The sequence below is a fragment of the Festucalex cinctus genome, chromosome 14, assembly GCF_051991245.1.
Source record: "Festucalex cinctus isolate MCC-2025b chromosome 14, RoL_Fcin_1.0, whole genome shotgun sequence".
Classification (NCBI taxonomy): domain Eukaryota; kingdom Metazoa; phylum Chordata; class Actinopteri; order Syngnathiformes; family Syngnathidae; genus Festucalex; species Festucalex cinctus.
Genome location: NC_135424.1, coordinates 8,989 through 61,843, shown reverse-complemented (window position 1 = coordinate 61,843; position 52,855 = coordinate 8,989). Strand labels below are relative to the sequence as shown.

General features: G+C 57.7%; 1 protein-coding gene and 3 long non-coding RNA genes across 5 annotated transcripts; all 4 read left to right on the top strand.

Moving 5' to 3' along the window:
* The first annotated feature begins 22,201 nt into the window (after positions 1-22,201).
* On the top strand, positions 22,202-25,219 carry LOC144001590 (uncharacterized). 2 transcript variants are annotated; one of them, XM_077496054.1, is made up of 8 exons: positions 22,202-22,378; positions 22,448-22,532; positions 23,224-23,382; positions 23,944-24,147; positions 24,253-24,363; positions 24,550-24,633; positions 24,732-24,906; positions 24,987-25,219. In XM_077496054.1, the coding sequence occupies exons 2-7, from the start codon at positions 22,464-22,466 to the stop codon at positions 24,900-24,902; spliced, it is 798 nt and encodes a 265-aa protein (XP_077352180.1). In that variant the 5' UTR covers positions 22,202-22,378; positions 22,448-22,463; the 3' UTR covers positions 24,903-24,906; positions 24,987-25,219. The 2 variants fall into 2 exon arrangements, with proteins under 2 accessions (XP_077352180.1, XP_077352179.1); XM_077496053.1 differs by lacking the exon at positions 22,202-22,378 and having other exon boundaries at positions 22,435-22,532.
* A 1,275-nt stretch (positions 25,220-26,494) lies between these two features.
* Positions 26,495-27,198, top strand: LOC144000963 (uncharacterized). Its single transcript, XR_013278343.1, has 3 exons — positions 26,495-26,612; positions 26,711-26,885; positions 26,966-27,198. It is a non-coding gene; the product is annotated as an uncharacterized LOC144000963 (long non-coding RNA).
* Positions 27,199-30,628: 3,430 nt separating this feature from the next.
* Positions 30,629-31,332, top strand: LOC144000964 (uncharacterized). Its single transcript, XR_013278344.1, has 3 exons — positions 30,629-30,746; positions 30,845-31,019; positions 31,100-31,332. It is a non-coding gene; the product is annotated as an uncharacterized LOC144000964 (long non-coding RNA).
* Positions 31,333-34,762: 3,430 nt separating this feature from the next.
* Positions 34,763-35,466, top strand: LOC144000965 (uncharacterized). The gene is made up of 3 exons (XR_013278345.1): positions 34,763-34,880; positions 34,979-35,153; positions 35,234-35,466. It is a non-coding gene; the product is annotated as an uncharacterized LOC144000965 (long non-coding RNA).
* Positions 35,467-52,855: the final 17,389 nt, after the last annotated feature.

Below are 52,855 nucleotides of genomic sequence, written 5' to 3'. Positions count from 1 at the left end.
CGCGAAGCGGGGCCGAGAACACCGCCATGGTAGCACCCGGGGAGGGAGGTTCGGTTTCCGGCTTGAGTCGATTTCTAGGAATTCGACACATCCAGGGTCGATTTCCAGGATTTCGACCGATGGGCTAAACCCGGCCCGCGAAGCGGGCCCCAAGCGCACCGAGGCCCCGCGAAGCGGGGCCGAGAACACCGCCATGGTAGCACCCGGGGAGGGAGGTTCCGTTTCCGGCTTGAGTCGATTTCCAGGAATTCGACACATCCAAGGTCGATTTCCAGGATTTCGACCGATGGGCTAAACCCGGCCCGCGAAGCGGGCCCCAAGCGCACCGAGGCCCCGTGAAGCGGGGCCGAGAACACCGCCATGGTACCACCCGGGGAGGGAGGTTCCGTTCCCGGCTTGAGTCGATTTCCAGGAATTCGACATCATCCAAGGTCGATTTCCAGGATTTCGACCGATGGGCTAAACCTGGCCCTCGCAGCGGGCCCCAAGCGCACCGAGGCCCCGCGAAGCGGGGCCAAGTACCGCCATGGTAGCACCCGGGGAGGGAGGTTCGGTTCCCGGCCTGAGTCGATTTCCAGGAATTCGACACATCCAGTGTCGATTTCCAGGATTTCGACCGATGGGCTAAACCTGGCCCGCGCAGCGGGCCCCAAGCGCACCGAGGCCCCGCGAAGCGGGGCCGAGAACACCGCCATGGTAGCACCCGGGGAGGGAGGTTCCGTTTCCGGCTTGAGTCGATTTCCAGGAATTCGACACATCCAGGGTCGATTTCCAGGATTTCGACCGATGGGCTAAACCCGGCCCGCGAAGCGGGCCCCAAGCGCACCGAGGCCCCGCGAAGCGGGGCCGAGAACACCGCCATGGTAGCACCCGGGGAGGGAGGTTCGGTTTCCGGCTTGAGTCGATTTCTAGGAATTCGACACATCCAGGGTCGATTTCCAGGATTTCGACCGATGGGCTAAACCCGGCCCGCGAAGCGGGCCCCAAGCGCACCGAGGCCCCGCGAAGCGGGGCCGAGAACACCGCCATGGTAGCACCCGGGGAGGGAGGTTCCGTTTCCGGCTTGAGTCGATTTCCAGGAATTCGACACATCCAAGGTCGATTTCCAGGATTTCGACCGATGGGCTAAACCCGGCCCGCGAAGCGGGCCCCAAGCGCACCGAGGCCCCGTGAAGCGGGGCCGAGAACACCGCCATGGTACCACCCGGGGAGGGAGGTTCCGTTCCCGGCTTGAGTCGATTTCCAGGAATTCGACATCATCCAAGGTCGATTTCCAGGATTTCGACCGATGGGCTAAACCTGGCCCTCGCAGCGGGCCCCAAGCGCACCGAGGCCCCGCGAAGCGGGGCCAAGTACCGCCATGGTAGCACCCGGGGAGGGAGGTTCGGTTCCCGGCCTGAGTCGATTTCCAGGAATTCGACACATCCAGGGTCGATTTCCAGGATTTCGACCGATGGGCTAAACCTGGCCCGCGCAGCGGGCCCCAAGCGCACCGAGGCCCCGCGAAGCGGGGCCGAGAACACCGCCATGGTAGCACCCGGGGAGGGAGGTTCCGTTTCCGGCTTGAGTCGATTTCCAGGAATTCGACACATCCAGGGTCGATTTCCAGGATTTCGACCGATGGGCTAAACCCGGCCCGCGAAGCGGGCCCCAAGCGCACCGAGGCCCCGCGAAGCGGGGCCGAGAACACCGCCATGGTAGCACCCGGGGAGGGAGGTTCGGTTTCCGGCTTGAGTCGATTTCTAGGAATTCGACACATCCAGGGTCGATTTCCAGGATTTCGACCGATGGGCTAAACCCGGCCCGCGAAGCGGGCCCCAAGCGCACCGAGGCCCCGCGAAGCGGGGCCGAGAACACCGCCATGGTAGCACCCGGGGAGGGAGGTTCCGTTTCCGGCTTGAGTCGATTTCCAGGAATTCGACACATCCAAGGTCGATTTCCAGGATTTCGACCGATGGGCTAAACCTGGCCCGCGAAGCGGGCCCCAAGCGCACCGAGGCCCCGCGAAGCGGGGCCGAGAACACCGCCATGGTAGCACCCGGGGAGGGAGGTTCCGTTTCCGGCTTGAGTCTATTTCCAGGAATTCGACACATCCAGGGTCGATTTCCAGGATTTCGACCGATGGGCTAAACCTGGCCCGCGCAGCGGGCCCCAAGCGCACCGAGGCCCCGCGAAGCGGGGCCGAGAACACCGCCATGGTGCCACCCGGGGAGGGAGGTTCGGTTCCCGGCTTGAGTCGATTTCCAGGAATTCGACCCCATCCAAGGTCCATTTCCAGGATTTCGACCGATGGGCTAAACCCGGCCCGCGCAGCGGGCCCCAAGCGCACCGAGGCCCCGCGAAGCGGGGCCAAGAACACCGCCATGGTAGCACCCGGGGAGGGAGGTTCGGTTTCCGGCTTGAGTCGATTTCCAGGAATTCGACACATCCAGGGTCGATTTCCAGGATTTCGACCGATGGGCTAAACCTGGCCCGCGCAGCGGGCCCCAAGCGCACCGAGGCCCCGCGAAGCGGGGCCGAGAACACCGCCATGGTAGCACCCGGGGAGGGAGGTTCCGTTTCCGGCTTGAGTCGATTTCCAGGAATTCGACACATCCAGGGTCGATTTCCAGGATTTCGACCGATGGGCTAAACCCGGCCCGCGAAGCGGGCCCCAAGCGCACCGAGGCCCCGCAAAGCGGGGCCGAGAACACCGCCATGGTAGCACCCGGGGAGGGAGGTTCCGTTTCCGGCTTGAGTCGATTTCCAGGAATTCGACACATCCAAGGTCGATTTCCAGGATTTCGACCGATGGGCTAAACCCGGCCCGCGAAGCGGGCCCCAAGCGCACCGAGGCCCCGCGAAGCGGGGCCGAGAACACCGCCATGGTAGCACCCGAGGAGGGAGGTTCCGTTTCCGGCTTGAGTCGATTTCCAGGAATTCGACACATCCAAGGTCGATTTCCAGGATTTCGACCGATGGGCTAAACCCGGCCCGCAAAGCGGGCCCCAAGCGCACCGAGGCCCCGCGAAGCGGGGCCGAGAACACCGCCATGGTAGCACCCGGGGAGGGAGGTTCCGTTTCCGGCTTGAGTCGATTTCCAGGAATTCGACACATCCAGGGTCGATTTCCAGGATTTCGACCGATGGGCTAAACCCGGCCCGCGCAGCGGGCCCCAAGCGCACCGAGGCCCCGCGAAGCGGGGCCGAGAACACCGCCATGGTAGCACCCGGGGAGGGAGGGAGGTTTCCGGCTTGAGTCGATTTCCAGGAATTCGACACATCCAGGGTCGATTTCCAGGATTTCGACCGATGGGCTAAACCCGGCCCGCGAAGCGGGCCCCAAGCGCACCGAGGCCCCGCGAAGCGGGGCCGAGAACACCGCCATGGTACCACCCGGGGAGGGAGGTTCCGTTCCCGGCTTGAGTCGATTTCCAGGAATTCGACATCATCCAAGGTCGATTTCCAGGATTTCGACCAATGGGCTAAACCTGGCCCGCGAAGCGGGCCCCAAGCGCACCGAGGCCCCGCGGAGCGGGGCCGAGAACACCGCCATGGTACCACCCGGGGAGGGAGGTTCGGTTCCCGGCTTGAGTCGATTTCCAGGAATTCGACATCATCCAACGTCCATTTCCAGGATTTCGACCGATGGGCTAAACCTGGCCCGCGCAGCGGGCCCCAAGCGCACCGAGGCCCCGCGAAGCGGGGCCGAGAACACCGCCATGGTGCCACCCGGGGAGGGAGGTTCGGTTCCCGGCTTGAGTCGATTTCCAGGAATTCGACCCCATCCAAGGTCCATTTCCAGGATTTCGACCGATGGGCTAAACCCGGCCCGCGCAGCGGGCCCCAAGCGCACCGAGGCCCCGCGAAGCGGGGCCAAGAACACCGCCATGGTAGCACCCGGGGAGGGAGGTTCGGTTTCCGGCTTGAGTCGATTTCCAGGAATTCGACACATCCAGGGTCGATTTCCAGGATTTCGACCGATGGGCTAAACCTGGCCCGCGCAGCGGGCCCCAAGCGCACCGAGGCCCCGCGAAGCGGGGCCGAGAACACCGCCATGGTAGCACCCGGGGAGGGAGGTTCCGTTTCCGGCTTGAGTCGATTTCCAGGAATTCGACACATCCAGGGTCGATTTCCAGGATTTCGACCGATGGGCTAAACCCGGCCCGCGAAGCGGGCCCCAAGCGCACCGAGGCCCCGCAAAGCGGGGCCGAGAACACCGCCATGGTAGCACCCGGGGAGGGAGGTTCCGTTTCCGGCTTGAGTCGATTTCCAGGAATTCGACACATCCAAGGTCGATTTCCAGGATTTCGACCGATGGGCTAAACCCGGCCCGCGAAGCGGGCCCCAAGCGCACCGAGGCCCCGCGAAGCGGGGCCGAGAACACCGCCATGGTAGCACCCGAGGAGGGAGGTTCCGTTTCCGGCTTGAGTCGATTTCCAGGAATTCGACACATCCAAGGTCGATTTCCAGGATTTCGACCGATGGGCTAAACCCGGCCCGCAAAGCGGGCCCCAAGCGCACCGAGGCCCCGCGAAGCGGGGCCGAGAACACCGCCATGGTAGCACCCGGGGAGGGAGGTTCCGTTTCCGGCTTGAGTCGATTTCCAGGAATTCGACACATCCAAGGTCGATTTCCAGGATTTCGACCGATGGGCTAAACCCGGCCCGCGAAGCGGGCCCCAAGCGCACCGAGGCCCCGCGAAGCGGGGCCGAGAACACCGCCATGGTAGCACCCGGGGAGGGAGGTTCCGTTTCCGGCTTGAGTCGATTTCCAGGAATTCGACACATCCAAGGTCGATTTCCAGGATTTCGACCGATGGGCTAAACCCGGCCCGCGAAGCGGGCCCCAAGCGCACCGAGGCCCCGCGAAGCGGGGCCGAGAACACCGCCATGGTACCACCCGGGGAGGGAGGTTCCGTTCCCGGCTTGAGTCGATTTCCAGGAATTCGACATCATCCAAGGTCGATTTCCAGGATTTCGACCGATGGGCTAAACCTGGCCCGCGAAGCGGGCCCCAAGCGCACCGAGGCCCCGCGGAGCGGGGCCGAGAACACCGCCATGGTACCACCCGGGGAGGGAGGTTCGGTTCCCGGCTTGAGTCGATTTCCAGGAATTCGACATCATCCAACGTCCATTTCCAGGATTTCGACCGATGGGCTAAACCTGGCCCGCGCAGCGGGCCCCAAGCGCACCGAGGCCCCGCGAAGCGGGGCCGAGAACACCGCCATGGTAGCACCCGGGGAGGGAGGTTCGGTTCCCGGCTTGAGTCGATTTCCAGGAATTCGACCCCATCCAAGGTCGATTTCCAGGATTTCGACCGATGGGCTAAACCTGGCCCGCGAAGCGGGCCCCAAGCGCACCGAGGCCCCGCGAAGCGGGGCCGAGAACACCGCCATGGTAGCACCCGGGGAGGGAGGTTCCGTTTCCGGCTTGAGTCGATTTCCAGGAATTCGACACATCCAAGGTCGATTTCCAGGATTTCGACCGATGGGCTAAACCCGGCCCGCGAAGCGGGCCCCAAGCGCACCGAGGCCCCGCGAAGCGGGGCCGAGAACACCGCCATGGTACCACCCGGGGAGGGAGGTTCCGTTCCCGGCTTGAGTCGATTTCCAGGAATTCGACATCATCCAAGGTCGATTTCCAGGATTTCGACCGATGGGCTAAACCTGGCCCGCGAAGCGGGCCCCAAGCGCACCGAGGCCCCGCGGAGCGGGGCCGAGAACACCGCCATGGTACCACCCGGGGAGGGAGGTTCGGTTCCCGGCTTGAGTCGATTTCCAGGAATTCGACATCATCCAACGTCCATTTCCAGGATTTCGACCGATGGGCTAAACCTGGCCCGCGCAGCGGGCCCCAAGCGCACCGAGGCCCCGCGAAGCGGGGCCGAGAACACCGCCATGGTAGCACCCGGGGAGGGAGGTTCGGTTCCCGGCTTGAGTCGATTTCCAGGAATTCGACCCCATCCAAGGTCGATTTCCAGGATTTCGACCGATGGGCTAAACCTGGCCCGCACAGCGGGCCCCAAGCGCACCGAGGCCCCGCGGAGCGGGGCCGAGAACACCGCCATGGTACCACCCGGGGAGGGAGGTTCGGTTCCCGGCTTGAGTCGATTTCCAGGAATTCGACCCCATCCAAGGTCGATTTCCAGGATTTCGACCGATGGGCTAAACCTGGCCCGCGAAGCGGGCCCCAAGCACACCGAGGCCCCGCGAAGCGGGGCCGAGAACACCGCCATGGTACCACCCGGGGAGGGAGGTTCGGTTCCCGGCTTGAGTCGATTTCCAGGAATTCGACCCCATCCAAGGTCGATTTCCAGGATTTCGACCGATGGGCTAAACCTGGCCCGCGCAGCGGGCCCCAAGCGCACCGAGGCCCCGCGAAGCGGGGCCGAGTACCGCCATGGTAGCACCCGGGGAGGGAGGTTCGGTTCCCGGCTTGAGTCGATTTCCAGGAATTCGACCCCATCCAAGGTCGATTTCCAGGATTTCGACGGATGGGCTAAACCTGGCCCGCGCAGCGGGCCCCAAGCGCACCGAGGCCCCGCGAAGCGGGGCCGAGTACCGCCATGGTAGCACCCGGGGAGGGAGGTTCGGTTCCCGGCTTGAGTCGATTTCCAGGAATTCGACCCCATCCAAGGTCCATTTCCAGGATTTCGACCGATGGGCTAAACCTGGCCCGCGCAGCGGGCCCCAAGCGCACCGAGGCCCCGCGAAGCGGGGCCGAGTACCGCCATGGTAGCACCCGGGGAGGGAGGTTCGGTTCCCGGCTTGAGTCGATTTCCAGGAATTCGACCCCATCCAAGGTCCATTTCCAGGATTTCGACCGATGGGCTAAACCTGGCCCGCGCAGCGGGCCCCAAGCGCACCGAGGCCCCGCGAAGCGGGGCCGAGAACACCGCCATGGTACCACCCGGGGAGGGAGGTTCCGTTCCCGGCTTGAGTCGATTTCCAGGAATTCGACATCATCCAAGGTCGATTTCCAGGATTTCGACCGATGGGCTAAACCTGGCCCGCGAAGCGGGCCCCAAGCGCACCGAGGCCCCGCGGAGCGGGGCCGAGAACACCGCCATGGTACCACCCGGGGAGGGAGGTTCGGTTCCCGGCTTGAGTCGATTTCCAGGAATTCGACATCATCCAACGTCCATTTCCAGGATTTCGACCGATGGGCTAAACCTGGCCCGCGCAGCGGGCCCCAAGCGCACCGAGGCCCCGCGAAGCGGGGCCGAGAACACCGCCATGGTAGCACCCGGGGAGGGAGGTTCGGTTCCCGGCTTGAGTCGATTTCCAGGAATTCGACCCCATCCAAGGTCGATTTCCAGGATTTCGACCGATGGGCTAAACCTGGCCCGCGAAGCGGGCCCCAAGCGCACCGAGGCCCCGCGAAGCGGGGCCGAGAACACCGCCATGGTAGCACCCGGGGAGGGAGGTTCCGTTTCCGGCTTGAGTCGATTTCCAGGAATTCGACACATCCAAGGTCGATTTCCAGGATTTCGACCGATGGGCTAAACCCGGCCCGCGAAGCGGGCCCCAAGCGCACCGAGGCCCCGCGAAGCGGGGCCGAGAACACCGCCATGGTACCACCCGGGGAGGGAGGTTCCGTTCCCGGCTTGAGTCGATTTCCAGGAATTCGACATCATCCAAGGTCGATTTCCAGGATTTCGACCGATGGGCTAAACCTGGCCCGCGAAGCGGGCCCCAAGCGCACCGAGGCCCCGCGGAGCGGGGCCGAGAACACCGCCATGGTACCACCCGGGGAGGGAGGTTCGGTTCCCGGCTTGAGTCGATTTCCAGGAATTCGACATCATCCAACGTCCATTTCCAGGATTTCGACCGATGGGCTAAACCTGGCCCGCGCAGCGGGCCCCAAGCGCACCGAGGCCCCGCGAAGCGGGGCCGAGAACACCGCCATGGTAGCACCCGGGGAGGGAGGTTCGGTTCCCGGCTTGAGTCGATTTCCAGGAATTCGACCCCATCCAAGGTCGATTTCCAGGATTTCGACCGATGGGCTAAACCTGGCCCGCACAGCGGGCCCCAAGCGCACCGAGGCCCCGCGGAGCGGGGCCGAGAACACCGCCATGGTACCACCCGGGGAGGGAGGTTCGGTTCCCGGCTTGAGTCGATTTCCAGGAATTCGACCCCATCCAAGGTCGATTTCCAGGATTTCGACCGATGGGCTAAACCTGGCCCGCGAAGCGGGCCCCAAGCACACCGAGGCCCCGCGAAGCGGGGCCGAGAACACCGCCATGGTACCACCCGGGGAGGGAGGTTCGGTTCCCGGCTTGAGTCGATTTCCAGGAATTCGACCCCATCCAAGGTCGATTTCCAGGATTTCGACCGATGGGCTAAACCTGGCCCGCGCAGCGGGCCCCAAGCGCACCGAGGCCCCGCGAAGCGGGGCCGAGTACCGCCATGGTAGCACCCGGGGAGGGAGGTTCGGTTCCCGGCTTGAGTCGATTTCCAGGAATTCGACCCCATCCAAGGTCGATTTCCAGGATTTCGACGGATGGGCTAAACCTGGCCCGCGCAGCGGGCCCCAAGCGCACCGAGGCCCCGCGAAGCGGGGCCGAGTACCGCCATGGTAGCACCCGGGGAGGGAGGTTCGGTTCCCGGCTTGAGTCGATTTCCAGGAATTCGACCCCATCCAAGGTCCATTTCCAGGATTTCGACCGATGGGCTAAACCTGGCCCGCGCAGCGGGCCCCAAGCGCACCGAGGCCCCGCGAAGCGGGGCCGAGTACCGCCATGGTAGCACCCGGGGAGGGAGGTTCGGTTCCCGGCTTGAGTCGATTTCCAGGAATTCGACCCCATCCAAGGTCCATTTCCAGGATTTCGACCGATGGGCTAAACCTGGCCCGCGCAGCGGGCCCCAAGCGCACCGAGGCCCCGCGAAGCGGGGCCGAGTACCGCCATGGTAGCACCCGGGGAGGGAGGTTCGGTTCCCGGCTTGAGTCGATTTCCAGGAATTCGACCCCATCCAAGGTCCATTTCCAGGATTTCGACCGATGGGCTAAACCTGGCCCGCGAAGCGGGCCCCAAGCACACCGAGGCCCCGCGAAGCGGGGCCGAGAACACCGCCATGGTACCACCCGGGGAGGGAGGTTCGGTTCCCGGCTTGAGTCGATTTCCAGGAATTCGACCCCATCCAAGGTCCATTTCCAGGATTTCGACCGATGGGCTAAACCTGGCCCGCGCAGCGGGCCCCAAGCGCACCGAGGCCCCGCGAAGCGGGGCCGAGTACCGCCATGGTAGCACCCGGGGAGGGAGGTTCGGTTCCCGGCTTGAGTCGATTTTCAGGAATTCGACCCCATCCAAGGTCGATTTCCAGGATTTCGACCGATGGGCTAAACCTGGCCCGCGCAGCGGGCCCCAAGCGCACCGAGGCCCCGCGAAGCGGGGCCGAGTACCGCCATGGTAGCACCCGGGGAGGGAGGTTCCGTTCCCGGCCTGAGTCGATTTCCAGGAATTCGACCCCATCCAAGGTCCATTTCCAGGATTTCGACCGATGGGCTAAACCTGGCCCGCGCAGCGGGCCCCAAGCGCACCGAGGCCCCGCGAAGCGGGGCCGAGAACACCGCCATGGTACCACCCGGGGAGGGAGGTTCGGTTACCGGCTTGAGTCGATTTTCAGGAATTCGACCCCATCCAAGGTCGATTTCCAGGATTTCGACCGATGGGCTAAACCCGGCCCGCGAAGCGGGCCCCAAGCACACCGAGGCCCCGCGGAGCGGGGCCGAGAACACCGGCATGGTTGGTCCCGGGTTTGGTGGGTCCAGCTCCCCTTCGGTCGAATTCCAGGAATTCAACCTGGAGCGAGGTCAACTTCCAGGAATGCTACCGATGGGCTCGACCTGGCCCGCGCAGCGGGCCCCAAGCGCACCGAGGCCCCGCGGAGCGGGGCCGAGAACACCGGCATGGTTGGTCCCGGGTTTGGTGGGTCCAGCTCCCCTTCGGTCGAATTCCAGGAATTCAACCTGGAGCGAGGTCAACTTCCAGGAATGCTACCGATGGGCTCGACCTGGCCCGCGCAGCGGGCCCCAAGCGCACCGAGGCCCCGCGGAGCGGGGCCGAGAACACCGGCATGGTTGGTCCCGGGTTTGGTGGGTCCAGCTCCCCTTCGGTCGAATTCCAGGAATTCAACCTGGAGCGAGGTCAACTTCCAGGAATGCTACCGATGGGCTCGACCTGGCCCGCGCAGCGGGCCCCAAGCGCACCGAGGCCCCGCGGAGCGGGGCCGAGAACACCGGCATGGTTGGTCCCGGGTTTGGTGGGTCCAGCTCCCCTTCGGTCGAATTCCAGGAATTCAACCTGGAGCGAGGTCAACTTCCAGGAATGCTACCGATGGGCTCGACCTGGCCCGCGCAGCGGGCCCCAAGCGCACCGAGGCCCCGCGGAGCGGGGCCGAGAACACCGGCATGGTTGGTCCCGGGTTTGGTGGGTCCAGCTCCCCTTCGGTCGAATTCCAGGAATTCAACCTGGAGCGAGGTCAACTTCCAGGAATGCTACCGATGGGCTCGACCTGGCCCGCGCAGCGGGCCCCAAGCGCACCGAGGCCCCGCGGAGCGGGGCCGAGAACACCGGCATGGTTGGTCCCGGGTTTGGTGGGTCCAGCTCCCCTTCGGTCGAATTCCAGGAATTCAACCTGGAGCGAGGTCAACTTCCAGGAATGCTACCGATGGGCTCGACCTGGCCCGCGCAGCGGGCCCCAAGCGCACCGAGGCCCCGCGGAGCGGGGCCGAGAACACCGGCATGGTTGGTCCCGGGTTTGGTGGGTCCAGCTCCCCTTCGGTCGAATTCCAGGAATTCAACCTGGAGCGAGGTCAACTTCCAGGAATGCTACCGATGGGCTCGACCTGGCCCGCGCAGCGGGCCCCAAGCGCACCGAGGCCCCGCGGAGCGGGGCCGAGAACACCGGCATGGTTGGTCCCGGGTTTCGTGGGTCAAGCTCCCCTTCGGTCGAATTCCAGGAATTCAACCTGGAGCGAGGTCAACTTCCAGGAATGCTACCGATGGGCTCAACCTGGCCCGCGAAGCGGGCCCCAAGCGCACCAAGGCCCCGCGAAGCTAACCCTAACCCTAGTTCCAATTCCAGGAATTCAACCTGTACCGAGGTCAACTTCCAGGAATCCGGGAGCATCGCTGGGTCATTCACCCGTCTACGCCCAGTTCCTGGAACTGGACCCCCAACCAAGGTCCAGTTCCTGGAATTGGGCGGAGCGGGTCCCAAGCGGAGCTAGCCCCCGCGAGGCTCCGCGAAGCGGGGCCGAGAACACCGGGATTGAGGCTCGCCGGTCCGCTGGGTCATTCACCCGTCTACGCCCAATTCCTGGAACTGGACCCCCAACCAAGGTCCAGTTCCTGGAATTGGGCGGAGCGGGTCCCAAGCGGAGCTAGCCCCCGCGAGGCTCCGCGAAGCGGGGCCGAGAACACCGGGATTGAGGCTCGCCGGTCCGCTGGGTCATTCACCCGTCTACGCCCAATTCCTGGAATCTGACCCTGAACCAAGGGTCAGTTCCAGGAATTGGGCGGAGCGGGTCCCAAGCGGAGCTAGCCCCCCCGGGGCCCCGCGAAGCGGGGCCGAGAACACCGGCCTGGAGGCTCGCGGGGTCGCTGGTTCCGTGGCCGGCCTCCGCCCAGTTCCTGGAATTGGACCCCAAACCAAGGTCCAGTTCCAGCAGAATTTTTAAAGACATAAACTGCCAATTGTCAAACTTTACTTTCAAGACAATGAACTACAACTTTTTGCTGAACTTTATTTTAAACATTTAACATGTCGGCTGTCCCCTTATGGACGTCGTCTTCGTCTCCGTCCTTTTCCTCATCCTGTCCCCTTATGGACGTCGTCTTCGTCTCCGTCCTTTTCCTCATCCTGTCCCGCGTCCTCCTGGCCTTCTGCTGCTCATGATTTTGAAACAAAAGAGTCATGTTTACGTTTTGGTTAGCTACTAATAACATGCAATGGATAAAGTGTCATTGTGAAAGACTTACCTTTTCCTCTCTCTGGATGGCTTCACCCATGAGTGTATTATGCCAATTGGAATTTTGTGCCTGTGCTGGCCCGAGTTCAGCACATATGCTTTTTTAACCAGTTGCGTTTCAGCTTCCGCGAGTGTGCGATTAGCCTGTAGGAGAGTAGGTGAAAATATTCCAGAATGCCAAAATCCTGTCCTTAGTATGGAAGTAGCAAGATCAATCAAAGTAACACACCCATGTCGCAATTGCCCATCTTCTCCCACTTTTGCCGAAGTGCTCTTCCTTTGTTTCCCAAATGGTCATGAGCAAAGTGCATGAGTACAACTTGAGGGAATTGGATCTCTCTGTGGAAAGTGTCACAGGCCCATGCCTGGGACGGTAGCTGGACTGAAGGGGGTAATGGTATGGGTGAATGGTGGGTAAGGTCACTTTCCAGGAATTGGACCTCCATGCATCAATTATCACAGGCAAAGACAGAGTGCAATGGTTGATAATGTGTATTTTGTGGAAGAGTAAATGTCATTCCATGTCTCTTTCCTGGAAGACTAACGTGTACTAACGTCACCTTCCTGGAAGAGTGCATCGGCTTCCAGGATAGTGACATGAAGAAGACAGGTTTTTTTTTTTTACCTTCAAAATGCCCAAGTCATTAATTAATAAAGCAGGTGAAAATGAGCACAAATGTGTCTGTATGAATCATTTTCAGAAAAAGAATGTGAGCAACAAGGAGAGTGACACAGGGTGTGTCTTACCTTCACGGTGGCATAGTTGCAAATGAGGACGCAAGTAGTACGCGACCCTCCATTTATCGGGAGGCCCCAGTTCGAAGACACACGTCTTTTGGTTAATTTTAGAGTTGAGTCTATTTCCTGGAAGAGTACATGTCAGTTTCTTGGAAGAGTACGTCACTTTCCTGGAAAAGTACATCGGCTTCCAGGATAGTGACATGAAGAAGATAGATAGACCTCATGCACTAACATGTCTATTTCCTGGAAAACTACATGTAAAAATGTCTTTTTCCTGGTAGACTACCTGTACTAAATTGCCTCTTTCCTGGAATACTACATGTAATAACATGTATATTTCCTGGAAGATTACATCGGCTTCCAGGATAGCGACATAAAAAAAGATAGGCTTTTAGCAAAAAGTGCCCAAGTCATTAATTGATGAAGCAGGTGAAAATGAGCACTAATTTGTCAATAATAATCATTTTAAAAAAAATACAATGCACGGAACCAGGAGAGCGACACAGGTTGAGTCTTACCTTCATGGTGGCACAGTTGGAAATGAGAAAAAACGGTCGAGGGGCCCCCGCCTCTTCTTATAGGATGGTTCAAAAATGAAGACACACCCCTTTTGGGGAGTGCCAAATTGAGTCTGTATCCTGGAAGAGGACATGTCTCTATCCTGAAATATTACATGTATATATCCTGGAAGAGTACATGTCTCTATCCTGAAATATTACATGTATATATCCTGGAAGAGTACATTGGCTTCCAGAATCGTTACATACAGAATTAGGGTTTTAGTTAGAAAATGCCTGAGTCATTCATTAATAAAGCAGGTGGAAATGAGCAGTAATTTGTCAATATTAATCATTAAAAAAAAAAAAAAAACTAGAATTTGTGGAACCAGGAGAGTGAAACAGGATTAGTCTTACCTTCATAGTGGCAAAGTTTGAAACGAAAATGCATGTAGGGCTTTTTATAGAGTTAGGGTTTTGAGCTTGAAAATGCCCAAGTCATGAGTTGATGAAGCGGGTGAAAATGAGCAGTAATTTGTCAATATTAATCATTAAAAAATTAAAAAATATATATATATAATGTGTGGAACCAAGAGAATGAAACAGGATGATGAGTCTTACCTTCATAGTGGCAAAGCTTGAAACGAAAAAGCAGGTAGGGCTTTTATAGAGTTAGGGTTTTGAACTTGAAAATGCCCAAGTCATGAATTGATAAAGCGGGTGAAAATGATCAGTAATTTGTCAATATGAATGATTTTTAGAAATAGAATGTGTGGAACCAGGAGCGTGACACATGGTGAGTCTTACCTTCATGGTGGCAATGAGTGAATGGTGGATAAGGTAATTTTCCAGGAATTGGGCTGACCTTCCAAGATATAGACCAAGTTGTATTTTCCAGGAATTGGGCTGACCTTCCAAGTTCTAGACCAACTTGGAACGAATTTTTGAGCCGGCAGCATCTTGTGTCAATATGTAGGACTTTTGGTCAAGTTCCAGGAAGCGGACCCCAATTCCAACTTTTGTGCCCTCAGTTAGAAAAGTCAAATTTTGTGTGCTAAAATTATTATACGGTCTCTTGGCGCCATCATGTGGCCAAGTAGGCCAACTGCAGTTTTTTGAATTTTTAAATTGCATTTTTTTGCTCCAAAAAAGCATTTTTATGACACGAAAATTAGCCTTAGATACATTTCAGAAGAGAGCGATGCATTTTTGCCGTTTTTAGGAGTTTTAAACGTTTAGTTCCAAATTTGTCAAATTCCAGGAAATGCGCCGCCGATAATGTGGATTCCAAATCGCGGGGTTCTAACGGGATGCTATCGGGGCATAATTAGGGTTAGCCCCTGACAAGGCGGGGTCAGGTAGGACTCAGACGCAGGCGTAAGGTAGGCCACCAAGGCAGCAGGTTTATTTCCGGCCAACTGTGGTCTCCTCTCAAACTGAGAGGAGAACAGGGAGGGGAAAAAATGGAGAACAAAAAGCGCTCCACTAGGGAGGAAAAAACAGGCAAAGGGTACTGGGGACAACAGAAAGCGCTCCGCTAGGGAGGAAAAAGGGCACAAGGCAAAAGGGGTAACTAAAGGCGCTCCAAAAGGGAGGAAAAGGCACAAAAACAAAGCAACAACGCTAGGCAACAGGAACAAGGACATGAGGACTGTGGACGCTTCCATGCACTGACGGTGACACTTCGGCAACGGAGGGGAGAATGCAGGTGGCTTTTATTGTGTGGGTTGATTGGTGGCAGGTGGTGATAATCATGGGCGGGGACCGGTAATGAGTGAGCGGCAGGAAGGGCAAGTGACCTGGGGTGAGAGGAGAGTTAGATTTTCAGGATAAGACAGGAAACATGGATACCAAAATAAAAGCATGGCCGTCACACCGGTGGCGGCGTGACAGTACCCCCCCCTCAACGGCCGGCTCTTGACGGCCCAGGAATGTCAGGGTGCTCAGCGTAAAAGTCGTCAATGAGGGAGGGATCAACGATGAACCGGGAGGGGACCCATTGTCTTTCCTCCGGGCCGTACCCCTCCCAGTCGACAAGGTATTGCCTCCCGCGGCCCCGATTACGAACATCTAAAAGTTTTCTGACCTTGTAAACGGGGCCGCCTTCAATCATCTCTGGGGGGGGCGGGTTGGGTTCGGAGGGCACCAGTGGGCTTTCGTGGACAGGCTTGACTTGGCTGACGTGGAATGTAGGATGGACTCTGAGGGATCGTGGCAGACGGAGTCGAACGGCGGCAGGCCCTATGGACTTGGTTACTGGGAAAGGCCCCACAAATCGCGGGGCCAGCTTCGGACATGGTACCTTGAGTCTGAGGTGTTTTGCTGATAGCCAAACTCGCTGGCCTGGGCGGTATTCAGGTGCCGGTCTCCTTTTCCGGTCGGCGGCCCTCTTCACCCGGTCTCCCTGGCGTTGAAGCGCCGTCCGGGCCGCCGACCAGACCTTGTGGCACCGACGGATCATGGCTTTGACCGAGGGGGCCGTTACCTCCTCTTCCAGTTCGGCGAAGAATGGGGGATCGTAGCCATGGACACACTTGAACGGGGTGAGACCTGTGGCAGAAGTGGGTAAAGAGTTATGTGCGAGCTCAACCCAAACCAGGTAAGTGCTCCAGGTAGTCGGGTTCTGGGAGACGAGGCATCGGAGGCCCGTTTCGAGTTGCTGGTTTAATCTTTCCGCCTGTCCATTGGCCTCCGGGTGGTAACCTGACGTCAGGTTGGCCTTGGCTCCTAGGGCTTTGCAGAATTGCGTCCAGAAACGGGAGATGAACTGTGGTCCACGGTCGGAGACGATGTGTAGCGGGAATCCATAAAACCGGAATATGTGGTGGATCATGATGTCTGCGGTAGTTTTGGCGGATGGGAGCTTGGATAGTGGAATGAAGCGAACCATCTTGGAGAATCTGTCAACAACTGTGAGGATTGTGGTTTTACCATGGGATGGGGGCAGTCCAGTCACAAAGTCCAATGATATTTCTGCCCATGGTCTGGATGGGATCGGTAACGGTTGGAGAAGGCCCATCCGAGACTGATTTGAAGTTTTATTGCGGGCACAAGTCGGACAGGCAGTGACGTATTCCTTTATCGTGGTCTCCATTGCCGGCCACCAGAATCTCCGGGCAACAGCATACATGGTCCTGCGGACACCAGGATGACAAAATAGCCGTGATGTGTGAGCCCAGTGTATTACCTGGGACCTTAGCTCTTCCGGCACGAAGAGTCGACGTGGTGGACATGACGTGGGGGGAGTGATGTTACGCAGCGCCTCTTTGACATCGTCCTCGATTTGCCATCTCATGGCCCCGACTATGCAGTCCCGGGGCAGAATGGTCTCAGGCTCGGCTTCCAATGGCTCGGACTCGTGAACTCTTGACAAGGCGTCAGCCTTAACGTTTTTGCTGCCTGGTCTGTACGTAAGAGAGAATACGAAGCGGTTAAAAAACAGAGACCATCTGGCCTGTCGAGGGTTGAGTCTTTTAGCTTGACGTAAGTATTCTAGGTTTCGGTGGTCGGTCCAGATCACGAAAGGAAGTTCGGCGCCCTCCAACCAGTGTCTCCACTCTTCAAGAGCTACTTTTACCGCGAGAAGCTCCCGATCTCCTACCGAGTAATTGCGTTCTGCCTTGGATAGTTTCCGTGAGAGGAATGCGCAGGGATGTGTTTTTCCGTCCTCCTGGCAGCGCTGGGACAATACTGCCCCAATCCCTATGCTCGAGGCGTCCACCTCGACCACGAACTGGCGTTTGGGGTCAGGAACTTTGAGGATTGGGGCGTTGGTGAAGCGAAGTTTCAAGTCTTTGAATGCCTTTTCGGCTTCCGGGGTCCAAAAGAAACGAACTTGTGGGGAGGTCAAGGCGTGTAGGGGAGCGGCAATGGTGCTGAAGTTTCTAATGAATCGACGGTAAAAATTGGCGAATCCGAGGAATTGCTGGACTTTTTTCCGTGAATCCGGCGTGGGCCAATCTCGCACGGCGCTGACCTTGTCTGCCTCCATCTCTACTTTTCCCGGTGACACGACGAATCCCAGGAAGGAGATAGTGTTGACGTGAAACAGGCTTTTTTCCGCTTTCACGTACAATTGATGATCCAGGAGGCGCTGCAGAACTCGGCTTACATGGTCTCGATGGCTCGTTAGGTCAGGAGAGTATATTAGTATGTCGTCCAAGTAAACGTATACGAAGTGATCAATAAAGTCCTTTAGTACCTCATTAATCATGGCCTGAAAAACTGCTGGGGCATTGGTGAGTCCGAAAGGCATGACGAGGTACTCGTAATGTCCCCGGGGCGTGTTAAAACCAGTCTTCCATTCATCTCCCTCGCGGATCCGGATGAGGTGATAGGCGTTGCGGAGATCGAGCTTTGTGAAGATTCTAGCTTGTTGCAACTGGTCAAACACAGAGGACATCAATGGCAATGGGTACCGGTTCTTGACCGTGATGTCATTCAAGGGGCTGTAGTCAATGCATGGGCGTAGGGATCCATCCTTCTTGCTCACAAAGAAGAAGCCTGCTCCTGCAGGCGAGGAAGACGGTCGGATGAGGCCGGCTTTCAAGGATTCGTCAATGTAACTGTTCATGGCTTGGCGTTCGGGTCCAGAGACCGAGTACAGTCTCCCCTTGGGAATGGTTGAGCCGGGAATCAGATCGATCGGGCAATCATATGGGCGGTGTGGAGGGAGAGTCATGGCTTTGGTCTTGCTGAAGACCTCCCGCAGAGGGTGGTAGCAGGAGGGAACAGTGTGCAAGTTCGGGTACTCTTCTTGAGCCGGTGGGACGAGAGTCACCTGGTGAACCTGGGCTGTGGAGTTTCGGGGTGCGGGTTGTTCCAACCTGTGAGAGCTGCAGTCTTTTCCCCACTCCAGCACAACTCCAGTGTTCCAGTCGATTCTGGGACCATGTAGACACAGCCAAGGGTGTCCCAGAACCAAAGTGGGGGAAGCGGCGTGGAAAACATGGAAACGGAGAGTCTCGAAGTGAGGTCCGATTCGGACTTCCAGAGGTTCAGTGATGTGGGTGATTTGGAAGAGCTCCTTGCCATTCAGCGCTCGAGCCTGGATGGTCAAAGAAAGGGGTTCGGTGGCGGCCCGTATATGCTTTACGAGCTCCCAGTCCATGAGACTTTCGTCTGATCCGGAGTCGATGAGGGCTGGCAGATCTAGGGAGACATTGTGGTGGGTTATCTGGATTTGCGTAAATCTGTGACTCTTGGCGGGTCGGGGTGCCGGAGGACTCACCGGGGAGTGGCCCTTTGTGGAGCAGGATTCCACCAAGTGTCCAAGACCTCCACAATAGTAGCAGCGGCCCTCTCGGCGTCGGCGCTGCCTCTCCTCCGGCGAAAGCCGAGCCCTTCCCAGTTGCATGGGTTCGTCGCTAGCGAGGTCCACCTCTCCCGGTTCCGGTCGGGAAGGAGCGATGAATCGCGGCCTTCCGGCCTCCGGTGTCCGCGTCCAGGGGGTGGGTTCCTCCCTCCTTCGCGGTCCGCCGATCTTGGCCAGCTCCTGGCGACGATGATCGGTCCGGATAGCGAGGGAAATCAAGGCGTCCAAGTCCGCGGGGAGATCGACGGGAACCAGAAGCTCTTGAATAGCTGGTGAGAGTCCTTTCAAAAAATGGTCGTGGAGTGCGATGGCATTCCAGCCACTGTCCGTTGCCAACGTTCGAAAACGAATTGCATAGTCGCTGACAGATTCCTTGCCTTGCTGCAGTCGACTCAGTGCTCGTGCCTTCTCTCGGTCATGGTTTTCTGGATCAAAAACTCGGCGCAAAGCGATTTGAAAGTCCTGTACGCTTTGGCAGACCGAGGAACCCCTGGCCCATTCCGCGGTCGCCCAGGTTTTGGCCCGACCCGTCAGGTGAGATACCATGAAGGCCACTCGGGATCGGGCTGTGGGAAATGCCTGTGGTAAGTGTTCAAAATGTATGTCGCATTCTGTGAGAAAAGTCTGACAACGTCCGGGTTCACCGGAGTATCGTTCCGGGGAGGCCAGTCTCAATCCTACCCCGGTGAAAGGCGTGGTCGGTACAGAGAACTCAGGGGGAGGAATTTGTCCGGTGGAAGCTGGCGCTCGACGCCGTGAAAGGCTTACCAGCTCGTGGACCTGGCTGGTCAATTCCTCCATCCGGGACAGCATGGTCTGTTGGATCTGGCCCTGGGTGTTGAGCCGGGCCTCCTGGCTCTGCAGTGCGGCCTCGATCCTGCCTGCTGGGTCCATGCTGGCCGAAGTGTACTGACAAGGCGGGGTCAGGTAGGACTCAGACGCAGGCGTAAGGTAGGCCACCAAGGCAGCAGGTTTATTTCCGGCCAACTGTGGTCTCCTCTCAAACTGAGAGGAGAACAGGGAGGGGAAAAAATGGAGAACAAAAAGCGCTCCACTAGGGAGGAAAAAACAGGCAAAGGGTACTGGGGACAACAGAAAGCGCTCCGCTAGGGAGGAAAAAGGGCACAAGGCAAAAGGGGTAACTAAAGGCGCTCCAAAAGGGAGGAAAAGGCACAAAAACAAAGCAACAACGCTAGGCAACAGGAACAAGGACATGAGGACTGTGGACGCTTCCATGCACTGACGGTGACACTTCGGCAACGGAGGGGAGAATGCAGGTGGCTTTTATTGTGTGGGTTGATTGGTGGCAGGTGGTGATAATCATGGGCGGGGACCGGTAATGAGTGAGCGGCAGGAAGGGCAAGTGACCTGGGGTGAGAGGAGAGTTAGATTTTCAGGATAAGACAGGAAACATGGATACCAAAATAAAAGCATGGCCGTCACACCGGTGGCGGCGTGACAGCCCCCGGGCGCTCCGAGCCTGGAAGCGCGTCGCTTTTGCGGAAGCCTAATGCATGGCGGTCTATGGGAAGCTGGAATGCGATTTGGAAGTTAGCCAGTGTGCTAGCTCGCACTCCATTGACTTTGAATGGCGGGGGGATAACTCCCGCGCGGCAGTTGGAACGGCGGCGGCGGTGCGTCGCGATTCCGGAATTCGGTCAAAACGGCGGCCGATCGGAACGGGGAAAAATCCGGCGGATGCTCCTAAATTCGCAGGTGTCGGAAGCGCCTTTAGTTTAATTTTTTTCTACCTCTGAGCATTTTTTAAAGCCGTTTGAAAAAACTCGGGTGCGGTTCCGCTAAACGGACACCAGGTGTCGCGTGTGAGCCGGTCGGATTCCGGGAATTGTACGGGTCGGATTCCGGGAATGGTACGGGTCGGATTCCGGGAATGGTACGGTTCGGATTCCGGGAATGGTACTGGTCGGATTCCGGGAATGGTACCGGTCGGATTCCGGGAATTGTACGGTCGGATTCCGGGAATGGTACCGGTCGGATTCCGGGAATGGTACCGGTCTGATTCCGGGAATGGTACCGGTCTGATTCCGGGAATTGTACAGTCGGATTCCGGGAATGGTACCGGTCTGATTCCGGGAATTGTACGGTCGGATTCCGGGAATGGTACCGGTCTGATTCCGGGAATTGTACAGTCGGATTTCGGGAATGGTACCGGTCTGATTCCTGGAATTGTACGGTCGGATTCCGGGATTGGTACCGGTCGGATTCCTGGAATTGTACAGTCGGATTCCTGGAATGGTACCGGTCTGATTCCGGGAATTGTACAGTCGGATTCCGGGAATGGTACCCGTCTGATTCCGGGAATTGTACAGTCGGATTCCGGGAATGGTACCGGTCGGATTCCTGGAATTGTACAGTCGGATTCCGGGAATGGTACCGGTCTGATTCCGGGAATTGTACAGTCGGATTCCGGGAATGGTACCGGTCAGATTCCTGGAATTGTACAGTCGGATTCCGGGAATGGTACCGGTCGGATTCCGGGAATTGTACGGGTCGCGGTCCGGGAATGGTACCGGTCGGATTCCGGGAATTGTACGGGTCGCGGTCCGGGAATGGTACCGGTCGGATTCCGGGAATTGTACGGGTCGCGGTCCAGGAATTGTACAAGTCGGGTTCCGGGAATTGTACAGGTCGGGGTCCAGGAATTGTACAGGTCGGGGTCCAGGAATCGTACGGGTCGCGGTCCAGGAATCGTACGAGTCGGGGTCCTGGAATTGTACAAGTCGGGTTCCGGGAATTGTACAGGTCGGGGTCCGGGAAGTGTACGCGTCGGATTCCAGGAATATAACCCGTAGGCTAAAAGTCCCCCTGGTAGCCCGCGGGATTAAGTCGCCTATCGGGAATTAACCCATACCCAGGTCCAGTTTCAATGAACACCGGCATGGTTCTTCCCGGGTTTGGTGGGTCAAGCTCCCCTTCGGTCGAATTCCAGGAATTCAACCTGGAGCGAGGTCAACTTCCAGGAATGCTACCGATGGGCTAAACCTGGCCCGCGAAGCGGGCCCCAAGCGCACCGAGGCCCCGCGGAGCGGGGCCGAGAACACCGGCATGTTTCATCCCGGGTTTGGTGGGTCAAGCTCCCCTTCGGTCGAATTCCAGGAATTCAACCTGGACCGAGGTCGAATTCCAGGAATGCTACTGATGGGCTCCACATGGCCCGCGAAGCGGGCCCGAAGCGCACCGAGGCCCCGCGGAGCGGGGCCGAGAACACCGGCATGGTTCTTCCCGGGTTTGGTGGGTCAAGCTCCCCTTCGGTCGAATTCCAGGAATTCAACCTGGACCGAGGTCGAATTCCAGGAATGCTACCGATGGGCTCGACCTGGTCCGCGAAGCGGGCCCCAAGCGCACCGAGGCCCCGCGGAGCGGGGCCGAGAACACCGGCATGGTTCTTCCCGGGTTTGGTGGGTCAAGCTCCCCTTCGGTCGAATTCCAGGAATGCTACCGATGGGCTCCACCTGGCCCGCGAAGCGGGCCCGAAGCGCCTAAATACCCAGGTCCAGTTCCAGGAAGTGGACCTGGGTATGGGTTCAGCCAAGATGTAGTCAGATTTGACCCACACTAGCCATCCTCTACAGTTAACAGATGGTACAGCTTGACTGTGTCGAAATTGTGGAATTATATGTAGGCAACCTGGAAATTGACTTGGATGGGTTAGTTTGGGTTTTTTTTTATGGTGGGCGTTACCGTTACACCCCCTTCGCAGTGATTGGTCAATGGCCAGTTGCAAGGCTGGGCTGAGTCTATAAAAGCAGTCGCTCTCAGTGCCGCCTTCAGAAGTCAAGCGAGCAAGGCGGAAAGCGGAAAAAAGGATGGGTCAATATCTGGGAAGTCCTCCTCCTGATTATGACCAGCAAGGTATGATATTTTCGAATAGCTTTCTTTGCATGTGCACTTGCAAAAAAAAATCATGGGGTCTCTTGACAGATGAGACACCTCCACAATGGATCCCGAGCATTGTGCTCACTGCACTGGAGCCCCAAATGAACATGGCAATGGAAACAAGTCAAGGGTAAGTTGGCAATGTCTACATCCAGCATGGCAACCTAAATTACTTAAAGATGATGTGTAATTCCTTAAAGATGACGTGAAATTCCTTAAAAATGGCGCGCAATTCCTTAAAAATGGCGCGCAATTCCTTAAAGATGACATGTAATTCCTTAAAGATGACATGCAATTCCTTAAAAATGACGCGCAATTCCTTAAAGATGACATGTAATTCCTTAAAGACGACATGTAATTCCTTAAAGACGACATGTAATTCCTTAAAGACGACATGTAATTCCTTAAAGATGACATGCAATTCCTTAAAAATGACGCGCAATTCCTTAAAGATGACATGTAATTCCTTAAAGATGACGTGTAATTCCCGGAAAGATGCGTTCATATTTGTAACTCAATCTGAGGCAAAACACTACTCAGTGAATTGCGTTTAGTTTGTTTAAACAACTTTTTCTATCTAGATTGACTTGGCGATGTTATGAGAGCGGATGGGAGTTTACACAGCACATGTGCCTCATCTACATATCTATTATGTGCCTCTTTGGAATGGTGTACCTCATCGTCATACTCATACTTTCACACTACAAAATCATAAAATAAAAGTCTGTTTGTTCAAGAAAGCTTTTCTGAGTCACGCAGTTCTTGCTTTCACCACAAGATGTCGCTTGACTGGGTAATTGTTAGTGTTTGTGTGTGGGAAGGAGGTGCCTTTGGACAATAGGAAGGTGATTGGCTGCAGTACCGTGACATCACCAACACCAGACTATTTAAGCCTGCGTTTGTCCAACCCCCATTCATTCGCATCGAAGTGTGAGGGCAAGCACAAGAAAGCGCCGCTGCAGGTTCCAAGGATGAGTGAGGTGAGTTCCTGGAAATGTGCGTGGCCTTTGGGGGAAAAGAGTCCGGTTTCAGGAATTCAAATCTCAAGCGAGTTCCCGCTCCAAGAATTCGTCCACAACCAAGGTACAGTTCTAGAAATCTACCGATAGCCGATAGCTTTTCCCTGGCCTCCGAGGCGGGCCCCTTGCGTGTTGAAGCCCCGCGAAGCGTCGCGTGGTCGCTGCTTCGTTCCCCCGTCCGCGCCCGGTTCCTGGAATTGGACCCCCAACCAAAGTCCAGTTCCTGGAATTGGACCCTCAACCAAAGTCCAGTTCCCGGAACTGTGCGGAGCGGGACCCAAGCGTAGCTAGCCCCCGCGAGGCCCCGCGCAGCGGGGCCGAGCACACCGGCCTCGCCTATGCCCGGTTCCTGGAATTGGACCCCCAAACCCAGTCCAGTTCCTGGAATTTGACCCCAAACCAAGGTCCAGTTCCAGGAATTCTACGGAGCACTCACTCCAGCCCCCAGTAAGTTCTGTGTCGCTATTGTGGAAGACATGACCCACACCCATGTATTATACATTGTTTTTTGTTTTTGTATAGGTGGACTTGATTTGCAGCGAGGAGGAGTCCCCGGAAGAACCTTTCGAGCCTTTAACACAGGAGGTCTCAGTGCCATTAACACAGGCCTCCCCGCTGAGAACTATCAAAGACGTGAACAGGTCTGAGCAGAATGTGGGGGCTGGATGGCAACTTTCAAGGGAGCCCGGGGATCTCGTCTCTACTCCACAGTCCGAGGAAAAAAAGGTACACATTGGAGTAATTGAGGTGATATCCAGGAAGTCCCATGTCACTATTGTGGAAGTTCCCCCCATTGCCATGGCTTCCAAATTGTATTTTGTCGTTGTATAGATGTACATGACTGAAGACGAAGATGAGATGGACGTCATGGAACAAATTGTCTTTCCCTTAACACAAGAAGTCTCCCTGCCCTTAACACAGAAGGTCTCCTCCCTGCACCGGGTGAGTAGAATTCCTGGAAGTGGTTCAATCAAATGCAACACTGCTTCATGCCACCAAAATATGACTGTTTCCTTTCTGGTGACAGACAGGCAGGGAAGCTGAGGTGAAATCCAGGAAGTCCCATGTCTCCTGTTGTTAAACTTGTGACCCATAGCTATGTCTTCTATTTTGCTTTTTGTACTATAGTCTGACCTCAGTGACTGGGAAGATGCGGAACAGATATTGGAACGTGCCTTGTTGGTAAAAAAACATGTCCGGCGCTTGAAATTTGTGAGTAGAATTCCTGGAAGTAATTCTGTCATTGTAATACACCGACATGTAATATTTCTTAACCCTAACCCGCAAAATATAACACACTGTGTCCTTAGGATTGTGATCCCACTGACACTCTCAAGTCCCGCAAGAAGAAGAGGATGACGAAGATTAAGTTAAAGAAAAAGGACAAATTCCATCCAAAAAGGGAACGAAACACAGCAAAAGAGATCTCCCAAACCAAATTCAGAGCCAACAACACTTCCAGAAAAAATCAGTCATCATAATTCTGTAAGTAGACTTGGGCTGCGGAGGGGGACTCTAATGTGGAAATCCTAAAATTAAACTTTTGTCGTTTTTATGTCTTTCAGGGTCAACGAAGAATACTCAAACGCACACCACAATTTTATTCCATGGTCAAAACTCTCTTCGAAAGAGAGATCCAGGAAAAGTTGGTCCTGAAAAAAAGAATACGGGAGATTGTGGCTGAACAACCAGCATTTCGACAGCTATGCCGTGAGCTGGAACTATGTGTTGAGAACATTTGAAACCAAGTCCGAATGATGATCAAAAGATGTGGAAATTAAAGTTAATTTGGAATGTTGGAGTTCTGGTGGGTCTTCTTTCAGGTTCTTTACATTGTATGTCATAAGACAATGCTGCATGCCTCTCACAATGTGTCAGGGTCGGTGGTTCCATTTCCCGCTTAAGTCCATTTCCAGGAATCCTACCTATGGGCTAAACCTGCGTCCCGAGGTGGGTGGTTCCGTTCCCAGCCTGAGTGAGTCCATTTTCAGGAATTGAGCCCCAACCAAGGTCCAGTCCCAGGATTCAACTGATCGGCTAACCTGCCTCCGCGAAGTCCAGTTCCAGGAATCCAACCCCCAACCAAGGTCCAGTTCCAGGATTGCTACCGATCGGCTAAACCTGCCCCGCGAAGCGGGGCCGAGAGCACCGGCCTGGTGGGTGGTTCCGATTCCGTCCCCCGCTTAAGTCCATTTCCAGGAATCCAACCCCCATCCAAGGTCCAATTCCAGGATTCCTACCGATCGGCTAACCTGACCCCCAGGTCCATTTCCAGGAATCCAACCCCAACCAACCGAGGTTCATTTCCAGGATTCCTACCGATCGGCTAACCTGCCCCGCTAGGTCGAATTCCAGGAATTCAACCTCAACCGAGGTCAACTTCCAGGAATCCGACCGATGGGCTAAACCTGACCCCCAAGGTCCATTTCCAGGAATGCTACCGATGGGCTAAACCTGCCCCGCGAAGCCGGGCCGAGAGCACCGGCCGGTGGGGGGTGGTTCGAAGTCGATTTCCAGGAATGCTACCGATGGGCTAAACCTGCCCCGCGAATCCGGGCCGAGAGCACCGGCCCGGGGTGGGTGGTTCGAAGTCGATTTCCAGGAATGCTACCGATGGGCTAAACCTGCCCCGCGAAGCCGGGCCGAGAGCACGGGCCCGGGGTGGGTTGTTCCGATTCCGTCCCCCGCTTAAGTCCATTTCCAGGAAACCAACCCCAAACAACCGAGGTTCATTTCCAGGATTCCTACCGATCGGTTAACTTGCCCGCTAGGTCGAATTCCAGGAATTCAACCTGGAGGACCGAGGTCGATTTCCAGGATTTCGACCGATGGGCTAAACCTGGCCCGCGAAGCGGGCCCCAAGCGCACCGAGGCCCCGCGAAGCGGGGCCGAGAACACCGCCATGGTAGCACCCGGGGAGGGAGGCTCCGTTCCCGGCTTGAGTCGATTTCCAGGAATTCGACACATCCAGGGTCGATTTCCAGGATTTCGACCGATGGGCTAAACCTGGCCCGCGAAGCGGGCCCCAAGCGCACCGAGTCCCATGTCTCCTGTTGTTAAACTTGTGACCCATAGCTATGTCTTCTATTTTGCTTTTTGTACTATAGTCTGACCTCAGTGACTGGGAAGATGCGGAACAGATATTGGAACGTGCCTTGTTGGTAAAAAAACATGTCCGGCGCTTGAAATTTGTGAGTAGAATTCCTGGAAGTAATTCTGTCATTGTAATACACCGACATGTAATATTTCTTAACCCTAACCCGCAAAATATAACACACTGTGTCCTTAGGATTGTGATCCCACTGACACTCTCAAGTCCCGCAAGAAGAAGAGGATGACGAAGATTAAGTTAAAGAAAAAGGACAAATTCCATCCAAAAAGGGAACGAAACACAGCAAAAGAGATCTCCCAAACCAAATTCAGAGCCAACAACACTTCCAGAAAAAATCAGTCATCATAATTCTGTAAGTAGACTTGGGCTGCGGAGGGGGACTCTAATGTGGAAATCCTAAAATTAAACTTTTGTCGTTTTTATGTCTTTCAGGGTCAACGAAGAATACTCAAACGCACACCACAATTTTATTCCATGGTCAAAACTCTCTTCGAAAGAGAGATCCAGGAAAAGTTGGTCCTGAAAAAAAGAATACGGGAGATTGTGGCTGAACAACCAGCATTTCGACAGCTATGCCGTGAGCTGGAACTATGTGTTGAGAACATTTGAAACCAAGTCCGAATGATGATCAAAAGATGTGGAAATTAAAGTTAATTTGGAATGTTGGAGTTCTGGTGGGTCTTCTTTCAGGTTCTTTACATTGTATGTCATAAGACAATGCTGCATGCCTCTCACAATGTGTCAGGGTCGGTGGTTCCATTTCCCGCTTAAGTCCATTTCCAGGAATCCTACCTATGGGCTAAACCTGCGTCCCGAGGTGGGTGGTTCCGTTCCCAGCCTGAGTGAGTCCATTTTCAGGAATTGAGCCCCAACCAAGGTCCAGTCCCAGGATTCAACTGATCGGCTAACCTGCCTCCGCGAAGTCCAGTTCCAGGAATCCAACCCCCAACCAAGGTCCAGTTCCAGGATTGCTACCGATCGGCTAAACCTGCCCCGCGAAGCGGGGCCGAGAGCACCGGCCTGGTGGGTGGTTCCGATTCCGTCCCCCGCTTAAGTCCATTTCCAGGAATCCAACCCCCATCCAAGGTCCAATTCCAGGATTCCTACCGATCGGCTAACCTGACCCCCAGGTCCATTTCCAGGAATCCAACCCCAACCAACCGAGGTTCATTTCCAGGATTCCTACCGATCGGCTAACCTGCCCCGCTAGGTCGAATTCCAGGAATTCAACCTCAACCGAGGTCAACTTCCAGGAATCCGACCGATGGGCTAAACCTGACCCCCAAGGTCCATTTCCAGGAATGCTACCGATGGGCTAAACCTGCCCCGCGAAGCCGGGCCGAGAGCACCGGCCGGTGGGGGGTGGTTCGAAGTCGATTTCCAGGAATGCTACCGATGGGCTAAACCTGCCCCGCGAAGCCGGGCCGAGAGCACCGGCCGGTGGGGGGTGGTTCGAAGTCGATTTCCAGGAATGCTACCGATGGGCTAAACCTGCCCCGCGAATCCGGGCCGAGAGCACCGGTCCGGGGTGGGTGGTTCCGATTCTGTCCCCCGGTTAAGTCCATTTCCAGGAAACCAACCCCAAACAACCGAGGTTCATTTCCAGGATTCCTACCGATCGGTTAACCTGCCAGGTAGGTCGAATTCCAGGAATTCAACCTGGAGGACCGAGGTCAACTTCCATGAAAGCTACCGATGGGCTAAACCTGACCTCCGAAGTCGATTTCCAGGAATGCTACCGATGGGATAAACCTGCCCCGCGAAGCCGGGCCGAGAGCACCGGCCGGTGGGGGGTGGTTCGAAGTCGATTTCCAGGAATGCTACCGATGGGCTAAACCTGCCCCGCGAATCCGGGCCGAGAGCACCGGCCGGTGGTGGGTGGTTCGAAGTCGATTTCCAGGAATGCTACCGATGGGCTAAACCTGCCCCGCGAATCCGGGCCGAGAGCACCGGTCCGGGGTGGGTGGTTCCGATTCTGTCCCCCGGTTAAGTCCATTTCCAGGAAACCAACCCCAAACAACCGAGGTTCATTTCCAGGATTCCTACCGATCGGTTAACCTGCCAGGTAGGTCGAATTCCAGGAATTCAACCTGGAGGACCGAGGTCAACTTCCATGAAAGCTACCGATGGGCTAAACCTGACCTCCGAAGTCGATTTCCAGGAATGCTACCGATGGGCTAAACCTGCCCCGCGAAGCCGGGCCGGGAGCACCGGCCGGTGGGGGGTGGTTCGAAGTCGATTTCCAGGAATGCTACCGATGGGCTAAACCTGCCCCGCGAATCCGGGCCGAGAGCACCGGCCGGTGGTGGGTGGTTCGAAGTCGATTTCCAGGAATGCTACCGATGGGCTAAACCTGCCCCGCGAATCCGGGCCGAGAGCACCGGTCCGGGGTGGGTGGTTCCGATTCTGTCCCCCGGTTAAGTCCATTTCCAGGAAACCAACCCCAAACAACCGAGGTTCATTTCCAGGATTCCTACCGATCGGTTAACCTGCCAGGTAGGTCGAATTCCAGGAATTCAACCTGGAGGACCGAGGTCAACTTCCATGAAAGCTACCGATGGGCTAAACCTGACCTCCGAAGTCGATTTCCAGGAATGCTACCGATGGGCTAAACCTGCCCCGCGAATCCGGGCCGAGAGCACCGGCGGGTGGGGGGTGGTTCGAAGTCAATTTCCAGGAATGCTACCGATGGGCTAAACCTGCCCCGCGAATCCGGGCCGAGAGCACCGGCCCGGGGTGGGTGGTTCGAAGTCGATTTCCAGGAATGCTACCGATGGGCTAAACCTGCCGTGCGAAGCCGGGCCGAGAGCACCGGTCCGGGGTGGGTGGTTCCGATTCTGTCCCCCGGTTAAGTCCAATTCCAGGAAACCAACCCCAAACAACCGAGGTTCATTTCCAGGATTCCTACCGATCGGTTAACCTGCCAGGTAGGTCGAATTCCAGGAATTCAACCTGGAGGACCGAGGTCAACTTCCATGAAAGCTACCGATGGGCTAAACCTGACCTCCGAAGTCGATTTCCAGGAATGCTACCGATGGGCTAAACCTGCCCCGCGAATCCGGGCCGAGAGCACCGGCGGGTGGGGGGTGGTTCGAAGTCAATTTCCAGGAATGCTACCGATGGGCTAAACCTGCCCCGCGAATCCGGGCCGAGAGCACCGGCCCGGGGTGGGTGGTTCGAAGTCGATTTCCAGGAATGCTACCGATGGGCTAAACCTGCCGTGCGAAGCCGGGCCGAGAGCACCGGTCCGGGGTGGGTGGTTCCGATTCTGTCCCCCGGTTAAGTCCAATTCCAGGAAACCAACCCCAAACAACCGAGGTTCATTTCCAGGATTCCTACCGATCGGTTAACCTGCCAGGTAGGTCGAATTCCAGGAATTCAACCTGGAGGACCGAGGTCAACTTCCATGAAAACTACCGATGGGCTAAACCTGACCTCCGAAGTCGATTTCCAGGAATGCTACCGATGGGCTAAACCTGCCCCGCGAAGCCGGGCCGAGAGCACCGGCGGGTGGGGGGTGGTTCGAAGTCGATTTCCAGGAATGCTACCGATGGGCTAAACCTGCCCCGCGAATCCGGGCCGAGAGCACCGGCCCGGGGTGGGTGGTTCGAAGTCGATTTCCAGGAATGCTACCGATGGGCTAAACCTGCCCCGCGAAGCCGGGCCGAGAGCACGGGCCCGGGGTGGGTTGTTCCGATTCCGTCCCCCGCTTAAGTCCATTTCCAGGAAACCAACCCCAAACAACCGAGGTTCATTTCCAGGATTCCTACCGATCGGTTAACTTGCCCGCTAGGTCGAATTCCAGGAATTCAACCTGGAGGACCGAGGTCGATTTCCAGGATTTCGACCGATGGGCTAAACCTGGCCCGCGAAGCGGGCCCCAAGCGCACCGAGGCCCCGCGAAGCGGGGCCGAGAACACCGCCATGGTAGCACCCGGGGAGGGAGGCTCCGTTCCCGGCTTGAGTCGATTTCCAGGAATTCGACACATCCAGGGTCGATTTCCAGGATTTCGACCGATGGGCTAAACCTGGCCCGCGAAGCGGGCCCCAAGCGCACCGAGTCCCATGTCTCCTGTTGTTAAACTTGTGACCCATAGCTATGTCTTCTATTTTGCTTTTTGTACTATAGTCTGACCTCAGTGACTGGGAAGATGCGGAACAGATATTGGAACGTGCCTTGTTGGTAAAAAAACATGTCCGGCGCTTGAAATTTGTGAGTAGAATTCCTGGAAGTAATTCTGTCATTGTAATACACCGACATGTAATATTTCTTAACCCTAACCCGCAAAATATAACACACTGTGTCCTTAGGATTGTGATCCCACTGACACTCTCAAGTCCCGCAAGAAGAAGAGGATGACGAAGATTAAGTTAAAGAAAAAGGACAAATTCCATCCAAAAAGGGAACGAAACACAGCAAAAGAGATCTCCCAAACCAAATTCAGAGCCAACAACACTTCCAGAAAAAATCAGTCATCATAATTCTGTAAGTAGACTTGGGCTGCGGAGGGGGACTCTAATGTGGAAATCCTAAAATTAAACTTTTGTCGTTTTTATGTCTTTCAGGGTCAACGAAGAATACTCAAACGCACACCACAATTTTATTCCATGGTCAAAACTCTCTTCGAAAGAGAGATCCAGGAAAAGTTGGTCCTGAAAAAAAGAATACGGGAGATTGTGGCTGAACAACCAGCATTTCGACAGCTATGCCGTGAGCTGGAACTATGTGTTGAGAACATTTGAAACCAAGTCCGAATGATGATCAAAAGATGTGGAAATTAAAGTTAATTTGGAATGTTGGAGTTCTGGTGGGTCTTCTTTCAGGTTCTTTACATTGTATGTCATAAGACAATGCTGCATGCCTCTCACAATGTGTCAGGGTCGGTGGTTCCATTTCCCGCTTAAGTCCATTTCCAGGAATCCTACCTATGGGCTAAACCTGCGTCCCGAGGTGGGTGGTTCCGTTCCCAGCCTGAGTGAGTCCATTTTCAGGAATTGAGCCCCAACCAAGGTCCAGTCCCAGGATTCAACTGATCGGCTAACCTGCCTCCGCGAAGTCCAGTTCCAGGAATCCAACCCCCAACCAAGGTCCAGTTCCAGGATTGCTACCGATCGGCTAAACCTGCCCCGCGAAGCGGGGCCGAGAGCACCGGCCTGGTGGGTGGTTCCGATTCCGTCCCCCGCTTAAGTCCATTTCCAGGAATCCAACCCCCATCCAAGGTCCAATTCCAGGATTCCTACCGATCGGCTAACCTGACCCCCAGGTCCATTTCCAGGAATCCAACCCCAACCAACCGAGGTTCATTTCCAGGATTCCTACCGATCGGCTAACCTGCCCCGCTAGGTCGAATTCCAGGAATTCAACCTCAACCGAGGTCAACTTCCAGGAATCCGACCGATGGGCTAAACCTGACCCCCAAGGTCCATTTCCAGGAATGCTACCGATGGGCTAAACCTGCCCCGCGAAGCCGGGCCGAGAGCACCGGCCGGTGGGGGGTGGTTCGAAGTCGATTTCCAGGAATGCTACCGATGGGCTAAACCTGCCCCGCGAAGCCGGGCCGAGAGCACCGGCCGGTGGGGGGTGGTTCGAAGTCGATTTCCAGGAATGCTACCGATGGGCTAAACCTGCCCCGCGAATCCGGGCCGAGAGCACCGGTCCGGGGTGGGTGGTTCCGATTCTGTCCCCCGGTTAAGTCCATTTCCAGGAAACCAACCCCAAACAACCGAGGTTCATTTCCAGGATTCCTACCGATCGGTTAACCTGCCAGGTAGGTCGAATTCCAGGAATTCAACCTGGAGGACCGAGGTCAACTTCCATGAAAGCTACCGATGGGCTAAACCTGACCTCCGAAGTCGATTTCCAGGAATGCTACCGATGGGATAAACCTGCCCCGCGAAGCCGGGCCGAGAGCACCGGCCGGTGGGGGGTGGTTCGAAGTCGATTTCCAGGAATGCTACCGATGGGCTAAACCTGCCCCGCGAATCCGGGCCGAGAGCACCGGCCGGTGGTGGGTGGTTCGAAGTCGATTTCCAGGAATGCTACCGATGGGCTAAACCTGCCCCGCGAATCCGGGCCGAGAGCACCGGTCCGGGGTGGGTGGTTCCGATTCTGTCCCCCGGTTAAGTCCATTTCCAGGAAACCAACCCCAAACAACCGAGGTTCATTTCCAGGATTCCTACCGATCGGTTAACCTGCCAGGTAGGTCGAATTCCAGGAATTCAACCTGGAGGACCGAGGTCAACTTCCATGAAAGCTACCGATGGGCTAAACCTGACCTCCGAAGTCGATTTCCAGGAATGCTACCGATGGGCTAAACCTGCCCCGCGAAGCCGGGCCGGGAGCACCGGCCGGTGGGGGGTGGTTCGAAGTCGATTTCCAGGAATGCTACCGATGGGCTAAACCTGCCCCGCGAATCCGGGCCGAGAGCACCGGCCGGTGGTGGGTGGTTCGAAGTCGATTTCCAGGAATGCTACCGATGGGCTAAACCTGCCCCGCGAATCCGGGCCGAGAGCACCGGTCCGGGGTGGGTGGTTCCGATTCTGTCCCCCGGTTAAGTCCATTTCCAGGAAACCAACCCCAAACAACCGAGGTTCATTTCCAGGATTCCTACCGATCGGTTAACCTGCCAGGTAGGTCGAATTCCAGGAATTCAACCTGGAGGACCGAGGTCAACTTCCATGAAAGCTACCGATGGGCTAAACCTGACCTCCGAAGTCGATTTCCAGGAATGCTACCGATGGGCTAAACCTGCCCCGCGAATCCGGGCCGAGAGCACCGGCGGGTGGGGGGTGGTTCGAAGTCAATTTCCAGGAATGCTACCGATGGGCTAAACCTGCCCCGCGAATCCGGGCCGAGAGCACCGGCCCGGGGTGGGTGGTTCGAAGTCGATTTCCAGGAATGCTACCGATGGGCTAAACCTGCCGTGCGAAGCCGGGCCGAGAGCACCGGTCCGGGGTGGGTGGTTCCGATTCTGTCCCCCGGTTAAGTCCAATTCCAGGAAACCAACCCCAAACAACCGAGGTTCATTTCCAGGATTCCTACCGATCGGTTAACCTGCCAGGTAGGTCGAATTCCAGGAATTCAACCTGGAGGACCGAGGTCAACTTCCATGAAAGCTACCGATGGGCTAAACCTGACCTCCGAAGTCGATTTCCAGGAATGCTACCGATGGGCTAAACCTGCCCCGCGAATCCGGGCCGAGAGCACCGGCGGGTGGGGGGTGGTTCGAAGTCAATTTCCAGGAATGCTACCGATGGGCTAAACCTGCCCCGCGAATCCGGGCCGAGAGCACCGGCCCGGGGTGGGTGGTTCGAAGTCGATTTCCAGGAATGCTACCGATGGGCTAAACCTGCCGTGCGAAGCCGGGCCGAGAGCACCGGTCCGGGGTGGGTGGTTCCGATTCTGTCCCCCGGTTAAGTCCAATTCCAGGAAACCAACCCCAAACAACCGAGGTTCATTTCCAGGATTCCTACCGATCGGTTAACCTGCCAGGTAGGTCGAATTCCAGGAATTCAACCTGGAGGACCGAGGTCAACTTCCATGAAAACTACCGATGGGCTAAACCTGACCTCCGAAGTCGATTTCCAGGAATGCTACCGATGGGCTAAACCTGCCCCGCGAAGCCGGGCCGAGAGCACCGGCGGGTGGGGGGTGGTTCGAAGTCGATTTCCAGGAATGCTACCGATGGGCTAAACCTGCCCCGCGAATCCGGGCCGAGAGCACCGGCCCGGGGTGGGTGGTTCGAAGTCGATTTCCAGGAATGCTACCGATGGGCTAAACCTGCCCCGCGAAGCCGGGCCGAGAGCACGGGCCCGGGGTGGGTTGTTCCGATTCCGTCCCCCGCTTAAGTCCATTTCCAGGAAACCAACCCCAAACAACCGAGGTTCATTTCCAGGATTCCTACCGATCGGTTAACTTGCCCGCTAGGTCGAATTCCAGGAATTCAACCTGGAGGACCGAGGTCGATTTCCAGGATTTCGACCGATGGGCTAAACCTGGCCCGCGAAGCGGGCCCCAAGCGCACCGAGGCCCCGCGAAGCGGGGCCGAGAACACCGCCATGGTAGCACCCGGGGAGGGAGGCTCCGTTCCCGGCTTGAGTCGATTTCCAGGAATTCGACACATCCAGGGTCGATTTCCAGGATTTCGACCGATGGGCTAAACCTGGCCCGCGAAGCGGGCCCCAAGCGCACCGAGTCCCATGTCTCCTGTTGTTAAACTTGTGACCCATAGCTATGTCTTCTATTTTGCTTTTTGTACTATAGTCTGACCTCAGTGACTGGGAAGATGCGGAACAGATATTGGAACGTGCCTTGTTGGTAAAAAAACATGTCCGGCGCTTGAAATTTGTGAGTAGAATTCCTGGAAGTAATTCTGTCATTGTAATACACCGACATGTAATATTTCTTAACCCTAACCCGCAAAATATAACACACTGTGTCCTTAGGATTGTGATCCCACTGACACTCTCAAGTCCCGCAAGAAGAAGAGGATGACGAAGATTAAGTTAAAGAAAAAGGACAAATTCCATCCAAAAAGGGAACGAAACACAGCAAAAGAGATCTCCCAAACCAAATTCAGAGCCAACAACACTTCCAGAAAAAATCAGTCATCATAATTCTGTAAGTAGACTTGGGCTGCGGAGGGGGACTCTAATGTGGAAATCCTAAAATTAAACTTTTGTCGTTTTTATGTCTTTCAGGGTCAACGAAGAATACTCAAACGCACACCACAATTTTATTCCATGGTCAAAACTCTCTTCGAAAGAGAGATCCAGGAAAAGTTGGTCCTGAAAAAAAGAATACGGGAGATTGTGGCTGAACAACCAGCATTTCGACAGCTATGCCGTGAGCTGGAACTATGTGTTGAGAACATTTGAAACCAAGTCCGAATGATGATCAAAAGATGTGGAAATTAAAGTTAATTTGGAATGTTGGAGTTCTGGTGGGTCTTCTTTCAGGTTCTTTACATTGTATGTCATAAGACAATGCTGCATGCCTCTCACAATGTGTCAGGGTCGGTGGTTCCATTTCCCGCTTAAGTCCATTTCCAGGAATCCTACCTATGGGCTAAACCTGCGTCCCGAGGTGGGTGGTTCCGTTCCCAGCCTGAGTGAGTCCATTTTCAGGAATTGAGCCCCAACCAAGGTCCAGTCCCAGGATTCAACTGATCGGCTAACCTGCCTCCGCGAAGTCCAGTTCCAGGAATCCAACCCCCAACCAAGGTCCAGTTCCAGGATTGCTACCGATCGGCTAAACCTGCCCCGCGAAGCGGGGCCGAGAGCACCGGCCTGGTGGGTGGTTCCGATTCCGTCCCCCGCTTAAGTCCATTTCCAGGAATCCAACCCCCATCCAAGGTCCAATTCCAGGATTCCTACCGATCGGCTAACCTGACCCCCAGGTCCATTTCCAGGAATCCAACCCCAACCAACCGAGGTTCATTTCCAGGATTCCTACCGATCGGCTAACCTGCCCCGCTAGGTCGAATTCCAGGAATTCAACCTCAACCGAGGTCAACTTCCAGGAATCCGACCGATGGGCTAAACCTGACCCCCAAGGTCCATTTCCAGGAATGCTACCGATGGGCTAAACCTGCCCCGCGAAGCCGGGCCGAGAGCACCGGCCGGTGGGGGGTGGTTCGAAGTCGATTTCCAGGAATGCTACCGATGGGCTAAACCTGCCCCGCGAAGCCGGGCCGAGAGCACCGGCCGGTGGGGGGTGGTTCGAAGTCGATTTCCAGGAATGCTACCGATGGGCTAAACCTGCCCCGCGAATCCGGGCCGAGAGCACCGGTCCGGGGTGGGTGGTTCCGATTCTGTCCCCCGGTTAAGTCCATTTCCAGGAAACCAACCCCAAACAACCGAGGTTCATTTCCAGGATTCCTACCGATCGGTTAACCTGCCAGGTAGGTCGAATTCCAGGAATTCAACCTGGAGGACCGAGGTCAACTTCCATGAAAGCTACCGATGGGCTAAACCTGACCTCCGAAGTCGATTTCCAGGAATGCTACCGATGGGATAAACCTGCCCCGCGAAGCCGGGCCGAGAGCACCGGCCGGTGGGGGGTGGTTCGAAGTCGATTTCCAGGAATGCTACCGATGGGCTAAACCTGCCCCGCGAATCCGGGCCGAGAGCACCGGCCGGTGGTGGGTGGTTCGAAGTCGATTTCCAGGAATGCTACCGATGGGCTAAACCTGCCCCGCGAATCCGGGCCGAGAGCACCGGTCCGGGGTGGGTGGTTCCGATTCTGTCCCCCGGTTAAGTCCATTTCCAGGAAACCAACCCCAAACAACCGAGGTTCATTTCCAGGATTCCTACCGATCGGTTAACCTGCCAGGTAGGTCGAATTCCAGGAATTCAACCTGGAGGACCGAGGTCAACTTCCATGAAAGCTACCGATGGGCTAAACCTGACCTCCGAAGTCGATTTCCAGGAATGCTACCGATGGGCTAAACCTGCCCCGCGAAGCCGGGCCGGGAGCACCGGCCGGTGGGGGGTGGTTCGAAGTCGATTTCCAGGAATGCTACCGATGGGCTAAACCTGCCCCGCGAATCCGGGCCGAGAGCACCGGCCGGTGGTGGGTGGTTCGAAGTCGATTTCCAGGAATGCTACCGATGGGCTAAACCTGCCCCGCGAATCCGGGCCGAGAGCACCGGTCCGGGGTGGGTGGTTCCGATTCTGTCCCCCGGTTAAGTCCATTTCCAGGAAACCAACCCCAAACAACCGAGGTTCATTTCCAGGATTCCTACCGATCGGTTAACCTGCCAGGTAGGTCGAATTCCAGGAATTCAACCTGGAGGACCGAGGTCAACTTCCATGAAAGCTACCGATGGGCTAAACCTGACCTCCGAAGTCGATTTCCAGGAATGCTACCGATGGGCTAAACCTGCCCCGCGAATCCGGGCCGAGAGCACCGGCGGGTGGGGGGTGGTTCGAAGTCAATTTCCAGGAATGCTACCGATGGGCTAAACCTGCCCCGCGAATCCGGGCCGAGAGCACCGGCCCGGGGTGGGTGGTTCGAAGTCGATTTCCAGGAATGCTACCGATGGGCTAAACCTGCCGTGCGAAGCCGGGCCGAGAGCACCGGTCCGGGGTGGGTGGTTCCGATTCTGTCCCCCGGTTAAGTCCAATTCCAGGAAACCAACCCCAAACAACCGAGGTTCATTTCCAGGATTCCTACCGATCGGTTAACCTGCCAGGTAGGTCGAATTCCAGGAATTCAACCTGGAGGACCGAGGTCAACTTCCATGAAAGCTACCGATGGGCTAAACCTGACCTCCGAAGTCGATTTCCAGGAATGCTACCGATGGGCTAAACCTGCCCCGCGAATCCGGGCCGAGAGCACCGGCGGGTGGGGGGTGGTTCGAAGTCAATTTCCAGGAATGCTACCGATGGGCTAAACCTGCCCCGCGAATCCGGGCCGAGAGCACCGGCCCGGGGTGGGTGGTTCGAAGTCGATTTCCAGGAATGCTACCGATGGGCTAAACCTGCCGTGCGAAGCCGGGCCGAGAGCACCGGTCCGGGGTGGGTGGTTCCGATTCTGTCCCCCGGTTAAGTCCAATTCCAGGAAACCAACCCCAAACAACCGAGGTTCATTTCCAGGATTCCTACCGATCGGTTAACCTGCCAGGTAGGTCGAATTCCAGGAATTCAACCTGGAGGACCGAGGTCAACTTCCATGAAAACTACCGATGGGCTAAACCTGACCTCCGAAGTCGATTTCCAGGAATGCTACCGATGGGCTAAACCTGCCCCGCGAAGCCGGGCCGAGAGCACCGGCGGGTGGGGGGTGGTTCGAAGTCGATTTCCAGGAATGCTACCGATGGGCTAAACCTGCCCCGCGAATCCGGGCCGAGAGCACCGGCCCGGGGTGGGTGGTTCGAAGTCGATTTCCAGGAATGCTACCGATGGGCTAAACCTGCCCCGCGAAGCCGGGCCGAGAGCACGGGCCCGGGGTGGGTTGTTCCGATTCCGTCCCCCGCTTAAGTCCATTTCCAGGAAACCAACCCCAAACAACCGAGGTTCATTTCCAGGATTCCTACCGATCGGTTAACTTGCCCGCTAGGTCGAATTCCAGGAATTCAACCTGGAGGACCGAGGTCGATTTCCAGGATTTCGACCGATGGGCTAAACCTGGCCCGCGAAGCGGGCCCCAAGCGCACCGAGGCCCCGCGAAGCGGGGCCGAGAACACCGCCATGGTAGCACCCGGGGAGGGAGGCTCCGTTCCCGGCTTGAGTCGATTTCCAGGAATTCGACACATCCAGGGTCGATTTCCAGGATTTCGACCGATGGGCTAAACCTGGCCCGCGAAGCGGGCCCCAAGCGCACCGAGGCCCCGCGAAGCGGGGCCGAGAACACCGCCATGGTAGCACCCGGGGAGGGAGGCTCCGTTCCCGGCTTGAGTCGATTTCCAGGAATTCGACACATCCAGGGTCGATTTCCAGGATTTCGACCGATGGGCTAAACCTGGCCCGCGAAGCGGGCCCCAAGCGCACCGAGGCCCCGCGAAGCGGGGCCGAGAACACCGCCATGGTAGCACCCGGGGAGGGAGGCTCCGTTCCCGGCTTGAGTCGATTTCCAGGAATTCGACACATCCAGGGTCGATTTCCAGGATTTCGACCGATGGGCTAAACCTGGCCCGCGAAGCGGGCCCCAAGCGCACCGAGGCCCCGCGAAGCGGGGCCGAGAACACCGCCATGGTAGCACCCGGGGAGGGAGGCTCCGTTCCCGGCTTGAGTCAATTTCCAGGAATTCGACACATCCAGGGTCGATTTCCAGGATTTCGACCGATGGGCTAAACCTGGCCCGCGAAGCGGGCCCCAAGCGCACCGAGGCCCCGCGAAGCGGGGCCGAGAACACCGCCATGGTAGCACCCGGGGAGGGAGGTTCCGTTTCCGGCTTGAGTCGATTTCCAGGAATTCGACACATCCAGGGTCGATTTCCAGGATTTCGACCGATGGGCTAAACCTGGCCCGCGAAGCGGGCCCCAAGCGCACCGAGGCCCCGCGAAGCGGGGCCGAGAACACCGCCATGGTAGCACCCGGGGAGGGAGGCTCCGTTCCCGGCTTGAGTCGATTTCCAGGAATTCAACACATCCAGGGTCGATTTCCAGGATTTCGACCGATGGGCTAAACCCGGCCCGCGAAGCGGGCCCCAAGCGCACCGAGGCCCCGCGAAGCGGGGCCGAGAACACCGCCATGGTAGCACCCGGGGAGGGAGGCTCCGTTCCCGGCTTGAGTCGATTTCCAGGAATTCGACACATCCAGGGTCGATTTCCAGGATTTCGACCGATGGGCTAAACCCGGCCCGCGAAGCGGGCCCCAAGCGCACCGAGGCCCCGCGAAGCGGGGCCGAGAACACCGGCCCCGACCGGCCCGACACCGGCCCCGACCGTCCCGGGTTTGGTGGGTCAAGCTCCCCTTCGGTCGAATTCCAGGAATTCAACCCGGAGCGAGGTCGAATTCCAGGAATGCTACCGATGGGTACAACCTGGCCCGCGCAGCGGGCCCCAAGCGCACCGAGGCCCCGCGGAGCGGGGCCGAGAGCACCGGCCCCGACTGGCCCGACACCGGCCCCGACCGGCCCGGGTTTGGTGGGTCAAGCTCCCCTTCGGTCGAATTCCAGGAATGCTACCTGGAGCGAGGTCGAATTCCAGGAATGCTACCGATGGGCACAACCTGGCCCGCGCAGCGGGCCCCAAGCGCACCGAGGCCCCGCGGAGCGGGGCCGAGAGCACCGGCCCCGACCGGCCCGACACCGGCCCCGACCGGCCCGGGTTTGGTGGGTCAAGCTCCCCTTCGGTCGAATTCCAGGAATGCTACCTGGACCGAGGTCGAATTCCAGGAATGCTACCGATGGGCACAACCTGGCCCGCGCAGCGGGCCCCAAGCGCACCGAGGCCCCGCGGAGCGGGTCCGAGAGCACCGGCCCCGACCGGCCCGACACCGGCCCCGACCGGCCCGGGTTTGGTGGGTCAAGCTCCCCTTCGTTCGAATTCCAGGAATGCTACCTGGAGCGAGGTCGAATTCCAGGAATGCTACCGATGGGCACAACCTGGCCCGCGCAGCGGGCCCCAAGCGCACCGAGGCCCCGCGAAGCGGGGCCGAGAACACCGCCATGGTAGCACCCGGGGAGGGAGGCTCCGTTCCCGGCTTGAGTCGATTTCCAGGAATTCAACACATCCAGGGTCGATTTCCAGGATTTCGACCGATGGGCTAAACCCGGCCCGCGAAGCGGGCCCCAAGCGCACCGAGGCCCCGCGAAGCGGGGCCGAGAACACCGCCATGGTAGCACCCGGGGAGGGAGGCTCCGTTCCCGGCTTGAGTCGATTTCCAGGAATTCGACACATCCAGGGTCGATTTCCAGGATTTCGACCGATGGGCTAAACCCGGCCCGCGAAGCGGGCCCCAAGCGCACCGAGGCCCCGCGAAGCGGGGCCGAGAACACCGGCCCCGACCGGCCCGACACCGGCCCCGACCGTCCCGGGTTTGGTGGGTCAAGCTCCCCTTCGGTCGAATTCCAGGAATTCAACCCGGAGCGAGGTCGAATTCCAGGAATGCTACCGATGGGTACAACCTGGCCCGCGCAGCGGGCCCCAAGCGCACCGAGGCCCCGCGGAGCGGGGCCGAGAGCACCGGCCCCGACTGGCCCGACACCGGCCCCGACCGGCCCGGGTTTGGTGGGTCAAGCTCCCCTTCGGTCGAATTCCAGGAATGCTACCTGGAGCGAGGTCGAATTCCAGGAATGCTACCGATGGGCACAACCTGGCCCGCGCAGCGGGCCCCAAGCGCACCGAGGCCCCGCGGAGCGGGGCCGAGAGCACCGGCCCCGACTGGCCCGACACCGGCCCCGACCGGCCCGGGTTTGGTGGGTCAAGCTCCCCTTCGGTCGAATTCCAGGAATGCTACCTGGAGCGAGGTCGAATTCCAGGAATGCTACCGATGGGCACAACCTGGCCCGCGCAGCGGGCCCCAAGCGCACCGAGGCCCCGCGGAGCGGGGCCGAGAGCACCGGCCCCGACCGGCCCGACACCGGCCCCGACCGGCCCGGGTTTGGTGGGTCAAGCTCCCCTTCGGTCGAATTCCAGGAATGCTACCTGGACCGAGGTCGAATTCCAGGAATGCTACCGATGGGCACAACCTGGCCCGCGCAGCGGGCCCCAAGCGCACCGAGGCCCCGCGGAGCGGGTCCGAGAGCACCGGCCCCGACCGGCCCGACACCGGCCCCGACCGGCCCGGGTTTGGTGGGTCAAGCTCCCCTTCGTTCGAATTCCAGGAATGCTACCTGGAGCGAGGTCGAATTCCAGGAATGCTACCGATGGGCACAACCTGGCCCGCGCAGCGGGCCCCAAGCGCACCGAGGCCCCGCGAAGCGGGGCCGAGAACACCGCCATGGTAGCACCCGGGGAGGGAGGCTCCGTTCCCGGCTTGAGTCGATTTCCAGGAATTCAACACATCCAGGGTCGATTTCCAGGATTTCGACCGATGGGCTAAACCCGGCCCGCGAAGCGGGCCCCAAGCGCACCGAGGCCCCGCGAAGCGGGGCCGAGAACACCGCCATGGTAGCACCCGGGGAGGGAGGCTCCGTTCCCGGCTTGAGTCGATTTCCAGGAATTCGACACATCCAGGGTCGATTTCCAGGATTTCGACCGATGGGCTAAACCCGGCCCGCGAAGCGGGCCCCAAGCGCACCGAGGCCCCGCGAAGCGGGGCCGAGAACACCGGCCCCGACCGGCCCGACACCGGCCCCGACCGTCCCGGGTTTGGTGGGTCAAGCTCCCCTTCGGTCGAATTCCAGGAATTCAACCCGGAGCGAGGTCGAATTCCAGGAATGCTACCGATGGGTACAACCTGGCCCGCGCAGCGGGCCCCAAGCGCACCGAGGCCCCGCGGAGCGGGGCCGAGAGCACCGGCCCCGACTGGCCCGACACCGGCCCCGACCGGCCCGGGTTTGGTGGGTCAAGCTCCCCTTCGGTCGAATTCCAGGAATGCTACCTGGAGCGAGGTCGAATTCCAGGAATGCTACCGATGGGCACAACCTGGCCCGCGCAGCGGGCCCCAAGCGCACCGAGGCCCCGCGGAGCGGGGCCGAGAGCACCGGCCCCGACCGGCCCGACACCGGCCCCGACCGGCCCGGGTTTGGTGGGTCAAGCTCCCCTTCGGTCGAATTCCAGGAATGCTACCTGGACCGAGGTCGAATTCCAGGAATGCTACCGATGGGCACAACCTGGCCCGCGCAGCGGGCCCCAAGCGCACCGAGGCCCCGCGGAGCGGGTCCGAGAGCACCGGCCCCGACCGGCCCGACACCGGCCCCGACCGGCCCGGGTTTGGTGGGTCAAGCTCCCCTTCGTTCGAATTCCAGGAATGCTACCTGGAGCGAGGTCGAATTCCAGGAATGCTACCGATGGGCACAACCTGGCCCGCGCAGCGGGCCCCAAGCGCACCGAGGCCCCGCGGAGCGGGGCCGAAAGCACCGGCCCCGACCGGCCCGACACCAGCCCCGACCGGCCCGGGTTTGGTGGGTCAAGCTCCCCTTCGGTTGAATTCCAGGAATTCAACCTGGAGCGAGGTCGAATTCCAGGAATGCTACCGATGGGCACAACCTGGCCCGCGCAGCGGGCCCCAAGCGCACCGAGGCCCCGCGAAGCGGGGCCGAGAACACCGGCCCCGACCGGCCCGGGTTTGGTGGGTCAAGCTCCCCTTCGGTCGAATTCCAGGAATGCTACCTGGAGCGAGGTCGAATTCCAGGAATGCTACCGATGGGCACAACCTGGCCCGCGCAGCGGGCCCCAAGCGCACCGAGGCCCCGCGGAGCGGGGCCGAGAGCACCGGCCCCGACCGGCCCGACACCGGCCCCGACCGGCCCGGGTTTGGTGGGTCAAGCTCCCCTTCGGTCGAATTCCAGGAATGCTACCTGGACCGAGGTCGAATTCCAGGAATGCTACCGATGGGCACAACCTGGCCCGCGCAGCGGGCCCCAAGCGCACCGAGGCCCCGCGGAGCGGGTCCGAGAGCACCGGCCCCGACCGGCCCGACACCGGCCCCGACCGGCCCGGGTTTGGTGGGTCAAGCTCCCCTTCGTTCGAATTCCAGGAATGCTACCTGGAGCGAGGTCGAATTCCAGGAATGCTACCGATGGGCACAACCTGGCCCGCGCAGCGGGCCCCAAGCGCACCGAGGCCCCGCGGAGCGGGGCCGAAAGCACCGGCCCCGACCGGCCCGACACCAGCCCCGACCGGCCCGGGTTTGGTGGGTCAAGCTCCCCTTCGGTTGAATTCCAGGAATTCAACCTGGAGCGAGGTCGAATTCCAGGAATGCTACCGATGGGCACAACCTGGCCCGCGCAGCGGGCCCCAAGCGCACCGAGGCCCCGCGAAGCGGGGCCGAGAACACCGGCCCCGACCGGCCCGGGTTTGGTGGGTCAAGCTCCCCTTCGGTCGAATTCCAGGAATGCTACCTGGAGCGAGGTCGAATTCCAGGAATGCTACCGATGGGCACAACCTGGCCCGCGCAGCGGGCCCCAAGCGCACCGAGGCCCCGCGGAGCGGGGCCGAGAGCACCGGCCCCGACCGGCCCGACACCGGCCCCGACCGGCCCGGGTTTGGTGGGTCAAGCTCCCCTTCGGTCGAATTCCAGGAATGCTACCTGGACCGAGGTCGAATTCCAGGAATGCTACCGATGGGCACAACCTGGCCCGCGCAGCGGGCCCCAAGCGCACCGAGGCCCCGCGGAGCGGGTCCGAGAGCACCGGCCCCGACCGGCCCGACACCGGCCCCGACCGGCCCGGGTTTGGTGGGTCAAGCTCCCCTTCGTTCGAATTCCAGGAATGCTACCTGGAGCGAGGTCGAATTCCAGGAATGCTACCGATGGGCACAACCTGGCCCGCGCAGCGGGCCCCAAGAGCACCGAGGCCCCGCGGAGCGGGGCCGAAAGCACCGGCCCCGACCGGCCCGACACCAGCCCCGACCGGCCCGGGTTTGGTGGGTCAAGCTCCCCTTCGGTCGAATTCCAGGAATGCTACCTGGACCGAGGTCGAATTCCAGGAATGCTACCGATGGGCACAACCTGGCCCGCGCAGCGGGCCCCAAGCGCACCGAGGCCCCGCGAAGCGGGGCCGAGAACACCGGCCCCGACCGGCCCGACACCAGCCCCGACCGGCCCGGGTTTGGTGGGTCAAGCTCCCCTTCGGTTGAATTCCAGGAATTCAACCTGGAGCGAGGTCGAATTCCAGGAATGCTACCGATGGGCACAACCTGGCCCGCGCAGCGGGCCCCAAGCGCACCGAGGCCCCGCGGAGCGGGGCCGAGAGCACCGGCCCCGACCGGCCCGACACCGGCCCCGACCGGCCCGGGTTTGGTGGGTCAAGCTCCCCTTCGGTCGAATTCCAGGAATTCAACCTGGACCGAGGTCGAATTCCAGGAATGCTACCGATGGGCACAACCTGGCCCGCGAAGCGGGCCCCAAGCGCACCGAGGCCCCGCGGAGCGGGGCCGAGAACACCGGCATGGTTGGTCCCGGGTTTGGTGGGTCAAGCTCCCCTTCGGTCGAATTCCAGGAATTCAACCTGGACCGAGGTCGAATTCCAGGAATGCTACCGATGGGCACAACCTGGCCCGCGAAGCGGGCCCCAAGCGCACCGAGGCCCCGCGGAGCGGGGCCGAGAACACCGGCATGGTTGGTCCCGGGTTTGGTGGGTCAAGCTCCCCTTCGGTCGAATTCCAGGAATTCAACCTGGACCGAGGTCGAATTCCAGGAATGCTACCGATGGGCACAACCTGGCCCGCGAAGCGGGCCCGAAGCGCACCGAGGCCCCGCGGAGCGGGGCCGAGAGCACCGGCATGGTTGGTCCCGGGTTTGGTGGGTCAAGCTCCCCTTCGGTCGAATTCCAGGAATTCAACCTGGACCGAGGTCGAATTCCAGGAATGCTACCGATGGGCACAACCTGGCCCGCGCAGCGGGCCCCAAGCGCACCGAGGCCCCGCGAAGCGGGGCCGAGAACACCGGCCCCGACCGACCCGACACCAGCCCCGACCGGCCCGGGTTTGGTGGGTCAAGCTCCCCTTCGGTTGAATTCCAGGAATTCAACCTGGAGCGAGGTCAACTTCCAGGAATGCTACCGATGGGCTCAACCTGGCCCGCGCAGCGGGCCCCAAGCGCACCGAGGCCCCGCGGAGCGGGGCCGAGAACACCGGCATGGTTCTTCCCGGGTTTGGTGGGTCCAGCTCCCCTTCGGTCGAATTCCAGGAATTCAACCTGGAGCGAGGTCGAATTCCAGGAATGCTACCGATGGGCACAACCTGGCCCGCGAAGCGGGCCCCAAGCGCACCGAGGCCCCGCGGAGCGGGGCCGAGAACACCGGCATGGTTGGTCCCGGGTTTGGTGGGTCCAGCTCCCCTTCGGTCGAATTCCAGGAATTCAACCTGGACCGAGGTCGAATTCCAGGAATGCTACCGATGGGCACAACCTGGCCCGCGCAGCGGGCCCCAAGCGCACCGAGGCCCCGCGGAGCGGGGCCGAGAGCACCGGCATGGTTGGTCCCGGGTTTGGTGGGTCAAGCTCCCCTTCGGTCGAATTCCAGGAATTCAACCTGGACCGAGGTCAACTTCCAGGAATGCTACCGATGGGCACAACCTGGCCCGCGCAGCGGGCCCCAAGCGCACCGAGGCCCCGCGGAGCGGGGCCGAGAGCACCGGCATGGTTGGTCCCGGGTTTGGTGGGTCAAGCTCCCCTTCGGTCGAATTCCAGGAATTCAACCTGGACCGAGGTCGAATTCCAGGAATGCTACCGATGGGCACAACCTGGCCCGCGAAGCGGGCCCGAAGCGCACCGAGGCCCCGCGGAGCGGGGCCGAGAGCACCGGCATGGTTGGTCCCGGGTTTGGTGGGTCAAGCTCCCCTTCGGTCGAATTCCAGGAATTCAACATGGACCGAGGTCGAATTCCAGGAATGCTACCGATGGGCACAACCTGGCCCGCGCAGCGGGCCCCAAGCGCACCGAGGCCCCGCGGAGCGGGGCCGAGAACACCGGCATGGTTGGTCCCGGGTTTGGTGGGTCAAGCTCCCCTTCGGTCGAATTCCAGGAATTCAACCTGGAGTGAGGTCAACTTCCAGGAATGCTACCGATGGGCTCAACCTGGCCCGCGCAGCGGGCCCCAAGCGCACCGAGGCCCCGCGGAGCGGGGCCGAGAACACCGGCATGGTTCTTCCCGGGTTTGGTGGGTCCAGCTCCCCTTCGGTCGAATTCCAGGAATTCAACCTGGAGCGAGGTCGAATTCCAGGAATGCTACCGATGGGCACAACCTGGCCCGCGAAGCGGGCCCCAAGCGCACCGAGGCCCCGCGGAGCGGGGCCGAGAACACCGGCATGGTTGGTCCCGGGTTTGGTGGGTCCAGCTCCCCTTCGGTCGAATTCCAGGAATTCAACCTGGACCGAGGTCGAATTCCAGGAATGCTACCGATGGGCACAACCTGGCCCGCGCAGCGGGCCCCAAGCGCACCGAGGCCCCGCGGAGCGGGGCCGAGAGCACCGGCATGGTTGGTCCCGGGTTTGGTGGGTCAAGCTCCCCTTCGGTCGAATTCCAGGAATTCAACCTGGACCGAGGTCAACTTCCAGGAATGCTACCGATGGGCACAACCTGGCCCGCGCAGCGGGCCCCAAGCGCACCGAGGCCCCGCGGAGCGGGGCCGAGAGCACCGGCATGGTTGGTCCCGGGTTTGGTGGGTCAAGCTCCCCTTCGGTCGAATTCCAGGAATTCAACCTGGACCGAGGTCGAATTCCAGGAATGCTACCGATGGGCACAACCTGGCCCGCGAAGCGGGCCCGAAGCGCACCGAGGCCCCGCGGAGCGGGGCCGAGAGCACCGGCATGGTTGGTCCCGGGTTTGGTGGGTCAAGCTCCCCTTCGGTCGAATTCCAGGAATTCAACATGGACCGAGGTCGAATTCCAGGAATGCTACCGATGGGCACAACCTGGCCCGCGCAGCGGGCCCCAAGCGCACCGAGGCCCCGCGGAGCGGGGCCGAGAACACCGGCATGGTTGGTCCCGGGTTTGGTGGGTCAAGCTCCCCTTCGGTCGAATTCCAGGAATTCAACCTGGAGTGAGGTCAACTTCCAGGAATGCTACCGATGGGCTCAACCTGGCCCGCGCAGCAGGCCCCAAGCGCACCGAGGCCCCGCGGAGCGGGGCCGAGAACACCGGCATGGTTCTTCCCGGGTTTGGTGGGTCCAGCTCCCCTTCGGTCGAATTCCAGGAATTCAACCTGGAGCGAGGTCGAATTCCAGGAATGCTACCGATGGGCACAACCTGGCCCGCGAAGCGGGCCCCAAGCGCACCGAGGCCCCGCGGAGCGGGGCCGAGAACACCGGCATGGTTGGTCCCGGGTTTGGTGGGTCCAGCTCCCCTTCGGTCGAATTCCAGGAATTCAACCTGGACCGAGGTCGAATTCCAGGAATGCCACCGATGGGCACAACCTGGCCCGCGCAGCGGGCCCCAAGCGCACCGAGGCCCCGCGGAGCGGGGCCGAGAGCACCGGCATGGTTGGTCCCGGGTTTGGTGGGTCAAGCTCCCCTTCGGTCGAATTCCAGGAATTCAACCTGGACCGAGGTCAACTTCCAGGAATGCTACCGATGGGCTCGACCTGGTCCGCGAAGCGGGCCCCAAGCGCACCGAGGCCCCGCGAAGCTAACCCTAACCCTAGGTCCAATTCCAGGAATTCAACTGGACCGAGGTCAACTTCCAGGAATCCTACCGATGGGCTAAACCTGGCCCGCGAAGCGGGCCCCAAGCACACCGAGGCCCGGCGAAGCGGGGCCGAGAACACCGGGATTGAGGCTCGCCGATCCGCTGGGTCATTCACCCGTCTACGCCCAATTCCTGGAATCTGACCCTGAACCAAGGTCCAGTTCCAGGAATTGCTGGTCACAAGCAGAATTTTTAAAGACATAAACTGCCAATTGTCAAACTTTACTTTCAAGACAATGAACTACAACTTTTTGCTGAACTTTATTTTAAACATTTAACATACATAACGTGTCGCTCAAGTGTGTCGTCCTCCTGTGTTGGCTGTCCCCTTAACTTTTTGTTGAACTTTATTTTAAACATTTAACATGTTGGCTGTCCCCTTATGGACATCGGAGCGGGGCCGAGAACACCGGCATGGTTGGTCCCGGGTTTGGTGGGTCAAGCTCCCCTTCGGTCGAATTCCAGGAATTCAACCTGGAGTGAGGTCAACTTCCAGGAATGCTACCGATGGGCTCAACCTGGCCCGCGCAGCAGGCCCCAAGCGCACCGAGGCCCCGCGGAGCGGGGCCGAGAACACCGGCATGGTTCTTCCCGGGTTTGGTGGGTCCAGCTCCCCTTCGGTCGAATTCCAGGAATTCAACCTGGAGCGAGGTCGAATTCCAGGAATGCTACCGATGGGCACAACCTGGCCCGCGAAGCGGGCCCCAAGCGCACCGAGGCCCCGCGGAGCGGGGCCGAGAACACCGGCATGGTTGGTCCCGGGTTTGGTGGGTCCAGCTCCCCTTCGGTCGAATTCCAGGAATTCAACCTGGACCGAGGTCGAATTCCAGGAATGCCACCGATGGGCACAACCTGGCCCGCGCAGCGGGCCCCAAGCGCACCGAGGCCCCGCGGAGCGGGGCCGAGAGCACCGGCATGGTTGGTCCCGGGTTTGGTGGGTCAAGCTCCCCTTCGGTCGAATTCCAGGAATTCAACCTGGACCGAGGTCAACTTCCAGGAATGCTACCGATGGGCTCGACCTGGTCCGCGAAGCGGGCCCCAAGCGCACCGAGGCCCCGCGAAGCTAACCCTAACCCTAGGTCCAATTCCAGGAATTCAACTGGACCGAGGTCAACTTCCAGGAATCCTACCGATGGGCTCGACCTGGTCCGCGAAGCGGGCCCCAAGCGCACCGAGGCCCCGCGAAGCTAACCCTAACCCTAGGTCCAATTCCAGGAATTCAACTGGACCGAGGTCAACTTCCAGGAATCCTACCGATGGGCTAAACCTGGCCCGCGAAGCGGGCCCCAAGCACACCGAGGCCCGGCGAAGCGGGGCCGAGAACACCGGGATTGAGGCTCGCCGATCCGCTGGGTCATTCACCCGTCTACGCCCAATTCCTGGAATCTGACCCTGAACCAAGGTCCAGTTCCAGGAATTGCTGGTCACAAGCAGAATTTTTAAAGACATAAACTGCCAATTGTCAAACTTTACTTTCAAGACAATGAACTACAACTTTTTGCTGAACTTTATTTTAAACATTTAACATACATAACGTGTCGCTCAAGTGTGTCGTCCTCCTGTGTTGGCTGTCCCCTTAACTTTTTGTTGAACTTTATTTTAAACATTTAACATGTTGGCTGTCCCCTTATGGACATCGTCTTCGTCACCGTCCTTTTCCTCATCCTGTCCCCTTATGGACGTCGTCTTCGTCACCGTCCTTTTCCTCATCCTGTCCCCTTATGGACGTCGTCTTCGTCACCGTCCTTTTCCTCATCCTGTCCCCTTATGGACGTCGTCTTCGTCTCCGTCCTTTTCCTCATCCTGTCCCGCGTCCTCCTGGCCTTCTGCTGCTCATGATTTTGAAACAAAAGAGTCATGTTTACGTTTTTAGCTACTAATAACATGCAATGGATAAAGTGTCATTGTGAAAGACTTACCTTTTCCTCTGTCTGGATGACTTCACCCATGAGCGGTGAAAGTGGGTGAAAATGAGCAGTAATTTGTCAATATTAATCATTAAAAAATTAAAAAAGTATATATAATGTGTGGAACCAGGAGAGTGAAACAGGATGAGTCTTACCTTCATAGTGGCAAAGTTTGAAACGAAAAAGCAGGTAGGGCTTTTATAGAGTTAGGGTTTTGAGCTTGAAAATGCCCAAGTCATGAATTGATAAAGCGGGTGAAAATGATCAGTAATTTGTCAATATGAATGATTTTTAGAAATAGAATGTGTGGAACCAGGAGCGTGACACTGGTTGAGTTTTACCTTCATGGTGGCAATGAGTGAATGGTGGAGTTAGGGTTTTGAACTTGAAAACGCCCAAGTCATGAATTGATAAAGCGGGTGAAAATGATGAGTAATTTGTCAATATGAATGATTTTTAGAAATAGAATGTGTGGAACCAGGAGCGTGACACTGGTTTAGTTTTACCTTCATGGTGGCAATGAGTGAATGGTGGAGTTAGGGTTTTGAACTTGAAAACGCCCAAGTCATGAATTGATAAAGCGGGTGAAAATGATGAGTAATTTGTCAATATGAATGATTTTTAGAAATAGAATGTGTGGAACCAGGAGCGTGACACATGGTGAGTCTTACCTTCATGGTGGCAATGAGTGAAAGGTGGATAAGGTAATTTTCCCAGAATTGGGCTGACCTTCCAAGATATAGACCAAGTTGTATTTTCCAGGAATTGGGCTGACCTTCCAAGTTCTAGACCAACTTGGAAAGAATTCTTGAGCCGGCAACATCTTGTGTCAATATGTCGGACTTTTGGTCAAGTTCCAGGAAGCGGACCCCAATTCCAACTTTTGTGCCCTCAGTTAAAAAAGTCAAATTTTGTGGTGTAAAGTTATTATACGGTCTCTTGCCGCCATCATGTGGCCAAGTAGGCCAACTGCAGTTTTTTAAATTTTTTAATTGCATTTTTTAGCCCCAAAAAAGCATTTTTATGACACTAAAATTAGCGTGAGATACATTTCAGAAGAGAGCAATGCATTTTTGCCGTTTTTAGGCGTTTTAAACATTTATTTGAAAATTTGTCGGATTCCAGGAAAGGCTCGGTCGACAGTGTGGAATTTCCCCGCACTGGGTTCTAATTCCATGCTAGCTGGGTAGGGTTAGGGTTAGGGTTAGGGTTAGGCGCCGGGCTGACCCCGACGCCCCGAAGTCGGAAATGACGTCGCTTTCGCGGAAGCCTTATGAATGGCGGTCTATGGGAAGCTGGAATTCGACTTGGAAGTTAGCCACTGTGCTAACGCGCGCTCCATTGACTTTGAATGGCGGGGGCATAACTCCCGCGCGCCAGTTGGAACCGGGTTTGGAACGAGGTCGCGATTCCGGGTTCCGGTGAAAATGTCGGCTAATCGAAACGGGAAAAATCGGGTTAGGGTTAGGTTAGAAAAGAAAACCGCCCCACATTAGGAGGCAGAGGTGCACGGTCCTGCCACACTTTTCCTTCATCCTTGGGGCTCAATTTGGTCTTGATACTTTCCTCTTTTGGTGTTTGTATGTATCTTTCTCTTTGAACTTCTTGCTGTCCATACTTGGTGTTGTCTATATCTTCGTGTTTGTTGTTTATGCTTTCCTTTCTTGGTGTATGTTTTATGTATAGAATTGCCTTTGCTATATAAATAATAATATTATAGTGCACTTTATTGTGATGGGACCCGTCGCGACGTTTCGGAAAACCATTTGTCCTTCCTCAGGCGGAGTCCCATCCTCTCTGATGTTTCTTCTTTCCATTCTTGGTGTTTATATGTCATTTTCTTGTTGTTTGTACTTTCCTTTCTTGGTGTTTTATGTGCATCTTTATCTTTGATATCTATACTTTCCTGTCCTAGTGTGTATGTCTTTCCAACTTCCTTTCCAAATGGATGCAGTTTACCGTCATGCCCAGGACTGTCTTTCTTTGTACTTTCCATACTTGGTGTTTTGTCTTCATGTTTGAGTTTTGTCTGTACTCTACAATTTGAGGTAAGTATATTTAAGGTAAGTATATTAAAGGTAAGTATATTTTTCTTGTTTTTGTCTCTCCAATTTGAGGTAAGTATTACAAAATTTAGGTTTGCAGGTAAGTATGTATCCACAAGCACCACCCCTCTTCTGTTGAACGTCCAGTCCCTCACTGAAGCCATCCTCTCCTCATATCTCCTCGCAGTTCCATACAATCAACAACATTCCCTTCCCTCAATTTTTTAGGTTTTACGCAGATGTATATAGCCTTGCCACCTATTACTAAGGTTTTACGCAGGTCTCATCATGCCACCTGTTATACTACCCATTTAGGGTTAGTCCCCCCCCATCCAATCTGAGTTGAAGCCGTGCAGAATCAGGACTTGATACAAAAAAGATAATAACTACGGATTAGGGCCATCAGTCTTCCACAATTAGGGTTATGTTTAGGACCAAATTTAGGGGTAGAGTTAGCCAAAATTGTTCCAAATTAGGGTTCCAAATTATCTAGGGTTGAGATTAGGGCTAACATATAATTAATCAACTAGGGCCACTCCATCTCAAGGTTGAGTTTAGGATGAGGCCAAGTAGGGCGTTAATAAATTTAAATAAGGCTTATTTAATCGGGATCCCCTGGATTGAAGGTCCAGTGGG

Excerpts from the sequence above, each read along its gene's own strand:
- LOC144001590 (XM_077496054.1), top strand. The coding sequence starts at position 22,464 with ATGGATCCCGAGCATTGTGCTCACTGCACTGGAGCCCCAAATGAACAT. Across the intron at positions 22,533-23,223 it reads GCAATGGAAACAAGTCAAGG|GAGGTGCCTTTGGACAATAG; the intron begins GTAAGTTGGCAA and ends GTGTGTGGGAAG. Across the intron at positions 24,148-24,252 it reads CACAGTCCGAGGAAAAAAAG|ATGTACATGACTGAAGACGA; the intron begins GTACACATTGGA and ends GTCGTTGTATAG.